This window comes from Capra hircus, chromosome 29 (assembly GCF_001704415.2).
Source record: "Capra hircus breed San Clemente chromosome 29, ASM170441v1, whole genome shotgun sequence".
NCBI classification, from domain to species: domain Eukaryota; kingdom Metazoa; phylum Chordata; class Mammalia; order Artiodactyla; family Bovidae; genus Capra; species Capra hircus.
Window position 1 is genome coordinate 40,550,987 of NC_030836.1, and position 67,882 is coordinate 40,618,868.

General features: G+C 56.2%; 4 protein-coding genes across 13 annotated transcripts; 2 read left to right on the forward strand and 2 right to left on the reverse strand.

Moving 5' to 3' along the window:
* Positions 554-33,202, forward strand: MYRF (myelin regulatory factor). 7 transcript variants are annotated; one of them, XM_018043433.1, is made up of 27 exons: positions 554-701; positions 13,542-13,629; positions 13,817-14,080; positions 16,138-16,199; positions 17,123-17,402; positions 18,213-18,463; positions 18,546-18,669; positions 20,585-20,780; positions 22,337-22,413; positions 22,595-22,705; positions 23,344-23,434; positions 23,793-23,993; positions 24,243-24,354; positions 24,833-24,942; positions 25,779-25,939; positions 26,012-26,084; positions 26,361-26,449; positions 26,747-26,815; positions 27,238-27,318; positions 27,457-27,545; positions 27,655-27,846; positions 28,085-28,336; positions 29,648-29,735; positions 29,968-30,042; positions 30,400-30,505; positions 31,989-32,063; positions 32,245-33,202. In XM_018043433.1, the coding sequence occupies exons 1-27, from the start codon at positions 656-658 to the stop codon at positions 32,323-32,325; spliced, it is 3,444 nt and encodes a 1,147-aa protein (XP_017898922.1). In that variant the 5' UTR covers positions 554-655; the 3' UTR covers positions 32,326-33,202. The 7 variants fall into 7 exon arrangements, with proteins under 7 accessions (XP_017898922.1, XP_017898923.1, XP_017898924.1 ...); XM_018043434.1 differs by having other exon boundaries at positions 27,460-27,545; XM_018043435.1 differs by lacking the exon at positions 29,968-30,042.
* Positions 35,595-39,334, reverse strand: TMEM258 (transmembrane protein 258). The gene is made up of 4 exons (XM_005699763.2): positions 39,251-39,334; positions 37,361-37,470; positions 36,210-36,346; positions 35,595-35,722 (listed from the first exon to the last, which is right to left on the reverse strand). The coding sequence occupies exons 1-3, from the start codon at positions 39,251-39,253 to the stop codon at positions 36,220-36,222; spliced, it is 240 nt and encodes a 79-aa protein (XP_005699820.1). The 5' UTR covers positions 39,254-39,334; the 3' UTR covers positions 35,595-35,722; positions 36,210-36,219.
* On the forward strand, positions 39,572-44,162 carry FEN1 (flap structure-specific endonuclease 1). Its single transcript, XM_005699764.3, has 2 exons — positions 39,572-39,707; positions 42,268-44,162. Exon 2 carries the CDS (start codon positions 42,287-42,289, stop codon positions 43,427-43,429), a length of 1,143 nt encoding a protein of 380 aa, XP_005699821.2. The 5' UTR covers positions 39,572-39,707; positions 42,268-42,286; the 3' UTR covers positions 43,430-44,162.
* FADS1 (fatty acid desaturase 1) lies at positions 46,501-60,157 on the reverse strand. 4 transcript variants are annotated; one of them, XM_018043053.1, is made up of 12 exons: positions 59,817-60,157; positions 57,805-57,915; positions 57,070-57,267; positions 56,330-56,431; positions 56,113-56,241; positions 52,769-52,829; positions 50,806-50,882; positions 49,807-49,904; positions 49,536-49,632; positions 49,245-49,324; positions 49,002-49,127; positions 46,501-48,771 (listed from the first exon to the last, which is right to left on the reverse strand). In XM_018043053.1, exons 1-12 carry the CDS (start codon positions 60,006-60,008, stop codon positions 48,720-48,722), a joined length of 1,323 nt encoding a protein of 440 aa, XP_017898542.1. In that variant the 5' UTR covers positions 60,009-60,157; the 3' UTR covers positions 46,501-48,719. The 4 variants fall into 4 exon arrangements, with proteins under 4 accessions (XP_017898542.1, XP_017898544.1, XP_017898541.1 ...); XM_018043055.1 differs by lacking the exon at positions 59,817-60,157 and adding an exon at positions 59,657-59,779; XM_018043052.1 differs by lacking the exon at positions 59,817-60,157 and adding an exon at positions 59,408-59,650.

Genomic DNA, 67,882 nt, shown 5'->3' on the forward strand with positions numbered 1-67,882 from the left:
AGGTTGTACAGGACAGACTTCCTCAGACGGTACCAAACTTCACTGAGCCTCAGTGTTCGCATCTGTAAAATCACATAGTAGTCTCTCTTTGGTAGGGTACCTGAGAGGACGAACTCGGAGATAATCCCCGTAGAGCACTCAGGGTGGGCCTGGCCCCTAGCGAATATTTGAGAAATGCAACTTATTATTGCTGAGATGGGCAGTGGGTCAGCAGATGAAACGGGGGCTATCCCTGAAGTTTGGTTCTGAACATCTGAGATTGAGAAGCCTGCTGTCTTCTCTTACCCCAGAGGCAGGCGAGGACTGCGGGGGTCCTGGCCTCCCGCAGCACAGGGGTCTGGGGGCGCAGCGACCCCCCAACTCGATTAGGAGCGCCCCCCGCGCCGAGCGCCGCCAGAAGGAGCCGCGCGCATCCTGCCCGGCGCGGGGCTGCGGCGGGCCGGCAGGGGGCGCGGCGCGCGGCCGGCGGGCGGGGCGCGTGCGGGGCGGGCAGGGGCCGGGCCAGGGCCGCGCTGGGGGCGAACGCGGCGGCGGGCCGGGCGGGACGGCAGCGGGAGCCGAGCCGGGACGGTCGCGCTGGCCGCGCCGGCGATGCCGCGCCCCCGGGCCGGGCTGTAGCGGGGCCGGGGCGGAGTGCGCGCCGGGCAGGCCGGACATGGAGGTGGTGGACGAGACGGAGGCGCTGCAGCGCTTCTTCGAAGGTGAGGGACCACGCGGGGCCGGCGGGGACGGCGACCCTCTCGCGCTGGGAGCCCCCAACCCGGTCTGCCTGGGGACTGGGACCTCTGACTGTGCTTTCGCCACGCCGGGACCCCGCCAGAACGCCTGCTCCGGGCGGGGGCCCTCCTCCGTCTCCTGCAGGTTAATACCCACCTCTGCTGAATTTGGGTTCCCCCTCCCTGATCTGCCTCCCCGCCCCAACACACAACTTCCTTGGAGCTGCGTCCCGTCCCTACTCAGCCCTCCTTCACGCCTTCCAGGACCCGCAGTCCCCTCTAAATTCTGACACTTCCCCGACCCCGGGGACCGTCTCTGTGCTTCGCTGGAACCCCCTCTAGGCTGGGGTCCCCAGCACGCCTTCTGGAGGTCTTCCATGCCTCTTAGGCTGGCACCCCATGGTGCCTCCCAGAGACTGGGACCCCCACCCCTCCCCAAGGACCCAGACGCCCTGCTGTGCCTTTCAGATTGGCACCCTGCTCCCGCTGCCCCCTGACTCCTAGGAGCTGGGACCTGCCCCACGGTGCTTCCGGGAGCCTAGGACCCCCATCAAGACGGGGAGACCCCCTTCAGGACGGTCACCCACCTTCTCCAAGGCCGCCTCCTCCCCCACGGCTGAACTTCCCCTGGAAGCAGCTACCCCTCCCTTACTAGGGGCTGGGGTACCCCTCCCCGACATTCCTCTGTGGGCAGGATTCCACCCCCTCCACCTCCAATGTTCTCCTTGGGCTGGAACTTTCTTGAAGTTGGCATCACCACCGCCCCCTCCCGCTGCCCCTGCCTTGTTAGCCACCTCCGCCCTCTGAGACCTCTCGCTGCCTCCTGCCAACCCCCCGAGGGTCCTCTGGCCTGTGTCTCACACCTGTCCTTGGAGCTCTGCCCCCTCAGACGGTGCCCCTGTCCCAAGAGTGACCTCTTCTCCTCACCTTGACCCTACAGGACCCTTGCCAGGGCTGGGATCTACACACACCCTAGTGTTTTCTTCTGCCCTCTCCCTGCTCCTGAGCAGTGGTTTTGGGGGCACGGCACCTTCATCTCGCCAACTCCTCTCCCCTTTTCCTGAGTAGCCTCCGCCCCTCCTCCAAGCTGTCCCCCTCCCGGGTGCTGAGTTCAGGAGGGAAGGGACAACGTGGGGGAGGGGGACAGGCGCAGGCTGACACCCCCCGGCTTCTCAGACCCTTGCTGGAACATCTAGCCAGACCTTCTGGGTGCTTTCGTGTCCCTCTCCACCCACCTCGGTAGCCCACCCTCTGCCCCTACCTGCTCCCCAGTCCCTGAGCCCATACCCTGCACCTCAGGGTTTTCAGAATGCAAAACTCGATGATCCAGAACCTTCCATCAGTGTGAACCTAACCCTGGCGAGTTGCGGGTGGCCCACAGGGCACACAGCGCAAGGAATTAGGGCCCAGGTTTCAAGCCCAGCGCCCAGATCCCTTTGGGGTCCTGTGAGGAAGCAAGGAAGGCCTTTCTTTGACTCAGTTTCTCCCTGTGACTTCCGGGGTATGAGGGTCAGAGCCTTTGTCCACTCTGCTTGCTGCCCCCCAGCCAGAAGTCACAGACAGGGAGAAAGTTTGCTAAACAACCCAGGTAAGGGCATCCCCAAACCTCAACCTCCCCACTGCAGTTTTTGGGACGCCCCCAGCAGCCCCAGATCCAAGAAGTCAGGTTGGGACTAGGTTGAGTGGTTGATCCTGAGTGGATGGGCCATTTGAGGGTCCTGACATTTCCCCATCGGTCCCAGGGGCTCTGGTCCTCCCCAGCTCCTGTTAATCCTTTAGGAGCCTTGAGGGGCTTTATGGAGACCCTGGGGAGGTAGGAAGGGAGCACTCGTCCTTGCTTGGGGGGGGGGCTACTCTTTTGGGGGTGCCCTGAGCGTGCCAGACGTCCCGATGACTCATAAGCCAGACCCCCTTGCTTCCTGCAGATATCCCCGCACCTCCTCCACCAGGACCCTGGGCCTGGGCAGAGGGGTGGGCCTGGCTGGCCCAGGCTCCCTGTCTCCGGAGCCAAACTTTCCCTCCTGGCTGTGGGTGGGGGGTGGGGGTGGGGGCTGACGCCACAGCTCAGCCATGCGGCTGGCCTGGCTGGCCTGGCGGGGAGGCTGTGCTGCTCCCTCCAGAGAGATAAGAGGAGACTCAAGAATGTCTGTGGAGGGAGCCAGGGGCTGGAAAAGTGCTCCCAGAGCCTGCGATGGGGGGAAGGTGGGGCCGGCGCTGAGGGCTGGGGTCTCCTGGGCAGCTTGGGGGGGCGGAAGGCCTGGCCAGGAATCTGGTGGACAGTGACACATGGGGGACTCAGCGTGGGTGTTAGGGAACCCCTGGGGGTGGGGGGTGCTGGCGAGTGTGCTCATGAGTGGAAGTGTGCAAGCGTGGGCAGCGGTGCTGTTGTGTGTGTGGTGGATGTGTTGTTCCAGGGGGAGGGAAGAGACGCGGTGCGTATGTCCCTTGGGGCTGGGGGATGCCTGAGCTCTCATCCCGGGTCCTGCTTGGCTGTGGTCACCCCCCAGGACAGTGGGTACATAGGTGCAGGGTCTGTGCTTTCAGCTCTGGGCTTGGAGATGGGAGAGGGCTTGACTGAAGGGGGCAGGGCGTGCCCAGGCCCCTCGTGTGGCAAGGCCCCCTCTCCAGGCACATCAGGCGTGTGTCCTGGGTCCTGCCCGCACAGAGTAGGGGGCCAGGCTGTACCCGGCCCCAGGGTGGGGGGCTGGAGGCTAAGGCGCTTTGAGCTTCAGGTGGGAGGCTGGGACAGGGCGGCCCCCTCGAGGCTGGTACAGCCGGGCCCCCGTGACCGCCTTGCTAATCCCCTAGAGGGAGGCTACGGCCGCCCAGACCCGCGGGCACAGGGCCTGCAGAGAGTGGACCCTCCGGGCACGATGCACTGGCTCCCAGCAGGTAACCGGGACACAGTGGCAGGTGTCCTCCTAATCATGTTGACTGGCTGGGGCCTGGGGCTCCCAGAGCTGGTCAGGGCCAGGGCCAGGTGGCATCGGAGGATCCCTATAGGGTCTTAGAGGTTGTGGGGTGGGCTCGGTCGCTGAGAGCTGTGTGGCCCTCTCTGGACCCCTTTTCCTCACCTGCAAGACAGGAGTGGGCAGCAGAGAAGGTCTTGATGCTGCCCTGGGCTCTGATGAGCCTTCTCCTCCATCCCTGGAGAAGAGGGATGTTTTAGAAGGCAGAGGATGCTGGCCCCTGGCTTCAGGGACACATGGGGTGTGAGTGAACAGTGGCCAGCCCTCAGAAAGCCGGTGGGGATGGAGGAAGCGACTGAGCGGAGCTGGGCTGCCAGCATGTGCTGGAGAGGCCACCCAGAGGTTGGGGTGCCTCCCCCGGCCTCTAGAGCCCTGCTAGGATTGGAGGTGAGAGCCGGGTTTTCACTCCTTCCAGACCTGATGGGTAGCTTGGGCTGGTGACTTCCCTTCTCTGGCTTCATGTCCCCTACCTGTCTAGGGTAGGCAGGTAGGCTGGACCAGAGCAGGGGCTTCCAGTATGATTCTTTTTAGCCACCAAACAAAGGCAAGCTCCTGACCTCGAAACAGGACATATACACTGGACACGGGGGGAGGGAGTGCTGGGCTCCTCACCAACCCCAGAACACCAGATCCTGGTTTTGACCCTTCCTCAGCTCTGGGATGGGGAAGGGGAAGGATGGCATGGCCCGCTTTCCCCAGAGTCCAAGACTGTGGCTCTGAGAGAAGCGGGTCAGCCCGGGTGAATACCCAGGCCTCAGCACGGCCCATCACCAGGGCCTTGGGGAGGGAGGGTGGCCTTCCTATGGGGACCAGCCGGTCTGCCTGCAGAAGAGGCCCCCGGGGAGCCCACCTGACCACTCGGGAAGAGGATGCCCACCTTGGACGGGAGTCTGGGGCTGAGATGCGGTGTGTGACCAGGCACTGTGCCCGAGTCCGCCTGTCTGCAGTATGCTCCAGGGAGTCGGGTGGGGGAGACCACCAGACCCCTGACTCAAGGGGATGAGAAGGGGTGCCTCCTGGGTCCGCACAGAGCCCCTCTGGAGGACTGCTGTCCCAGCCCCACCTCCCTAGGTCCTGACTCCAGCTGGAGGGGAAGTGGTAGGTAGCAGGGGCAGTGGTGGGGCGGGCGACTGACTCATCTCCCTGTTCCCAGCACCCAGTGTAGGGCCGAACAGGCTGGGAGGGGGCAGGAGATGGAAGCAACAATGACTGTGTGAACAGAGGCAGGGTCGGGGGCCTGGTTCAGCGCAGAGGAGCGGAGCAGGCTGCTTCCAGCCTGCCGACCCCAGGGCCTCTCCTAAGTCTGGGGGCCTTAGCAGAGGGGCTCTGGGGGTCTTAGGCAGAGCCAAGCAGGGTGTTGGGGGGAAAGGTAGGCTGCTCTGGGTAGAACGGCCCCCTCCTGGGGACCTGGCCCCCGCTCTCTGACTCCTCGCAGGACTGGGGGCCCTGGCAGCAGAGGCCGCTGGGTAACTGCCCAGCGGGGGCTGCTGATTGGCTGCTGCCCTTGGACTTTGCCCGCTCGATAAGGATGGGGAGAAGAAATCATTAACTGCATTATTAACCGGGGCCAGCCCTGCCCTACCCAGGCTGCCTGCCCTTTTTCTCCCACCTTCTTCCTTTTCACTGAGCCCTCCTCTGGGCATCGGGTTCCCCCACAGCCTGGGTGTGTGTATGGAGAGGCATCCTCTCCCATCTTGGCCTCCAGCCCCTGTTGCCAGGATGCTGAGCAGCCCCTTGAGCCCATGTGGGTCTCTGCGTTCATTGAGGTGGGCTGTGGGTCTGTCCTTAGCCTTCTCCTAGTCTTGTCCCTAAACCTCTTTGTGCCTCCACCTTCCCATCTGTAGAATGGCAACACAGCTGTAGGCATCGTACCTGCCTCTCAGGGTTTCCGTGGGGATTAGATAAAGGGGGTCTAGGACGGTGCCTGGTGGGGTGCCTGCGGCCTGGACTGAGATTGCTCTCCCCTGGGAGGCTCACACCAGGTACTATGCTCCCCACTTTATTGGTCCGAGGGTAGGTCAGTACTCCCAGCGTCGGACTGGGGCCTGTGGCTGGCGCTGTGTGTCTTGGGAAAGCCCCTCACCCTCTCTGGGCTGCTCGTCCCAGAGCTGAAGGGAAGCTGTCGCCTTGTTGAGCACCCTGTACTCAGAGGCCGCTACATGGCCCTGCCTGGTCCTGATGCCCCTCCTGGTTCCCGGTGCCTCCAGTGGGGCCTGCCCCACCCTCCAGCTCAGAGATGAGGAACTCTGGCTGGTGGCTGGGGGAAGGGACTTGACCATCCTTTGTCTTTGCCAGCTGCACCCAGGCCAGAGGTTTAGGCATGTGTTGTCTCTCGGGAGTCCTGGGGCCCTGTGAAGTGCGGCTGGGGTCCCCTCACTTCTGAGAGGGGGCTGCTGAGGCAGGAGGAGGAGGCGATGGGGCAGGCTCCCTCAGGGCAACTGTGGTGGCAGAGCTGGGTGGGATCCCGTCTCCTGACCTGCAGCCCGTCACAGCTGGATGCCAGCTTGGAGTGGGGCGGGAGGGGGCCTCTCGTCTGTGTGCTGGGGGGCCTGACCATTCACGTGCGGCTGTGCTGGGTGACTGCTGTCCAGCCCCTGGACCTCTCTGGACCTCAGACTCCTCACTCAGATGGTCAGGGTTGTGTGATAGAAGCAGTGAGACCCCAAGACTGTTGAGGCTGGAGGAAGGAAGGAAGGGAAAACCCTGGGTCGACGGGCAATTGGCTCCTAAGCAGCCCCTGGCCTGGACCACGGACAGTTGGCTTCAGGGCTTCCTGGCCTCTCCCTGCCTCCTTGCTCATAGGTGGGAAAGGTTTTCCTCCATCTGACCTAGATCCCTCCAGCCCCACTAATGCATAACCACAGCCTCTATCTCTCTGAGGAGCTTGGGGACCCACCCCCGCTCACTCTCCTCTTCATCACCTCAGTCCCCCGTGCTCCCTTCTCCCCACCATGGTTCTTCTCCTGGGGTCTGTGGTCTTCGAGGGAGCGGGGAATCCTCATCCCCTGCTTTGCTAACTTGGAGGGGGCTGCCTTAGGTGACGGAGTTGGACTGGCTCACACCGAGTTCGCTCAGCTGGACTGGCTTCACCTGGAGCTGATGGGGAGGTGTGCTGGCCTGGGCCTACCGTGGGTCAGTGAGCATTGCGGGCACGCGTGCGTGCTCACTCAGTCGTGTCCGACTGTTTGCGATCCTATCGACTGTAGCCCGCTGGGCTCCTCTGTCCGTGGGATTTTCCCGGCACAAAGACTGGAGTGGGTTGCCATTTCCTCCTCCAGAGAATCTTCCCGACCCAGGGATTAAGCCCACATCTCCGGAGTCTCCTTCACTGCAGGCAGATTCTTTACCTACTGAGCCACTGGGGAGGCACTGTGGACAGGAGTATACAAATGTGAGGTGTGTTGAGATGTGGACATGCCTCAGGGCCTTTGCACTGGCTCCCCACTGCCTGGAATGCTCTTTCCAGTGGTGCGTGCGGCTCACCTCCTCCCTGTCTTGGCTCTGTGAAGCCTTCTCTGCTATCCTGCTTCAAATCGCAGCTCCTCACTCTCCTAGCAACCCAGCCTATCGCCCTGCTTTAGTGTCTCCGTAACATTTGTCCCCGTCTCAAATGCAGTGGGTTTTACCCATCTATCTTGTCACCTGACTCTGCATCCAGAATGTCGGCTCCATGTAGGCAGGAGGTTTTTTTTGTCTTTTTTTTTTAAGGAAAGCACAATTTAAATGTACACCCAACAAACCTGATACTGAAGAGGGGACAGGGACAGGCCGGGAGCGGGTGTGAAGAGACCGGGAGAGGGGCAGCCAGAAAGTGAAGGGGAGCCAAGAGGAAGTGGGGGGTTCCTTGTGCAAACTGCCACCCTCCCCAGGCCCTCCTGGGGAAGAGGGTGTGCACATGTGCCCCCAGCTTGCCCTTCGCTATTTTGCTCTGGTCCCAAAGGCAAGGTCATCCCCTGACTAGGCCCCCTACCTGGCCACGGATGGGACAGGGCAGGAGGTTTTGTCTGTTTCCTGCTTCATCTCTGGAGCCTACCATCATGACTGATACGTAGTAGAAGCTCAGTAAATAATCGTGTGAAGGTATGAGTGAACACACTTGGAACATGCTGGTGTGTGCACATGCGTGTGTCCGTGTTCGGCGTGTGTGCCTCTGCATAGGTGTATGTTTGGATGTACACGACTGTGTGTGTGCCAATGGATACATGCCTGGGAGTGTGCCCTTGTGTGCACACGTGCATGGGGGGCATGCTGGTGTGTGAACACAAATGGGCCTGGGTGACCCTGGTAAGCCCACCCCGAGCTGCAAGGTGCCTATTTTACCTCTACGGTGAGGGGTCTTCCCCAGCCTGCCTGGCCTGGTCGCTGTGGGAGAAGTTGGGGGTCCCAGAGCAAAGTGGAAATCCCTAGGGACCAATGCGGGTTCCCTAAGGGGCCACAGCTGCTGGGCCCAGCTCTGTTGAACCTGGCCTGGGAGCATCTTGGGGCTGAGCGTTCAGCCTTGTGTGGATCTGAGGACAGGATGGCAGCTGTGTGGGGACCCAAGGAGGACACAGCTATACCCCAGAGGGGGCTAAAGATTTCAGGTCCCCTGGAGTAGAAGGGTCTCTGCAAACAGGATGCAGGACTCGACTGCATTTTTGGCAAGAAGTTGAGAGGGAACAAAGACAACCGTGGATCAGATTTAAGGATCTGCTGGCGATGACTCCAGAGCCACATCCTTGTCATTCAGCCCCAGGCTAACTGGGGATTTGATGCTGAGATGCAGAGGGTCAAGCATTTGACCTGAAGGCAGTTTGGGTGAGAAGGCTCTGGTCAGAATCTGAAGCTGAATTAGTTATCATATATTAATCATAGGTCATATTAATAAAGATAGTCCAGACCAAGGGAGGTGAGAGCCCATATGCCCTGTCCCAGTGGGAACTAGTTTGGCACATGTTGATCAGCTCAGTCAATACTGGGAGATGAAACCACAGCACTGGTGGCCCTCTGTGACTGGGGTGGTTGCGGAAGGACTGCCAGGGCAGGCAGTCACTGAAGTCCTACCCACTGGAGCGGGGATGGCTACAGCCAAGTCCTGGAGGCTGGGCTGTGCCACAGGTATACCAGAATAACAACATGGCACCAGTTGTGCCTGGGCAGGGAAGGAGACGGGAGTCCCAAGGTTGATGGAGATAGGATAGTTACCACTAACTGAGCAATGGCCTCCTGGGGTGAGGAGCTCTCCCACCATCTCACTGAAGACTCACGACCACCCCATGATGCAGGAATCTCCTGCACTTGAGAGAGAAGGAAGCTAAGGCCAGAGAGGTCAGGCCACTTACTGAGGGTCACACAGCAATGAAGGAGGGGCCCACATTACCAACCAGGTCTCTGTGACCCCAGGGGTCCATTTAGGGCATTGTGGGAGCGCCAAGGTGGGCAGTCTCCTGACCATTGCTACCCTGGGCCAGTCCCCGTCTGGAGGCAGGATCCCTGGGGTGGACAGTCAACAGTGGGAGGACAGACCTGTGCCCTGATTGCCCCGGGTTCCGATCAGCTCATCCCGGACGGCATCCTTGGGCCCTGGACTGCCCTGCCCACAGCCACGTGGCCGACGGGATTTCCGCCATGTTTGGGGCATGAATTGACAAGTGCCCCATTGACGGGTGGGGGGGAGGGTGTGGACAGGGCACAAGCCTCCCACTGTGCCGTGTCCCCACCCTCCCCCGTTCCTCGGGACAATGCCCGAGACTCAGCCAGCAGCCACAGCTGGTGGTGAGGGGGCGTGAGCATGATGGGGGAGGAAGGGAAGGGTCCAGGGTGGAGGACCACCTGGGCCCCCACACGCCCTGAGCCCGCACCTGGCTTGTGTCCCCTGGGTTCCCCTTCTGCCCAGCTGGGTGGCCTTAGAGGGAGGAGGAGAGAGAAGGGCAGGGGGCTTCCTTCCCACAGCCATGATCCCTGTCTCCCTGGGAAGGAGCAGTGTCTGGCTCCTGTTAAAAGCAGGTAATAAAGGGCCTAATTAATGAGGAGCAGCTGGGGTGCATAGCTCAGCAGGGCAGGGGCGGTGCCTGGAGGGGCCCCGTCTAGCCCTGGACCCTGACCGCAGCACAGCTGGGCGGAGGTCCCCAGACCCAGGCAGGCCTGGTCCCAGTGCTCCGCTTGCCACTCTGCTCATTCATCCCGCGAACATTTATTGTGTGCCTATGGTATGCTTAGGTGCTAATGCCACACAGGGCAGATGGGGAGGACTCAGCCCAGCTGCCATACCTTCAAGGGAGTGGAAAGACATTTATCCTTTCTGAGCTGCAGTTTCCTCATCTGTGAAACAGGGAACAAGAAAACCACCTACCCCGTAGGATTGTTATAAGAATTATATATGTGTTATATACGGTCCAGTGCTCAAGACCCCATGCTTCCAAGGCAGGGGGCATGGGATAGATCCCTAGTCGAGGAACTAAGATCCCACATGCTGTGCAGCCGCCAAAAAAAACTGTATATTAAGTGTGTGACGTGGGGCTGGGCGGAATGACCGCTCGGTAATTGGCGGCTGTGGGTGGGCAGAGGATCAATTCTGCCCTTAGGGCGTGTGAGCAAAGAGCCTGATGAGAAAGTAGAGAGAAGGCTGCCACTCAAGGGATTGGGAGAGTCAGACATGGTCTCTGGGAGGAACGTAGACTTAAGGCCAAACCTAACGAGTGATGAGGAATGGGAACAGCTTGAGGGACAGAGGATGAGATGTTTGGATGGCATCACCGACTCAGTGGACATGACTTTGAGTAAACTCCGGGAGTTGGTGATGGACAGGGAGGGTCGCAGAAAGTCGGACACAACTGAGCGACTGAACTGAACTGAACTGAGGGAACAGCACGTGCCAAGGCCCCGAAGAGCAAGTGGGGCTTTTTGTCCCAAGAGGGAGTGAGGCTGGGGCTAGACCCTGGAGAGTTGTGGGGAGGGGCACTGGGGCAGGGGCAGGAGCAGCCGTTGGGCAGGCAGGGGGCCCAGCTGCCAGGCCTTGCACGAGGGTTCTGGGTGTCCCGAGCAATGGGAAGTTGGAGGGTCTGGGGAGAGGCACGGCAAGGACCTGACCTGGTGGTGCCACCTTCAGGCTGTAGCACCTTGGGCAGCCTCCACACCTCCCAGGAGGTCTTGAGGATCAGCAGGTGACACTCTTAGCTTCCTGCCTGACAGGTGTCTGCTGCTGGCTCAGCAATTTCCAGGGTTCTTTTGGGAGTGGTGGGGAAGGGGGCACCCCCAAGAGTGTGCCCTGGGTGCCCTGCCTTTCTCCTGAGTTCCTGGGGGCCTCTGCTCCAGCCTCAGGAGTCCCAGGGCTGGAAAGTTTGGTTAGAGATCTCCAGTGTGGTTCACGGACAGACTGGGGGCATCTGCTTAGTGGCTGGACCCTTTAGGATGGGTGGTGTGGGGAGAGGGCCAGACAGGCCTCGACGACTCCCAGAGAAAGCGAATATTTGGGGTCAGGGTCCCTCAGGAGGCCCCTCAACCCCCAAACCTCATACTTCACTCCCACCCGTCGGCCCACCCCCACCCTGCCCCAGTGGCTCACCCCTCCCGCCTGCATCCTCCCGTCCGCCCGGCCCCTGGCACCGGAGGGCCTCTCCTCCCCCCAACCACATCTGGTTCTCGTTAGGGTCTCCCAAGATGCCTCTGTCTGAGCCCCCACCACCACCAATCCCTGGGGTGGGGGGAGGTGGGCAGGAGGATTAGGGGTGATTAGGAGTGCTCCTAGCCAGGGGAGGAGGGGTGGCCTGTTATAAATAGCAACACCATGACTCCATCACCCCATCATTCACTGTGGATTCCAAGTTCAGTCTCAAAAACCTGCAGCTTCAGCGGCCAAGGTGGGCGTGACACTCCAGTACCTCCTCCCTCTCCATTCCCTGTGCCATCCTGCCTCCCTCGGGACCATCCCCCATCCAGGGGGGTCGCCCAGGATGGCCAGGAAGCCAACCAAACCTTCCCTCTTGGAGTCAGGCCCGTGCCCCTGGCCTCTCCTCGCCCTGTTGCCTTGGGCAAGAGACTTGGCTTCTCTGGACAAAGAGAATGAGGCTAATAACAAACACCAGGTCTTCAGGGGTGATTGGGAGGTAAACCCATTAAGCACTTAGAAGGGCGCTGGGGCCTGGTGGGCACTCAGCTGGGGCACTCCTGGTGGGAGCCCCTGTCAATATCATCATCATCACGTCATTGTCACCGTTACAGGTTGGGAGGATGAAGTGTCTCACTGCACGGGAAGGGCCTGTAGGTTGCCTTGCATAGAATAAACTCCTATGATTATTAATGTGTTAGGCTCTAAAAGTGCCTGGGGCACAGCAGGCGCTCAATAAATGGGACCTTCAGTTAACTGGGAAGGATGGAGTGGGGGCCGGAGTGTGACTGGAGTCCTAGGATCTCGGCCTGCAGCCTGGTCACTCCCAGCTTGAGAAGCTCCCCTTGCCCCGGGCAGCCACTGGCGATGCTTGGTGGATGTCCCTTGTTCCCGGCCGGGTGAGCCCAGGCAGGAGGGCCTGTCCCAGGCAGCGCGTGACTCCTAGGAGGGCTTAGCCACTCATTAATCACCTAAGCGGGGCTCAGCATTCTTGAAATGCCGGCCGGGGCCAGGGAGAGGCCTGAGTCGGGGGTTCCTGGGGACCCCAGGGCTCTGGGTGCTGGGGAGTGAGGACAGCCACTGTTTGCTGAGCACCCACTATGTGCCAGGCCCCTTATACACCTTAATTTTTTTCATCCTCAGACAACCCTGTAAAGTGTTAGCTGTTTGTGTCCCCATTTTACTGAGGAGCTTGAGGCTCAGAGAGGGTGAGTGACCTGTCCAAGGTCACACAGCACGCAGTAGGTGATCTAGGATTTATTACTGGACCTGAGGTCTGTTCTCAGGGTTCACCAGGAGAGGGAGCATGAGATGAGACCCCTGACTCACAGCCTAGGGGCCTGTGGGAGGGATGCCTCCTGCCTCAGTTGGGGCCAGCCAGCCCAGGCTAAGAGGGTGGGCGGGCCAGCCTCCATTATCGGGGTTGACGCATCTCCCACGTCAGCCCCCTTATCACCCCGCCCTCCAACTCTCCCTGCAAGGTGACCCTGGGAGGGGGGAGCAGGGGAGGGCAACTCCTCCCCTGCTGATGCCCAAGAGCACGGGGGCACCTTTTCTGAGAGTCCCCCCACTTGGTGGGGCCAGGCCAGGCCAGGGGGAGGGCCCAGGGCCCCCGCTGTTCCCTGCTGAACCTCTCTGAGGCTTTTTCCTCCTCTGGGCTCAGCACCCTCGCCCTCATTATGAGGGTGGTAGGCACACGCACTGAGCGGGGGCTGGGTGCTCCTGACTCCGACCCCAACTCCCTCTCCACCTGCAGCTGGGCCCGGGGTGCAGGAGTCTCCCCGAACCCCATGCACCACCCCCGCCCCCCCACCTAGGATGTGTGGTCCAGCCCGGCCAGGCCCGATGGTCCTGGCTGCCCGTAGCTGGGCTGTCTGGAACCGCCACCTGGAGGACAGGGCAGGACAGAGTCAGCGAGTCTGGGCCCGAGGCCGTGAGGGTGGTGGCACCTCATTTGCTGCTCACAGCACCCCGTAAGATGGGGACACATTCACCCCATCTTATAGGCAAGACGAAGGGACTTGCTCGTGTCACGCATCTGGGAGAGGGGATGGAGGGGCAGGAGCCGGTGGGTCCGTCCAGATGCAGACTGTGGGGCCCTCCCCTCTTGGAGGAGTCCAGGGGGCCTTGTGGGCTGGGGGCAGCAGCATCCCTGCCTGCTGGAGGGGCGGCAGGTGGTGACTGTGAAGGGCTCTCCCTCCATGTGGACACAGGTTGGGGGGCGGTGGGTGCTGGGTCTCTGCCGTAGCTCATGGCCACTCCTCCCCGCAGGCCACGACATCAACGGCGCCCTGGAGCCTTCCAACATAGACACGAGCATCCTGGAGGAGTACATCAGCAAGGAGGACGCCTCTGACCTGTGAGTGGCCCCGCCCCCAGCCCCACGGGCCTCACCTGGGAGGCGTGACAACATCCCGCCTCCAAAAGCTGCTCCTCCCCCTCCGCCAGCCTCCAAGCCCTCTGCGGGGTCCATGCTGCCCTGCGGGTGGGGCCCCGGGAGGGGCTGGGGGCCCCCGCTGGCGCTGAGCTTCCTCCCTTCTCCGCAGCTGCTTCCCTGACATCTCTGCTCCAGCCAGTGCGGCCTCCTACCCCCATGGGCAGCCAGCGATCCCCGGCTCCAGCGGGGTCCACCACCTGAGCCCCCCGGGGGGCGGACCCTCCCCGGGGCGCCATGGGGCCCTCCCACCCCCGAGCTACAGCGCCCCGCTCAACTGCAACAACAACAACGGCATGGGTGTTGCTCCCAAGCCCTTCCTGGGGGGTTCTGGGCCCCCCATCAAGGCAGAGCCCAAGGCTCCCTATGCCCCAGGGTGAGTGAGGGCAGGGAGTGTGGCGGGCGGGTTAAGACGCAGGGGCCCCGGGCCAGGCAAGGCATGGGCACAGTGACAGTGGGCCTGGGGTCGAGGCTGGGCAGTGGGGGACGGGCTGCCCTGCAGGGAGCAAGGTGGTGGTGGTGGGCGAGGGGCTCCAGGACTAGGCCGAGGAGGCTTTGTGCTACGGCAGTGGGCAGCTGAGGGCTCCGAGCAGGGGAGTGGGGACAAGCCAGCCTCCCCCTCCCAGATCCGCCCAGCCCACGTAGAGGCGGGGAGCATGGGTTTGCCAAGCCCTGCAGAGGTGCTCAGAGAAAGTTCTGGGTCCCCCTCAGGCTGAGGCAGGGGGCAGGGGACCCCGTCTCTGAGTGGAAGGATAGTGGGGTGCTGGGAGCACGACGCCCATCAGACAGCCAGGCTCTGTCTCCAGCTCCACTATTCCCAGCCTTGTGGGATTGCAGGCGGATTCTTTACCAGCTGAGCCACCAGGAAAGCCCATTCTTCCGGGTACTGACCCTCAACCTCGGTTAGGGCCTCAGCAGCCCCAGCTGTAAAGGGAGCCCCAAATGCTTCCGCCCCATCATGTGACTGTGGGAATCGGGGAAGGAAACCCAGAGGAAGTACTGGGGGACAGTGGCCATGTCCTGGCTTATAGAGGGGAAGCCAGGCAAGGGTGAGCCATAGCGGCAGAAGGCAGCTAGCCGCTTCAGGCCAAGACGCTGTCCTAAAGCAGCAGACCCTGAAAGGCAGGGAGGAAAGAGAACTAACACCACCTAACAAGTGCCTGCTGGGTGCCTGCTGCTGTACCCCAGGCCTCTATGTGAGCTCATCAACTGCCCCAGTAGCCAGCTCCTGGGGGACCCCAAAACCAGCCAGCCTGTGCATAGAGCCCGGTCTCCCTCACAGCAGGATTCGGATGGCCCACTGAAGCCATTTCCCAGGGAGAGCCACACAGACACTCCGTGGGCCCCGGGCGGCTCCCACCGCCCCACCCGTGCCAGGCCCTGTTCTAGGTGGAAAACAAGGCAGGCCTGTCTCTCCTGCAGGGGGTCCTGAGGAGGGAGTTAGTAATCAGTAATCAGCAACTCGAGCGCTGTGAGGAGTTAGGAGGAAGAAGGCAAGGCCCTCTGGACGTGGCATGTGAGTTTGCAGGGGCTAGAGAGAGAGAAGGGCCTCTACACAAGACCACTGTCGGGGCAGTGCAGGCTGCAGGCGGGGAGACAGACACGGAGCTGGGGAGGCCCTGGTCCGCCCACCGCGCCGCGAGGGCCACAGCAAGGGCCGGGTCCCCAACACTTTTGCCTGTCATCCTCACCCACGGGGCCTGGGGAAGCCGATGGGGGGTGGCTTGTCCAGAGGACCTTGGGGACCCTCAGTTAGCCCAGGGCCGTGTCGGCAGTGACTGGGCTGCCTCAGATGCTGCCTGGGCCTGATGGAGGGCAGTCTTCCCAGATGTGGGGGCCACGATGGCCAGAGAGCCAGCCCCCTGCCCGCCTTCCTCTCCGGGCGAGCGCAGGGTTCATGGAGGACGTGCTGACCTCTTAGAGTCGAGTTTGTTCTTGCTTGCCCAAACCACTGATAACACAAAACCTATGAGTGCAGGCCTGGCAAGCTGGCTCCCTGCCCAGCCCACACCTGCCCATGGCAGGGCAGCCCCTCCGGTGAGCCACTGACGTTTCCCAGGCCCAGCCCCCTAGGCCCCCTAGAGTTTCCAGGAAGTGGGGCTTCAGTGGGTGCAGGAAGAAAAGAGCTGGCCTGGCCCTTGGATCTGGGGAGGGAGTCCTTGAATCCCTGAACCAGGGACAGGCCCCTCTAGTGCCCTGTAGGTCTGAGGGGATGCGGGGTGGGAGCCCAAGGCCCCCCACCTGCAACTCAGCCCTGTGCCCTGCCGGGCACCCCAAGGGGGCTGGTAAAGAGAAATGCCTGTAATGGAGCGGAGAAGAGACCTCAAGGCCTCCAGCCCCTGGGTCTCTGGGACCCTGCCCCGCAGAAGAGCTGCTCGACTGGGAGGCAGGGGTCCCGTGGCCCAGCCAACAGCCCTTCCCTCTTCTCCACAGCACCCTGCCAGACTCTCCCCCAGACTCGGGCTCCGAGGCCTACTCCCCCCAGCAGGTGAATGGTGAGTCCGGGCGGGCACCGCCCTCCCCCTCTGGGGTTTGGGCAAGTGGTTGGGGCGGCCTTATCGGGAGGGAGGGAGCGAGCCGGGGGTGGGGTGGGGGGCCAGCGGCCGCCCAACAGGCCCAGATTATCGCTGGTCAAATACTCCCCGGCGCTGGCTATTGTTTCCCCGTGGGCGGGTGGGGAGCCCGCCCGGCCTCTGAGCAAGTGTCCCTGCCGGTGATGCCACCCGCCTGCCCGCCTGCGCCATCATGGACGCACCCTTCGGCGGTGAGTGGATGGCTGGGGGAGGCAGCCTGGGTGCAGCTGGCTGGGCCCACCGCGCCTCGGGGTGTGCTCAGGGCTGCCGCGGCCCCCAGGTGGCCAAGAGCAGAAGGATGGCAGGCAGCCTTCTCCCCACGGCCCAGAGAGGGGTCAAGAGTTCTGTTTATCTTACCAGAAACATCTCTGGAATGCCTCCTGGGGAACAAAGGGAGCTGGGGCTTCCCCCCTCATGCTGGGGGGCTGGCCCCTGGGAGCCTGGTAGAGGGGCTGCCGGAGGGAGGAGGGGCCCACCTCCCTGCTGTAGGACTGCACTGGGGGTCCCAGGAGACTCCTTCCTGAAGGCCAGAGGAGAAGCAGGCCTGCGAGGGGCTTGGGAGAGAGCCTTGGGACGTGGGTCCTCCCCAGGGAGCTGGGCCAGGCCCAGCCCGGGGAAGAAGAGGGCTTCGATGGGGTGAAAGGCTGCCTACCTCCTGGACAGGGTCTAGCCTCCCCGCCCAGGCTTGCAGTGGGATTGGGCTGCCCAGCCTCCTCCCACGTGGGATGGGTGGGAGGGCAGCCCCCAGGCTGGCTCAGGAGGGGGTGGGTATGAGGAGACCCTGCCCCAGGGAGAGCTGGTGCCTGGAAACCTAATGTCCACCCCCTGCCCCCTCTCTCCCACAGACCCCCATCTCCTGCGCACCATTACCCCTGAGACCCTGTGCCATGTGGGGGTGCCTTCCCGCCTGGAGCACCCGCCCCCACCTCCAGCCCACCTGCCGGGCCCCCCACCGCCCCCGCCGCCCCCACCGCACTACCCTGTCCTGCAGCGGGACCTGTACATGAAGGCCGAGCCTCCAATGCCCCCCTACGCCGCCATGGGGCAGGGGCTGGTGCCCACCGACCTCCACCATGGCCAGCAGTCCCAGATGCTCCACCAGCTGCTCCAGCAACACGGAGCTGAGTAAGAGCCGGGCAGCCTCCTCAGGGTGGGGAGATGGGCTGGTGGGGGCAGGGAGGGGATGCTTGCCCAGGTCACAGAGGTAGAAAGGGGCAGAGCCACAGCCTGAACCTGGGCCGGTGCTCTTACCCACACGGCAGTGACTTTCTAACCACACAGAGTCCGCAGTTTTCTGAGGAGGTTCTAGGTGTAGACCCAGAACTACTTCCGCTCTGACTCCAGCTGCAGAATTATCTTTTTATCAGTTTTGGACATTTGAGATTTCGGGAAAGATTTCATTCAAGGAAAGATTCCACTGGTAAAGCTTTTTGCAAACCAGAAGGGGAAGGGGTGCTGTGTAGACCCCCCCCAAATCGTCAGCCCCTTTTCCAGGAAACTCTCCCAGCCTTGGTGGTCCAAGCCCTCTGGCTTGTTTCTGGAGGCTGCTCTCCAAAGAGCCCTCACTATACCGGGTGATGCTGAGAATGACCCCACAGGGAAGGGACAGACTCACTCATTCCACCAACGATTCTGAGCACTTGGTGCACCAGGCCAGTTGCCGGGTGTGATGGGGACACACGGGCGAGTCAGGTGTGGCCCTGCCCTCCTGGATTCCACAGCCTGGGGAGCAGGGAGGAGGGACAGACACAGGATGATAGCACAGCACAATGGGAGAGCACAGAGGTGGTAAAGACGCGGCTTCCTGCAGGAGGTGTCCGCTGGGCTGGGCGTATCCTGCTAGAACAGGGCAGAGAGGGGAGCGGGGGTACTGCCCAGTGGGACAGGTCTGGGGGGGGCACTGGTCCCCCCATGACGCACACCTGTATCCCCCAGGCTCCCCCCACACCCCGCCAAGAAGAGGAAGCACTCGGAATCACCTCCCAACACCCTCAATGCCCAGATGCTGAACGGAATGATCAAACAGGAGCCTGGGACTGTGACGGCCCTGCCCCCGCACCCAGCGCGAGCCCCTTCCCCATCCTGGCCTCCCCAGGGCCCGCTCTCACCCGGGCCTGGCTCCCTGCCCCTCAGCATCGCCCGGGTCCAGACACCTCCTTGGCATCCACCAGGTGCCCCCTCACCAGGTACACGGCTGGCCTGCTCAGGCTTTTGAGTTGGGGAGGTGGGGCCCGGGGCTCGGGGCCCATGGCCATTCCCTCTCTCCAGGTCTCCTGCAGGACAGTGACAGCCTCAGTGGCTCCTACCTGGACCCCAACTACCAGTCCATCAAGTGGCAACCGCATCAGCAGAACAAATGGGCGACACTGTACGACGCTAACTACAAGGAGCTGTGAGTGCTTCGTGCCCCTTCCCTCGGTAAAGAATCCGCCTGCCAACGCAGGAGACCCGGGTTCCATCCTTGGGTCGGGAAGATCCCCTGGAGAAGGAAATGACAATCCACTCTGGTATCCTTGCCTAGAAAATCCCATGGACAGAGGAGCCTGGCGGGCTACCAACCATGGGGTCACAAAAGAGTCGGACACGACTTAGCGACTAAACCACCACCACCACCCATCCCTCCTGGTCATGCCATCTGGGCAACCCCAGCCCTGGCTTCAGGATCCTAGAGCAGGGCTGGAAGCACCCTCGGAACAAGACAGTCCCCTTTCACAGAAGAGCAGGCTCAGGGCAGAGCTAGGGCTGCCACTCAGGGCTCCTGAGTCCTGAGCCAGCCCGAGGCCTCCTTAAGAAGGTGGTGTCAGCCAGGGAGGGGCCAGTGGGGGCGAGTCTGGCAGCAGTGGGTGGAGAGGGGTGTTTTCTGGCTCCTCCTCCCCCTCCCCCCTCCTCTTGCATTCCAGGAAGGTAGCCGGAAGCTGAGTGTCAGGGAGGCCCTTCCAGCAAGCCCCCTCCCTGCAGGGGAGGGACCAGTGGGTGGGGGAGGACTGGTCAGAGGCTGCCCCAGCATTCCTAGTTCTGCTCCAGCACCCACCCATGCGGATTCAGCTTCCTGGGACCCGGCCAGGAGCACTCTGGGACCACTCCCCTCACTCCCACGGAAGGCCAGCGAGGGGTGAGAGCATGGCTCACCATCAGCTCACTTTGGACCTTGCTGGGACTGGGCAGGGTGTCTGGGACTTGCCTTCTCACAGCTAGTTCAGCATCCTGGAGTTGGGGGTCCCAGGCTTTGTGGGGTTGTTAGCGCAAAGCCCTCAGGGCTGGGGCAAGGAGCTGTCCAACTGATGTAGTGGCTAAAGGATCCCTTGAGACCCTATCTAGGTGTCAGGGAGAGGTCTTTGTCCAGCCCTATGGCCTGGTGAGGACCCCGCCATTCCTACAGCCATTCTTCTCAGGTCAGCCCTGCCACCCCAGATCCCAAGGCCAGGAAGTTGGCACCTGAGGTCCACCCCAGTGTGGTACGGGCACTTTCTGAGTGTTTCCTGGGTGGTCAGGCAGATGAGCGGAGCCCAGGGAGGGAGAAGCAGTGAGCCCTGCATCTTCCTGTTGATGTTAGCCAGGCCCAAAGGCCTCTCCAAGTTTGGAAACACTCTCCCTGCCCAGCTTCCTCCAGGCAGGCCTGGGCATCGGGGGCACTGCTTGTGCCTGGGGACCTGGGGGAAGGCGGGCCAACAGTCTCCCCGTGTCCTACCCCCTGGAGATCCCCCAAAGAGCCTAGACCAAGAACACCTTCCCAGCAACAGATTGGTAAACTGAGGCTGAGTCCAGGCTGCCCAGAGAGCCCCCTCCCCACCGGGTAGGAGTCAGGATGAAGATGTCTGGGGGCTTGAGCAAGCTGGTGGGCAGGGGCTGGGCCCGTGCAGAGCCGGCGCCTGGTTCCACCGTTTCCATGGCAACCAGCTGTCAGGCACAGTGAGGCTCCACAGACGCATCCCCTCTCACCCTGTCTCCCTGGAGGGAGGGGGCCTTCGGGCAGCGTTCTGGGAAGAAGCCAAGTGTGGTGAGGGGCTGTCAGGCCCCCTCATCAGGAGCTCACTCCCATCCTAGGGTCTTGCCCAGCCTCCCCCATCACCGGGGCGCAGTGGTCCCAGGCATGTAAGGGAGGAATATTGGCCGAGGCATTGTCACACCAGAGCTCAGATCCTCCTGGGGGCTCAGTTTCCATTTCTGAGAAGTGGTAGCAATCCTGAGAGACGTTTGAGGGTGGGGGCACCAGGTAGGAAGTTGGCTTGGGGACATGGGCCACAGACAGGACAGGCGAGGCAGGCCCGGCTGGGGGCCCTCGGTCGAGTGTCCTCGCCTGCCCCCAGGCCCATGCTCACTTACCGCGTGGACGCCGACAAGGGCTTCAACTTTTCGGTGGGCGACGACGCCTTTGTGTGCCAGAAGAAGAACCACTTCCAGGTGACGGCATACATCGGCATGCTGGGCGAGCCCAAGTACGTCAAGACGCCCGAAGGCCTCAAGCCCCTGGACTGCTTCTACCTGAAGCTGCACGGAGTGAAGGCAGGTCTGGGGCTCGGCAGTGAGGGTGGGCAGCAGGCCGGGGGAGCCGAACGAGCCTGGGGCCAGGTGAGTGTGTCCTGAGGAGACTCCTGGGGGCTGAGTCCAGCCCCCTTCCCACCTGAACCCCCGTGCCCGCCCCTTAAGGGTCATGCCCCCAGCCCTCTGCTCAGTTCTGCTTCCTGTTTCCTTCTCTACCCTGTGACCCCAAGTCTGTGTGCCCAGCCAGGACCCCGCTCCTGACCCTGCTGTCAGCTGCCTCAGTATAGCATCCCAAAATGAACTCCCTGCAAACTCGCCCTCCCCAGGCTCTCCTCTCTGGGAATGGGGCTCCGGGGCCCTGGTTCCCCAAGCCATGAATCTGGGACCTGCTTGCCCACCTCACACCATGCACTAGGCCCCGCTCTCTCTCCTGGAACTTTCCACAACCTGGTCCCTTCCTCTCCTCCCTGCACCTCTACCCAGACCAGGCCAGCCCCCTCCTTATCTGACCACCCACAGCCAGACTTCTGTTCCACCTGAGACACAGGTGGGCCCAACATTCCCCATTTAAGGCCTCCAGGACCCCATCTCCCCCATCCACCCGAGCAAGGCCCTGACTGCTAGGCTGAGGCAGCAGAGGCTTTCGGGACCCCATCCTCACCCCGGCCCTGGTTTGCTGTGCCCAGTCACAGCCCCTGCCTCCCCCCAGGCGGCTCCTTCTCTGGGACGCCCTCTGAACCCCACTGCCTGCCTCCTCCCCTGGCTGACCGCTCCTTGACCATCACCGTTCACTCTGCTGCCTCCTCTGGGACACCTGCCCTGAGGCCCGTTTTGACTTGAGGCCCCTCACTGTCCAGCACCTCCACGGTGGTGGTGGTTGATTTTGAGTCCACGAGCTCCCTGATGGCCTGGCTGCGTGTGTCTCCTTCCATGTCATGAGTGGGGCCTGGCATTGCCGTGGCTCAGCCTGTGCTCTGGAGGGTTTGAGAGGCCTGGGAGTGGGATGGGTTCTCGGGAGTGTGGTTTTGGGTGTGACTGGGTGTTTGTGGATAGGCTTCACGGTGGCTCAGCAGTGAAGAAGCTGCAGGGCAGGAGCCGCAGGAGACATGGGTTCGATCCCTGGGTCAGGAAGATCCCCTGGAGAAGGGATGGCTACCCACTTGCCTGGAGAATCCCATGGACAGAGTAGCCTGCTGGGCCACAGTTCTTGGGGTTGCAGAGTCAGACAGGGCTGAAGCGACTTAGCATGCACGCATGGGTGTTTGTGGAGGCTGATTTGGGATGTGTACTTGGAGATGAGTGGAGTGAGTGGGTGTGAATTGGTGGCCAGCGAAGTTGCCTGTGTGTGTGCGCTCACGTGTGTGCACGTAGGTGGGAGAGTGGTGTGGGTGTGGGCTCATGGGGGGGCGCAGCGGTGTAGGAGAAGGCACAGGAGTCTGTGGGCCAAGGGGAGGGTGGGCCTCAGTTTCCCCAGGAGCTCCCGCTGGGCTGGGCCTGGGCTGAGAGGCTGAGGAGGGCAGGACCAGGTGGGGAGACCCTAGGCCCTGAGGTGCCCTTGGCCTCTGCTCCTCCCCCAGCTGGAGGCCCTGAACCAGTCCATCAACATCGAGCAGTCGCAGTCGGACCGAAGCAAGCGGCCCTTCAACCCCGTCACGTGAGTGCCTGAGCCGCGGCCGGGGAGGTCCCCAGGAGGGCTCCCCTGGCAGGAGCCAAGGAGGGCCAAAGGCACCCACAACGTGCCCCTCCCACACATTCCTGACCCGGGGGCCCCTGGTGGCCTGGCTCTCCGCAGCCCCTCTTCCCTGGCCCCTGAGTACCCTGCCCCTCCTCTGCAGGGTCAATCTGCCCCCCGAACAGGTCACGAAAGTGACTGTGGGGAGGCTGCACTTCAGCGAGACCACCGCCAACAACATGCGCAAGAAGGGCAAGCCCAACCCCGACCAGAGGTGAGCGGGCTGCGCCCCTGCCCCGGAGCCCCTCCATTTCTGAAGACCAGGGGCTGGAGGGTGTCTCCCCGACTCCACCCCCTCCCCCGCCCGCCCATAGCATGCCAGAAACGCAGTCCCAGAGATTGACCCACTTCCCACATGAGGGACCTGGGTTTCAGAGCCCTTTACCACTTACGGATAGGAGAGCGGAAGCTGGCTTCCTAGCTGTTTCCGCCCCCTAGTGGAGACTCAGGTTCCTTCTCTGTAGTGCGTGCTTAGTCGCTTCAGTCATGTCTGACTCTGTGCGACCCCGTGGACTGTAGCCCCCACCTCCCACCCCAGGCTCCTCTGTCCATGGGGATTCTCCAGACAAGAATACTGGAGTGGGTTGCCATTCCTTCCTCCAGGGGGTCTTCCCAACCCAGAGATCGAACCCACATCTCTCTGTCTCGTGCATGGGCAGGCGGGTTCTTTACCACTAAAGCCGCGTGGGAAGCCCCTCCTCTGTAGGGTGGGGTGGTCATGCTTTCCTCCAGGGTGCCCGGAGCCTGGGGGAGATAACCAAGTGCACTGTACATCTGACCCAGGAAGGCTGGTGGAGGTGGGAGGGGAATGGGGCGGGACTCTGGGCACCTCTGAGACCCTCTTGTGTCCAGGTACTTCATGCTGGTGGTGGCCCTCCAGGCCCACGCACAAAATCAGAACTACACACTGGCCGCCCAGATCTCAGAGCGCATCATCGTCCGGGTGAGGGCCACCTCCCCCCAAGGGGTTGAGAGTCCTGTCCAGACCTGGGAGAAACAGCACCCAGGAGAAATACAGGGTCCTCAGGGGTCAGGAGCTGGAGTGCTGATCTTGTGTGGCCCTGGGCAAGGTTCCCATCCTCTCAGGGCCAGTGTCTCCTTCACAATGAAGTGTGGAGGTGGCCAGGACCCGGTTGGTGGCTTTCCTGAAAGTTGCAGCCATGGGAGGACAGTTTAAGGAGGGCATGGGGCTGTGAGGAGCTCTGGCTGGAGCTGGAGGGGTGGCTGTGGGGTTTCGCCCTTTCCCAGGGCGCTGCGCGTTCCCCAACCCCCAGGACTGATCCAGCCCCATCTCCTGCCAGGCCTCCAATCCAGGCCAGTTTGAGAGCGACAGCGAGGTGCTGTGGCAGCGGGCGCAGGTGCCGGACACGGTCTTCCACCATGGCCGTGTGGGCATCAACACAGACCGGCCCGATGAGGCGCTGGTGGTGCACGGCAACGTCAAGGTCATGGGCTCGCTCATGCACCCCTCCGACCTGCGGGCCAAGGAGCACGTGCAGGAGGTGGGGGCAGGGTCGGGGGCGGGGACTCCATGAGCCGGGAGGAGCCTATGGCAGGGGCGGGCTGGGCGGGGCTATCTTGTGGGCGGGGCTCATGGGGGGCGGGGCTTCAGGAAAAGGCCTTGGAGGAGGCTGGCCGTGGGTCTCTGGATCCCGCCACACTGGTGGTAGCAGGGTCTACCCCCTCCACACTCCTGCCACCGGACGGGCCCAGGAGGGGAGGGGTTCAGTTGGGCCCTGGCTCCCGCGCAGGTGGACACCACGGAGCAGCTGAAGAGGATTTCGCGCATGCGGCTGGTGCACTATAGGTACAAGCCGGAGTTTGCCGCCACTGCCGGCATCGAAGCCGCGGCGCCAGAAACGGGTAAAGACCTAGCGGCTGGGAGCTGGCATCTGGTAACCCCGCCCCTGTCCCTGTCCTCTGGAAACTCTGCTTCCAAGAACCCCTTCCCTCGACTCACGGAACCCCGCCCCTGGGATTCCTGGCCCTCTGGGAGACCTGCCCTTTCACCTGGAGCCCCCTGCACTTTGACATTGGAAGTCTGGCACTTGTGGTCCCGGGATCCCTGCTCCTCTGTTCCCTGGATGAATCTTTCCTTTATTCTCCTGGATCTCTGTCCCCTTTCCCTTGTGGTCCTTACTTCTGAGAATCTGCCCCTACCCGCACCTACCCCTCGAAACCCCACACCTTGATCCCTGGAACTGCCATCCCGCTCCAAGGCTCCCTGGATCTCAGATCTCTAGCTCTCAGAATTTTACCCTTACCAGTCCCAGCCCCTGCCTACATTATGGTGCCGTGGGCAGTTTTCCCTCCAACACACACTTGGCTTGTCCCTCCCCAGGTGTCATCGCTCAGGAGGTGAAGGAGATCCTGCCCGAGGCCGTGAAGGACACAGGAGATGTGGTCTTTGCCAATGGGAAAACCATAGAGAACTTCCTGGTGGTGAACAAGGTCTCTGGGTGGGGGAACTGGAAGGAGCCCAAAAGGCAGAAGGGTGGACCAGCTGGAGGGCATTCAGCAGCCCCTCGCACAGAGACAGGGCACTGAAGTGCAGAGAGTTGGAGCATCCTCTCACCCCAGTCTTCTCTCATGCTGCTTCTAGAGCCCCCTTCCCACCCCACAGGGAGAGGGGGAGGTGGGAGATGAGGATTTGGCCCATCTGTGGCTGTGTGATCAAGGGCAAGAGGAACCTCCTGAGAGTCAGCCTCCTCTCCTGCAAAAGGAGGGAAACGCTCGTTACAGCTGAGAACGTCTCTTGGTGTTTTGTTGTTCGGTTGCTCAGTCACATCTGACTCTTTGTGACCCGTGGACTGCAGCACATCAGGCTTCCCTGTCCTTCACCGTCTCCCAGAGTTTGCTCAAATTCATGTCCATTGAGTCGGTGATGCTATCCAGCCATCTCATCCTCTGTCATAGGGTTATGGCAAAGTTTAAACACGTACGTGGTTTGTTGAGGATGATGTTTGTAACTTTCCTGGCATGAGGCTGTGTGCCAGTGAGCATGTCCTAGGTCTTGGCCTCTGCTGAAGTCTCAGACACTGTGTCCATCAGAGGGGGAGATGGAGGCGGGAGGCTCTGAGGACCACAGAGTTCTGTCCATGGGTGGGGAAAGGTGGAGAGATGGGATGGTGTTCAGAGGCAGGAACAGGGAGCTGGGGGAGCTGAGGCTGGACGAGAGGTGAGGCTGGCCTGGGGCTTCGAGGACTCCCTTCTGCTCCCCCATGGGCCCGTGCCTGGGCCTCCCAGGGGCTGACTGTACCCTCGACATTGGCCATCCCCCGCGGCAGGAGCGCATCTTCATGGAGAACGTGGGTGCCGTGAAGGAGCTGTGCAAGCTGACGGACAACCTGGAGACGCGCATCGATGAGCTGGAGCGCTGGAGCCACAAGCTGGCCAAGCTGCGGCGTCTCGACAGCCTCAAGTCCACCGGCAGCTCGGGCGCCTTCAGGTGGGGGCGCGGGCTGGGGGAGGGCCTGACCCCCTTCCCACGGGCACCTCTGACCTGGTCCTCTTGCTGTAGCCATGCAGGGAGCCAGTTCAGCCGGGCGGGCAGCGTCCCCCACAAGAAGAGGCCCCCCAAGGTGGCCAGCAAGGTGAGGGTGGGCAGGATGGGGGGCAGGCTGCACTGGGGCCTCCCCGTCCTCATGGAGCCTTTCCAGCTGGTGCCTCTCCCAGTTCACTGACTAGAAGCACTTCCTCGTCCCTCCCTTCCCAACCCTCTAGCTCCCCCAGCTCCCGGTTCCCCCTCCCTCTCCCTCTGCCCGCTGCGGGGATGGGGAGATGTCCCCCACCTCCAACAGAGCCCATGGTGGCCAAGACTGCGGGCTCCCTAAGTCTGGGCCTTTGTCCCCTTTCCTCTTGGTCCTCAGTCATCGTCTGTGGTCCCAGACCAGGCCTGCATCAGCCAGCGCTTCCTGCAGGGAACCATCGTGGCCCTGGTGGTCGTCATGGCCTTCAGGTGACTGGTCCTCCAGACTCTGGGGGTGGCCGGCTCGGGGCGTCGGGCTGCCTGCAGGCCCAGGCCTCGGGGAGCAGGAGGCCGTGGCCCGGGAGATGAAGTGGCTGAGCTCTCAGAGAAGGAGTGGGGGGCTGCCTCATCCTGTCTCCTCCTCCCCCTGGGACTGGGGAGACCCACATACACCCATCCCTTTGGGAGCCTGTCCCCTGGGACCAAAAGCCACAGGCCCCCATCCTGGGGAGAGGGCGCTGGTCCGTGGCTCCGGCTCTAACGACTGCCCTTTCCTGCGGCTCCCAGCGTGGTGTCCATGTCCACACTGTATGTGCTGAGCCTGCGCACTGAGGAGGATCTGGTGGAAAGTGATGGGTATGTCCTTGGAGGCCTGGCTACCAGCTGTCACCAGGCCAGGTGGGGCTTGGGTGGGCGGCCAGGGTCAGAGGATCCCTGGAAAATGTCTCCTGTAAAGGGGGTTCCACCTCAAGATCTGACCCTGCTGGAGGTTTGTGGGGGGAGCGGTGGTGGGTCAGAAGGCCCCCTGGTTTGGGAGGGAGCAGCTGCTTCGCTGTCCTGCTGAAGCTGGTATTGCTCCCTGGCCTGCTCAGTGCTTCTCCAGGTAGCTGGGCCTCTGCAGGGCCCAGGTCAGAGCAGCGGGTGGGGGAAGGAGGGCCAGGGTGGGGCCTTGGGCTCTTCTGCCCACTGTCACCCTCAGCCCTTGGGCCATCTCTGACCGTGTCTTCTCTCTCTCTCCTCCCCGTGCCTGCCCCCGTTTCCTCTCTGCTACCCCTTAGCTCTTTTGCCGTGTCTACTTCCTGTCTTCTGGCCCTGCTCCGGCCCCAGCACCCTGGGGGGAGCGAGGCCGTGTGCCCATGGTACGTGTCTGGACCAAGCCCTCTCCCCGCTGCCTCCTTTCTGCCTTCCCTGTCCACCTCCTCGCGTCCCTCCCAATTCTCTGCGTCTCCCAGCCCAGGCTCGCCCAGCCCCTCTGAGCTCAGCCCACCCTTCCCCAGCAGGTCCAGCCAGAGCTTTGGGACCACTCAGCTCCGACAGTCCCCTGTGACCACTGGGGTGCTGGGCCCACAGCCCTCTCTGCTGCTGGGTGCGTGCCGGGGGTGGGTTTGCAGGGGGTAGGACGGGGAGCAGTGGGTGTGTCCTGGGCGGGGAGCTGTGCTGACCCCTCCGGCTCATACAGCCTCTGGTTTCCTCAGGTACCACTGGCCCGACCCACTCAGCCCCAGCTCCAGGGCTCCGCACCTTGGACCTCTGCTCTACCCACCCTTGCCCGGTCATTTGCTGCTCCTCGCCCAGCCCCACCCCCTCCACTGACCCTGGTCTGGGCCCCAGCTTTAATCCTGGTCATGGTCTCAGCCCTAGTCCCAGCCCCTCCACCAACCGCTCAGGTATGGCTCACCTGGGGCCCAGGGTTTGGCTTGAGGGGTTCTTGCATGAGGCCTAAGAAAGGCCCCAAAGACCCATTAGTGGGAGGGTTTGATCTCCTGGAACCCAAATAAGGTTCTGGAAAAAGATTGAGACCAAGAGACAGAAGGGAGTGACCTGGAGCCCCGTGGGGCGCTTGAGACAGCTGGATAGGAGGCTGCCCACGCCGTCCTCTCAGCCTGGGCCTGTCTCTCTCCACAGGCCCCAGCCAGATGGCCCTGCTGCCCGTCACCAACATCAGAGCCAAGTCCTGGGGCCTGTCAGCCAATGGCATTGGCTACTTCAAGCATCCAAAGAGCTCGAACCCCATGGCCAGCCCTGTGGTCCCCTTCCCTGGGGGCCAGGGCAAAGCCAAGAATGGCCCCAGCCTCGGTCTCCATGGCCGGGGCCGCCGAGCGGTTCCCGAGCCTGGCCTGAGCCCTGCTCAGCCCACGCAGGCCCGGAGCCAGTCAGGTACCTGCCCGACCCTCTGCCCAGTTCAGCCCATCACTAGACTCCCTGGGTGCAGAGTTGTCAGTCCACATTCACTGAGTATGACTGAGCCCCAGGAATCAGGCCACGCTGATTCTGTAGCCTTGTATCGATGGCCTTGGTTAATCCTCAGAACACTCCCGTGAGAACAGAATCGTCCCCATTGTTCACGCGAGGAGATGGAAACTTGGGTGAAGTGACTTCCTAGGATCATAGTCTGTTAGTGGCAGAGATGGAATTTGATCCTGTGTCTGCCTGGCTCCTTCTGTGTCACCCTACCAGGGCAAGGAGGGTGCTGTGGTCCCCCCCCCGCCAGTTTTCCAAACCTCAAACTTTTGGTTTTAGCAAAGCTAGAGAACCCTTTGCTGTATTCATTTTCAAACTGGGTGTCTCTGAACTTCCCCCACCCTCCACCCCAGGCTGCCTAGGAGGTGGAAGGGGAGGCTGAGAACCTTGCTGGTTTCAACCAGGCACCTCTGGCTCTAGGTACTGGGCCTCCTCATCAACTTTCATTTGATGGGTTTTGTGGCTTAAAGAAAAAAAAAAAAAAAGCTTTGAAACTGCTTTGCTGAGATTGAAGTTCAAAGTGATGGGGAAACCCCACGAGGTAGATGCTCACCAGGCACTATTTCCTGGGTCCCTGCTCTATGGCTGGCTCTGTACAGGGCACCCGGGGGTGATGGAGACAGATGAGCCCTGCCCCCGAGGGCTTACAGACACGAACAGCAGTGTGGCAAGGCTCCCCTCACCTGTCCTGAGGGGACACAGAGGTGGCTTGGCGACTAGGGAGAGCACGGAATCTGAACTGAGGTGGGGATTCATCAGGGGAGGTATCCCTGAAGGAGGTGACATGGAAGTTGAGTCTCTGAAGGACAGCGGGGCCCTGACTTGTGTGTGGGAACACTCCTACCACGGTTGATCTTAAGCTACCAACTTGACATCCCTGAGCCCCAAGTTGGGGAGAAATGTGTGCAGTCAGGAGCAGAGTGCTAAAGAGTGGGCTCCTGGATGCTCCTGGCTGGGGGTGTGGAAGACCCATCCCTGCCCCTGAGTGTTCTGGGTCCGTCAGGGAGGCAGACCTCGGGCTCATGGGAACTGGGGAGTCCTGGGGCTGCTGGGGAAGGTGGTGGTGTGACCTCAGTCCAAGTGGGAGCTGGAAAGAATAACCTGAAATTTATTCACGCTAAAGTGTGAATGACTGATCCAAGTCAGACAAGGGAAGATGTGACTCCTCCTCATTTGTATCCTGACTTGTCACCCTCCTTCCTGCCCCAACGGCCTCTCTCCTTGCAGACCCAGTGCCATTCCTGACCTCCATCCAGGTGCTGGAGAATTCGATGCCCATTACTTCCCAGTACTGTGCTTCAGAGGATGCCTGCAGGTGGGTTTGGCTGCCTCCCTACACCCCTACTAGGACAGGTTCCTTCAGGTGACATGAGGCCAGAGGGACAAGATCTTGCTCCCCTCAGGGAGGAAGTTCCCTTACAAGGCAGGGCAGCCCCTTCCAGGCCCTCGAAGGGCTCCCCTCTAGTCTAGGGGCTGAGGAATTGATGGGTGTTAGGGGTGGGATGGCAGGGTGCCCTTAAGCTGAGGAGCCAGCTTGGCCCTTTCAGGCCTGGAAACGTCACCTACCACATCCCTGTTAGCAGCAGCACCCCCTTGCACCTCCGCCTGACCCTGCAGATGAAGTGAGTGCTGGCATGGGGGATGGGGGCGTGGTGGTCCTGGTGACCTGGGGGCGGTGGGGGGCAGCTGAGGGGGCTGCTGGCTCTCCTGCCCGCTCCGTGCTTCACTGGCTGTGTGACCCAGCAGTTCCGGGCCTCAGTTCCTCATCTGTGAAATGGGCTGTGAAGAGCGTGTGGGATGGGGGATGGGAAGGGGTTTGTAGCCATCGAGGGCCTTGATGGCCACGCCTCGTCGACTGGCCGAGAGGATTCAGTGGCTGGTTTCTGTGGGGAGAGGGAGGCCGAGTGGAGGGCTGGCTGGGAGGGGGCTGGGGTGGAGAGCTCGGAATCCCAATTCCCCGCTGACTGGGCCTTCCCCAGCTCCTCGTCCCCCGTGTCCGTGGTGCTGTGCAGCCTGATGTCAAAGGAGGAGCCGTGTGAAGAGGGGGGAATTCTACAGAGCCTTCATGCCCACCAGGACACTCAGGTAGGAGGCGACTCCAGCCAGCCTGGAGCTTCTTCTCCCCGGCACAACTGAGCCCCCAAGTAGGCGAGGAGCGGGAGCCAGGGTTAGAGCAAAGGCGTCTCCACAAGGGACCCTTTGGGACCTGGGCCTTTGTGCCCCACGGAGGGGGTGTGCATGCACCCCTCCATGGCGAGTGTCTCCCGGCCCTGCCCTGCCCAAGGCCTAGCCTGGGGTGAGCACAATGGAGGAGACAGAGGGCGTCCTGGGAGCCCGGCAGGGAGAGCTGACCTTGTCGGGTCGCAGGGTCAGGACGCCTGCCTGCAGGTCATGCTTGATTAAGACGAGACCTGAAGGACGATGTGGGATCAGCAGGGGAAAGGAAAGGGGACAGTGTCCCAGGAGTCGGGGAACAGCATGTACAGCGGCCGGGCCACCAGGGCGGGCATGGTGTGCCGGCAGAGTTGGAAGCACGGTGAGGGTCGTGCCTCAGAGGAGCCGGGAAGGAGGCTGGACCTCAGGCTTGGGGCGGGTGGGGGGGGGGGCGGTGACTCGGTCCCATCTGTGACTTTGGAAGGTCTTGGGCTGCATGGAGGGGGCTGCCTCGTGGTCTGGGAACCAGGCAGTTGGGACCCAGTCACCATCCGGCTCCTCTCTGGCCACATGACGCTCAGCACAAGTTAAGGCAGTTTCTCCTCGCCGACTCGTGTGTTTATTCAATCAATATTTCTCGGGGCCTCCCCTGTCCCCGGCCCTGGGCTGGGCCCAGCTGAGGAGAGCCGGACATGGAGTAAAAAAAGACCTCGCCTTCCAAGAACGCAGTCCCTCACCAACGAGAAAAGAGGTGCAGAAGTAGCTGGCGTAGAGGATGGAGTGCTGAGAGCCCTAAAGAGGCTCGGGCCCCAGGGCCCGGCAGACAGGGGAGAGCAGAGGGGTGAGCCCCAGCTCGGCCACATGTCGCCGTGGGAGTTTAGGCAGATATCAGCAGTGTCCTCATCCGTAAGCAGCACCTCAGCGGCGTGTAGCCAGGATGAGCTTAGGGAGGCGCTCCCATGGGCCCGGAGCACCGTGGTGAGAGGAAAGGCAGTGAGACGGGAGGCCGGGGGCCCTCAGTGCCGGGCAGAGCATGCAGACGGTGGCCCCTGCCGCTCCCCAAAGCAGAACTTGTGCCGTCCAGCCTCTCCCGACTTCTGCTTCTCCCCTCTTGTGGTTCAGCGGGTAAAGAATCCGCCTGCAATGTGGGAGACCTGGGTTTGATCCCTGGGTTGGGAAGGTCCCCTGGAGAAGGGAAAGGCTTCCCACTCCAGTATTCTGGCCTGGAGAATTCCTTGGACTGTATAGTCCACGGGGTCACGGAGTTGGACACGGCCGAGCGACTTGCACTTTCCTTTGAAATACCTGCTAGAGAGCCCGGGGCTGCGATGGCCCTGGCGAGGGATGCGGGTTGGGACCGGCTGGGGGTGGGGGCCGTGCCGCTGTCCTGACCCCTCTCCCCCTCCCTCCCCAGGGCACCTCCCACCAGTGGCCAGTAACCATCCTGTCCTTCCGCAGATTCACCTACCACTTCCGGGTGGCATTGCTGGTGAGCAGGGCACCCCGCCTCCCTGAGACATTTAGTGTGGGGCTTGGGGGAGAAGTGGGCGAGGGGCGTTGAAAAGCGCACAGTGGGACCTGGGGCAGAGTCAGGCGATGACGTCAGCAGGGGACTGCCTCCTGCCCGACCCTGGAGCCACTTCTCAGGTTCCCCCTGCCCTTCCACCCAGGGTCAGGCCAACTGCAGCGCGGAGGCCCCGGTCCAGCCGGCCACGGACTACTACTTCCACTTCTACCGCCTGTGTGACTGAGCTGCCCTCTGGAGGCAGTGCCACACCAGGGCCCGGGAGTTCCCGGGCGCCCCTGCCACACTGGATGAAATGGTGTTACACTGGAGCCCGCCGCTGGCACTTCTTTGGAGACTGAGCTGGCCTGGCCCTCCCCATGCCTGGTGAAACTGGAAGTCCTCACACTGGAGCTGCTGTTCCCGCTGGCAGCACCCCCACACCACGGACAGAGCTAGAGAGAGACCTGCCGGGCCCAATTCACGTCCATCCAGACATGGCCGATGCAGGCCTGGTGATGTCAGGTGCCCCAGAGGCGGGGGAAGCTGTGACTCTGTCCAGAGCCCACCCTCCCCGCCTCCCCTTCTGCCACTGGGAGCCGTCCCTCTTTGGGGAGAGGACCTGTCCGCCTTTGGTACTGGCGGGGACTTGGCACGAGCCCTCAGAGACCTGGCCGAGTCAAGAGTCGATGGAGGGAGGACAGCCCTCTCTCAAAGTTGCTCCCTGGGGAGGGTTAGGGAGCAGACGTTTTAGGGTTTGACTGTTACTGGACTCGGACTTCTAAGCTTTAAGCGTGGTCCAGGAGGTCTCTTCTCCCTGGAAGAGCTTGGCTCCAAGAGCTCCCAGGGCAGCTGAAGCCAGCCCTGGCTGGGCTGGCGATTGACCATGTGCCTTCTATACACTCAGTGCCTGGCTGAACCAGGGGCGGGGCCGGTGGGCCAGGTAAGCCTTGGATCCTAGAACCTGGAGTATCCCAAAGGGAAGTTCCCTGTGCAGTCACACAGCCTGGGCTCCAGGGAGCTTCCACTGGTCTGAGCAGAGGAGCAGGAATCCCTGCAAGGCAGCAGGCTGGTCTTGGCTGGTGGATGAGTGGATGCAAATAGCTTTTGCTGTTATTAATGAAGTAATTACTAAAATGCACTTAACCCAGGGCAGGAGTAAAATGGAGATGGAGAGTCCCGAGTGGGCCAGAGCTCTGGCGGACTCTTGAAAGGCAGGGCCCTGGCTCTGATCCGCCCCTGGGAGCCTTGAGACACCCTCCCCACTCCGACCAACAGAACGGGCCTCTCCCCCCTCTCCTGTCTGCTGGTGGCCTCACCTTCCCAGGTCAAGGGCCCCATGCTGGGCTCGGCCTGCCAGGCTGGGGGCCCTGTGCTCAGCAGTAGGCCCCAGTTCTGCCCATCCTCTCTGGAGCAGAGCAGTGGGTTTGGGTTACTGAAGTCTTATCTCAAATGCCAACATTAACCTTTCTTAGTGGGTATCTAGAGCCTTCTGAGGCCATAGCCAGGCTTATGGAAGGACTGGAAATCACCGTGCAGTGTCTGCCGAGGGTTCAGAAATGTGGACGGAACTGCCGTCCTCGCCTGGTGATGTTCTGCCGCCTCTTTGGGAGCCAGGCCTTGCCCCTCCTGCCTCTCGTTCTCAGCTTTGAGTGGGAGCCTTTCAGGGGAGACCTGAATCCTAAAGAAGCCTAGGAACCATGGGCCCCATTCTGCTACAGACATGTGCACTTGTCCACACTGGCGAGATGGGGGGTAGCCAGGATACTGCACCTCCCAGCCCCTCCACAGTGAGATTCCACACCCTTCTTCTGACATAGGAATTAGACGGTTCCCCACACCACTGCTTCCCTGGTAGCTCAGCTGGTAAAGAATCCGCCTGCAATGCAGGAGACACCCCCCCCCCCCGCCCCCCACCGTTCGATTCCTGGGTCAGGAAGGTCTGCTGGGAAAGGGATAGCTACCCACTCCAGTATTCTTGGGCTTCCCTGGTGGCTCAGCTAGTAAAGAATCCACCTGCTATGTGGGAGACCTGGGTTCAATCCCTGGGTTTAGAAGATGCCCTGGAGAAGGGAATGGCTACCCACCCCAGGATTCTGGCCTGGAGAAGTCCTTGGACTATATAGTCCATGGGATCAGTCGGGTACGACTGAGCAACTTTCAGTTCACCACACCACACAGGTGGCTGAGCCTTACTTAGCACTACTGTTCTTCCCCCCACTGCGGGAACCCTCCCTAAATGCCGTGAACCTGCCGAGCCTTGCCCCTTGTGGCAGGATTCTGGGGCTTCCTCAGTGGGGCTGCAGGTTTCTTGGACCACAGCCCCTTAACTGGAGTTAAAGTGCTTAAACTGGAAAGTGACCCTCCACTGCCCCCTGGAGCCACTTGGACACAGCATTGCCCCAATCTGGTTAGCAGCTGGCTGTTTCCATGCCTGGGGAGGGGTCCTCTGTGTGGAGGCTGGGGCCAAGTGGGGCTCCAAGCTGCTCAAGGTGGGGGGGTGGGTGGGGGGGGGGTCACCCTTGGACCAAAGTTGCCTTAAGCCCAGGGAGGCAAAAGGGTTTCAGGAAAGGCCAGTGGGCCACCTGCTGGAGGCTGACAGCTGCCCAGCAGGTGCTGCTGAGCGGGTGTCTTGGCTCTATCCCCTTCCCGTGGTCCAGCAACCCACCCCTCCCTTCCTCTCTCCCATTTGGCATTTACCCCTGTAGCCATTGGGCTAATCTCCCCAAGCTTCAAGCTGTATATAGGGCCTCTCAATGCACAAGTGCCCCCGTCCACGTTACAGCCTCCAAGAAAGCCTGCATGTGCATAGCGCACCCCCTCCCTCCCACATAACTGCCCCCCGCCACCCTTCCCCTGAGCTGACTCGTATTTATCATATCAACTCTGACTCGAGTGGGCAGAGGGAAGCGGCCCCAGGCCTGCTTGCTTCCTGTCCCCTGTTCTTTTCTGAAATAAATATACGTATATAAATAAATGTATAAATACTGCTTTGTATCTGAGCTTGCTTCCTGTCTTCTTGAAATTGTTCTGGGGCAGGGTGGGGGTGGGGGGAGGATGGGGTCATCTGTGGGGCTAGGACCATTGGAGCCCCTGAGCCTGATAGATGCTCTGTACCCCATTATCCCTTGTAGCTTCAGGCCTGGGAACAGGACGCGGTAGCCCCTCCCACTAGCCACACCCCACGGACCTACTGCTGCCCGGCTTGGGTTAGAAGGAGCCACCTTAGGGACAAGCTGAGTCTTTCAAGGGTCCCTGGCTACACTTAGAGGAGGGGACTGGCCCTGGGACAGACTTCACTGGTGTGGGTTCCTAAGGAAGTTTACTCTAGAAGCCGCAGAAGAGGGCAGGCTCAGTCCCTTCCCGTCCACAGGAAGCCCTCAATTCTAAGGATAAGACAGTCCCCACATTTCCCTCCTAGGCAGAGTGCAGGGCTTCCCAGCCACAGGAACCATCTGGGAGGCAGCAGAGACACAGGAAGGGGAGGGACTGGAGAACCATGGGTCCCAGCACCAGACAGGATGTCACATCTGCCTTTATTGTAGCAACAGGTGGGAAACTTCCAGCCACAGTAAAAAAAAAAAAAAAAAAAAAAAAATTTAATTTACAAAAGTAGGGATTCCGTGAAGCTGCCCGGTTGGAACCTGAAAGAGAAGGGTATCAGAATGAGAGCAGGGACCCATCTTTCCATCAGCTTCCTTCCACTAAGTGACTAGACATCAGTCAAAATTTATCTCAATGACTGAGAACGCTGAAACCAACTAAAATGGAACTCCTGGCAGCAAGTCCCGGATCCTGGCCCCCTGCCTGGCCACTTGCCACTGGCTCCCCGGCCCCTGCGTGTGCTGTGTAAGAACACAGAGGTGGAACCACATGAAGCTGCGCCCACAGCCCAAGGCAGCACATTCCAGTGCCAGGCCCGGGTCAGACCACGCGGAGACCTCAGATCTGACCTCAGGTCCCCCTCGGCTCAGAGTCCCACCAGGGGGCAGGGAAAGAAGTCCATGTGACTGGCGTCCTTGTCCTTTCTGCCTAGTTTGTCTCCATTAGCTAAGGGGTCACGCAGGCCCGAGGACCCTGATGTGGGTGAGGGGCGGTATCTCCAGCGTCCCACCCTGTCACCGCTCTTACCCTTGGGAGCTCATATGTAGATGCCGACCCAGAGCAGCAGGAAGAGGACTCCAAAGCCCATGAAGAGTGAGGCCACCAGGGAGATGAGGAGCTCTTTGTAGATATCCCGGGTGTACTTGGTGGATGTGACCTCATAACTGGCAGGGTGATTAAGGAGAAGCAAAGGGGTGGACTATGCAGGGCAGGGAACCCGGCCAGGGCATCTCTGGGAGAAAGGCATGGGCTGAGAGCCTTCCAGGAGGCTGGTCTGGCTCCGTGCAGCTGGGCAGAGGGGTCCAGGAGATGACCTAGACCCTGGTGCTCCTACTGTTGGGGCCAGTGTGAGGAAAGAAGGAGAGACTGCATCTTGAAGCCTGTCATCCTTCTTAAAGACAGGATGTGAACCCTGCCCAAGAAGTGAGGAAACCACTGCTAGTGTAAACCAGGTCTGGAGACCTCCCTCCCCACAGACGGCACACGGAGATGACAGTTAGGTCAGGCTACCCCTGTGAGATTAACCATGAAGACATCCCCCCTTGATGTATAATCATTGTCTGCCTCCCCTCCCACCAACCTTAATTGTTTGTTCTCCTAGCACCTACTTGTAAAACTCAATCATGTACAACAAAGGGATTGCTAACACGTAACCAGTCAAGTAGTGGGGGGTATAAAGCCGGGGCTCTCAGAAACATCAGGGTCCTTGTTGGGAACTGATTCCCCTTGAACCTTCTGGAGTAATAAACTGTACTGCACTGTCTTGAGTGTCCTCCAAGGTGTGCTTTGCAACTCCAGATTCCACAACACCCTTCAACCACCCAAGGTCACATAGCTAATGAGCAACAAAGCTGGGACTAGCCCTCTGATCTCCTGACACCTGAGTATATCACTCCTATAACACTTTTCAACTTCAGGTCCCTGTGCCCAGCCTCCACTCCAGCCAGGACCTCCGCTCACTATGAAACCTGAAGAGCAAACTAAGCTCACCTGAACTTGGAAAATTCTAAGGCCACAGCCTGACTTTGGATGTCAATGGCCCTTAGCCCTTCACTGCCTGACTGTCCTGCTTCCCCACGCCAGAACAAAAGTGGCTGGGTGCATGTACCCAGTGTAGTTCCCCACTCCAGTTCCCACATCACTAACTCTGGCCCACTGGCTGCTCAATCAAAGGATACACGAAGAACCAGGCGGTGAAGAACATGCCAATGGCCAGCAGCACAACGGTCAGGTGGGGAAAGACAGCCGGGTTCACGGGGCTGGTGTATCTGCTCATGGCCTCAAGTTCCTAGGGAAAGGTATGAGATCAGAGCCACCAAAGAATCCCAAGACTTCAACCTGCGAGGACTACGAGGTTATCGGAGCCTCATGCTGCTGTGACTGCAAGAAGCTTATTTCAGCCTGGGAGACAGGGACATCCTTCCTGGTTCCTTTGACAGGACTACTGTCAAATGATACCTTTTGGGAATGACAACGATTATGATGACATCTTAAACTAAGGTGGCACTTTGTCTTTTCAGTAGGAGATGAGAAGGGCAGCTAAGAGTCAGAGGCTGAGACACACAAGGGGACTGATTAGCTACAGATCAATAGTCCTTAACATTTTTTTTTTTTTGGCTGCACCATGCAGTTTGTGGGATTTTAGTTTCCTGACCAGGGAATCGAACCTGCGTTCCCTGCATTGAAAGCGCAGAGTCTTAACCAATCGACTGCCAGGGAAGTCTGGTCCTTAACATTGTCTGAGGCCACTAATCATCATGGGGGGAAAAAAAAAAAAAACCATGATGAAAGGTCTGGACTCTGCCTGGGACAAATCACATACGAGAAAAAATTTGTGGGAGGGGTGAGTCCCTTCACTGTTCACCTGAAACTATCATAACATTTTTCTTTAATTGGTTATACCCCAATACAAAATAAAGTGCTTTTTTTTTTTAAAAAAAAAGAAAAAGTTTGCTTATGATTTTAGGAGCTTTATGGACCCATGTCTATAGACACCAAGCTCAGAATCCCCACTGACAGGCAGACTCTGAACTGGTACCCAGGCCTCAACTTCTAATTCTCTATTCTTCCCACTACACAATTAAGGAATCTTGGGATCTGCAAACAAAAGAAGCAAGCCAAAATTCTGACTCTATTAAATACCATGAATCTCAGTAAGTGATTATAATCTGTCTCTCACAAGGTTGATGTATGATTTAAGACAAACGTCATAGCATCTAACTCACTGCCTGGCATAGAGTAGTTGCTCAATAGGTGTTTGTTTCCTTCCCAAAGTTATAGGGAAGATCATGAGCTAATGCTTGTGAAAGAGGGCTGAAAAAGTAAAGTTCCGTACAAATGTTAATTTCCATTGTCACCCAGCAGCCAATGTTTAAATCCAGAACATAACAACTCTAGACAAGTAAACTGAGCCCATTGTTCTAAGAGACGCTGGAATTCAAATCAGTAAACATTTATGCCCCCCCCCCATTAACGATAAAGACAATCGCTGCCATTGACGGAGCCTCCAATTGCAGGCCCCGTGTTTGGCACTGGGAATACAAAGATGAATAGACATCATCCCAGGGCTAGAGGCACGTCAGATGGTGGTCACTAGGAGGCGTGGCAGATAACAAAGAAGTCCATGACACGTGGCAAGAGGGCTGCACACAGGTTGTGGGGGCTCCCAGGGCAGAAGGGGCAAATGCCCGAGACAGTTGGAAGTGCTTCACCAAGAAGGTGACTTTTGCCCAGGGCTGGGTAGTATGAGTACGAGTTTCGCAGCAGGGAGAAACTTGTCAGACAGAGGTAACAGTTTGACCACAGGTAACAGAGCTAAATGCTGGAAGGTATTAAAAAAATGCACCCACACTCCTCATCCTTACAAATCGCGAGATCAGAAGCCCAGTGCGATCAAAACCTTACCTAAGGAGTCAGCCCCTTCCCCGCCCCTCAGTCCAAATCGAAGGATCCAGGGTCCTCCCGCCCTCTAGACCTCGGGCACCTGACGCCTCTGTGAGAGAAAAAGGCACAGGACGGACCCCGGGGGTCCCCAGAGCCCTGTCCCGAACTTCCCTCAACCCTCTCACCATTTTGCCGGGTACAGGATAATCCGCCACTCTGCTACCGGAAGAACACGTAGGCAGGAGCAGGCGCGCTGTTCAACCGGAAGGGGAAATGCAGTCACGTGGATGGCATTGTGGGGCTTGTAGTCCGGTGGTTTCGGGTATGGCGGGATCTGAGGTCTTCGGGAGCCCGAGGTGGAGTAGGGGCAAGCAGTGGAGAAGGGTAGGGTCAGGTCGCAGAGCAGGTCCGTCCGCCCTGGCGGGACTAATTGCCGTGAGAGAAGCTGGCCGAGGGGGCTGGGGCCTGTACTACACTTCCCAGGAGGCTTTGCGCCGCGGCAGGTCACGTGACGGGAGCGCGGGCTTTGGAAGGCGGTGAAGCGAGAGGGTACCAGAGACTGGTTCTGAGGCGGCTTCGGGACAGAGGCGGGAGTCGGGCTTAGTTCTGTTCTGGGCCACCCCGGAGCATCCCAGAGGCCAGGTGAGACCTTTGGGAAGCGTCTCAGAGCGTCGGGCCCGTTTTGCGCCGGCTGTTGGGGAAGGCGGGCGGCTGCCGCGCGCGGGGCGGAGCGAGCGCGGGATTCAGACGGGCCCGCCACTTTCCAGCTGTGAGTCCGGGCCCAGTCCTTAATCTCTGAGCCTCTTTCTTCATTTGTAGAAAGAGGTAACTCCCACCTCATGAGGTCGTTGTGCATTGTGACTGAGCTCCTGGAGGAGATACTTTTTTGACCTGCACTTGTTCATATCCCTTTGCTCCCTGTCTTTGACGGACGCAGTGGGAGGATGTCCAGCTAATGAGGCATTGTGCCCTCTTTCTAGCACAGCCGGTAGCTTGAGGCACGAACCAAAGGTTCGAGTGGGTTCTACTGGGGGAACGTTTATGAATACCTAATGTTTGTCAGAGGTTTTCGTTTGATATCTCAGTTAACCCTGGCAGTAATTCTGCAAGGCAGGCATGGTTATTATCTTACTTGGTAGATGAGAAAATCAATCCTAAATGGCATAGTAATGTCACACACTAAGTGACCTAGTGATCACTGTTACCCAGGTGGTAAATAATGGTGCCTAGATTCAAGGCCACTGCCATTCACAGAGGAACTAAGAGGAGATAGACCTTGAAGAAAAGGGCTGCAGAATGGTGGGAGGAGGGTACAGCTGAGCAGAGTGAGACAGGGCAGTCTTATCCCAGCCTTTGTCTTAGGTTCCCAGACTGTAAAGGTAAGTTAGCGTGTTGGACACACCACCAGTGGATACATGATGACTTTAAGAGGCACCCCCCCAAAATCCTTTTTTAAAAAATATTTTTTGGCGGCTGTGGCACATGTGGGATTTTAGTTCCTCAACCAGAAATCAAACCTGTGCCCTCTGCATTGGGAGCACAAAATCTTAACGATTGGACTTCCAGGGAAGTTCCCCCAAATCCTTTTGAATATTCATGCATTTAACATGTAGTAAAATATAACTGATAAAGCACAGGTATTATTACTTAAGATGAATTCTGTTTTCCAATTTAGTTTTTAGAAAATGGTGTCCATATGAAGGAAATTTTAAGTGAATGAAAGTATAGGTTTTCATGGGAAGTTGCACAGAAATGTGAGGGTGTTTTAAGCCTGACTGAAGTTTGGAAAATATTGTCCTAGGAGATATTTTGTTAAGGAGTCTGAACCACAGAAACTGTGGTACTGGGCTAAGTGACTGTAGCATCTGTGGATCAGGACTCGGGGTGGAAAAGGAGCTGCGGAGTTCACATTTCAGACTTAGTGGTGGAGAGAAAATACAAAGGGAAAGACTTAAAACAGCATGACGGAAGTAGAAACTCTTTGAAGTGCTGAGCAGATGCTGAAGAGAGATTAGAGAAGTGTTGTGAAAACCACATTACTTTCACACAGATGTTATTCCTGCCAGTTCTTCAAAGCTGCTATGTTGCCTGGAGAAACAGAACAAACAGGATCTAGAATATGGATATATGGGAAGACTGACTTTAATGAATTGGTTCAGGTGATTGTAGTTGTTGGAAAGTTGAAAATTGTAGGTCAGGTCTGCAGGCTGGAGACTCAGGTAGGAGTTGATGACTGGTCTTGGGGCAGGATTTCTTTGTGAAACTCATTTTTGTGCTTATGGCCTTTCAGCTGATTTGCTGAGGCCCTCCCACATTGTGGGCTTCACTGCTGGCTCAGATGATAAAGAATCTGCCTGCAATGCGGGAGCCCCAGGCTTGATCCCTTGGTCAGGAAGATCCCCTCTTGCCTGGAGAATTCCGTAGACACAGGAGTCTGGTGTTGCAAAGAATCGGACACGACAGCGTGACTAACGTTTTCACTTTGTCTCAATGTGGAATGAAGTCTCCTTTTCTTAAAGTCAGCTGATAGAGATGTTAACCACATCCACAAAATACCTTCACAGCAACACCTGCATTAATGTTTTATTAAATAATTGGATATTGTGGCCTTGACAAATTGACACAGAACTAACCCTCAGAGCTGCTGAGAGGAGGTGAGCTGGAGGAGTGAGTTGGGAATAAAGATCCATTGGAGGAACGAATGTGTTGTTCATGAATTGGCAAGAAGACAGATACTCCTAAGTTTGTTTACCACTTTAGACATTTGGTTGCCTTTTTAATCTGTCTTGTCTCACCTTTGTGTAACCGGGATTTGCATGTCGTTCAGGAGGCAGTTCTGCCATCATGGTCCTTGGACTCCTCAAGCTGGCCCTGGCCGCCTCCTCTGGCCTTGCTATAGCCCTTTTTGCATGCTAGCCCTGTTGCTACCTTAGCCACAAAACTTTTAAGTCCCTCAAGGACTTGAACATCTTATCTTATCCTTTCAGCGTGTGGTTTAGTTCTTGATGCTCAGGAATCCTTAGTATTAACTGAGTAGACTAGTGTTAATTGAATAGACTTTCTTGCTGTCATTTCTTGATGCTTTGGTGTTTGTTGTGCTAAATTTGTTTAGCTGAAGGCATGACGTTGATGACATAGTGCCCCTGGTAACCCTCCTGCATCCTTTAAGTACCTCCTTGTCTTACCCACCTTTCTTTTTTAGCTGTCCCTCCTGTATTGCTATGGGAATTCAAGGACTGGCCAAACTGATCGCTGACGTGGCCCCCAGTGCCATCCGGGAGAATGACATTAAGAGCTACTTTGGCCGCAAGGTGGCCATCGATGCCTCCATGAGCATTTATCAGTTTCTGATAGCTGTTCGCCAAGGGGGGGATGTGCTGCAGAACGAGGAGGGGGAGACCACCAGCCACCTGATGGGCATGTTCTACCGCACCATCCGCATGATGGAGAACGGCATCAAGCCTGTGTACGTCTTTGATGGCAAGCCGCCGCAGCTCAAGTCCGGGGAGCTGGCCAAGCGCAGCGAGCGGCGGGCCGAGGCGGAGAAGCAGCTGCAGCAGGCTCAGGCCGCCGGGGCTGAGGCAGAGGTGGAAAAGTTTACGAAGCGGCTGGTGAAGGTCACCAAACAACACAATGATGAGTGCAAGCACCTCCTGAGCCTCATGGGCATCCCATACCTTGATGCGCCCAGTGAGGCAGAGGCTAGCTGTGCGGCCCTGGTGAAGGCCGGCAAAGTCTATGCTGCGGCCACAGAGGACATGGATTGCCTGACGTTCGGCAGCCCGGTGCTCATGCGGCACCTGACTGCCAGCGAGGCCAAGAAGCTGCCCATCCAGGAGTTCCACCTGAGCCGGATCCTGCAGGAGCTGGGCCTCAACCAGGAGCAGTTTGTGGATCTGTGCATCCTGCTGGGCAGTGACTACTGTGAGAGCATCCGGGGCATCGGGCCCAAGCGGGCCGTGGACCTCATCCAGAAGCACAAGAGCATCGAGGAGATTGTGCGGCGGCTGGATCCCAACAAGTACCCCGTGCCAGAAAACTGGCTCCACAAGGAGGCCCAGCAGCTCTTCCTGGAGCCTGAGGTGTTGGACCCGGAGTCTGTGGAGCTCAAGTGGAGCGAGCCCAATGAAGAAGAGCTCGTCAGGTTCATGTGTGGGGAGAAGCAGTTCTCCGAGGAGCGAATCCGCAGTGGGGTCAGGCGGCTGAGCAAGAGCCGCCAGGGCAGCACCCAGGGCCGCCTGGATGATTTCTTTAAGGTGACCGGCTCCCTCTCTTCTGCCAAGCGCAAGGAGCCAGAGCCCAAGGGAGCCGCCAAGAAGAAGGCAAAGACTGGGGCAGCAGGGAAGTTCAAAAGAGGAAAATAAACGGGTTTCCCTTCACGATACCTCTGTGACCCCAGGATGTTTGCCTCTACCTGCTAGAGCTGGCGCTGGAGAAACCTTCATGGGGGTGGGGAGGGGCTTTCATTGCTTCCCTGGCACCACCCTGCTCAGTACTGCTTTTCCATTTGTTACTTGATCTCATGGCAGGAACACCACAGAGGTACGTCATTGTCTTCTTTTTTAGCTCAGGAAAGTATGTCAGGCTCAAGCTGCCTCTCAGGCGATTTAATGGACACTGAATCCATTGTTACATGAAAGCAAGAAGTTTTGAAGAAGAGAGGGAGATAAATGGTAGAGATGAAAGACTGGGGGTGATTTCCTGCCTGGCCAGCCTGGTGGCTAGTGGGAGGTGACCGTGGAACCAGACTGCTCCTCTCTCTGGCTCAGCCTTGACCCGCCCTAAAGAGCAGCCATCAGGGAGATCCATTGTCTTAAACAGATGGGAAGAGCTGCTGAGAAGCAAGATAGGCAGAGAGCTGGAGTCCCGGGAGTTGGCAGCAAGGGTTTGATTACTGGCTTTGTATCCTGGGGTGGGTAGAAACTTGAACTTGCTATGAAATTTTATACAGTGGTAATTCATAGGCATAAGGTGGTGGAGTGGCTCTCAAGGCCTTCCTGAAGCCTTTGAGTTGAAACTTTGGGATAAGATGCTGTTTTCATGTGCTGTTTTTTTAAGGTATGAGAAGAAAAGATTCAATAAAATTATAAAAAGTAACCAGAATGTCCTGTTCTTTGAGAACATTTGAAGACATCTCAAGTGCCCCAGGCGTCAAGCAATATAAAATGTTCTTTTCACTCCAAGGTAACATGTTAGAATTGCACATTATTAACAGCTGATTTGAGAGTGGCCAGAAGATGGCACCACGCTCCACAGGATGGCCAAGGCAGCGTTGGAGGTCCTTTAGCCATGAAGCTTGGTTTACCTTGCTGGGAAAGGAGCTTTAATAAATTGAATGAATTTCTAGTTTTGCACCTACTGTATGAGATAAGGAGCTCCTTTGAGAAATCCTCACAATTTAGGTCAACTACATCATAGCATCCAGGCATTTACTTTACCACTTTATCACTTTCTTATTGCCTCTGTGACTTAAATTTCAGGTTACTCTTCATAGAGTTGGAATGTTGTGGTTCTTTTTTTTTTTTTTTACCAACGTAACTTTTATCAATAAAACATACCCTCAGTAAAACAACATTGTAATTCAGTTTTACTTGAATAAAATTTTTTAAAAACAGTAATTCATACAACATTGTAATTAAACTATACTTAAGTAAAAAATGAATCAAAAAATATATATCTGGATAGGTGTGATGTGATATCTATTGTGATTTTGATTTGCACTTCTCCCATGATTAGTGAGGTTAAGAACATTTTCATTTATCACTTCATCATTTTTACTTAATTTTGGGGGAGATGTGTTCAGTTATTTGGTCCATTATTAAACTGAATTATTAGCCCTCTTTTGAAACTTGATTTATAGTTATTTCTTAGTCCTTTTTCGGTCATATGGTTTTAAAATTTTCTTCCCATTCTGTATAACTGTTGAAGAGACTTCTTTCCCATTGTGGAGTCTTAGAACCTTGGTGAAGATGATTGTGCCAGTATGTCTTATCTGAGGGCTCTGTTCTGGCCCATAGGTCTGTCTGCCTGTCTCTATGCCAGTACCATACTGTTTTGATTGTTGTGCCTGTGTAATGTATTTGAAATCAATACATGAAGCCTCCATCTTACTGTCAAGATCGTTTTGGCCCTTTGGGGTCCTTTGTGTTTTTATATGCATTTTTCAAAAAATTTTATTGGTATATAGTTGCTTTAGAGTATTGTGTTAGTCTCTTGCTGTACAGCAAAGTGAATCAGTGATGTGTTGGTGTATATCCTTTTAAAGACCAGTGATGTTCAGATATTTTAAGAGTAAACTATCTTTCAAGTGAAATCTTACATGAAATGTAAGACTGTAAGAGCTCCTCTGGTTGAAGCAGGAATGAGATACATCCTCCCCAGGAACATCCCATAACCAGGGGCCTCTAAACCACTAGTGTAGACCGAAAGTTCTGTCCTTAGGGCAGGGATCTTGGTCTGTTTCTAGCAGTTAACCAACCAATTTTCCGGATTGGACCAAGCCACAAAACTTGAGTTCCGTTTTTCTTTTTGACTCTGTTGCACAGCATGCAGGATGTTAGTTCCCTGACCTGGGATTGAACCCTGCAGTGGAAGTGTGGAGCCAGCCTGCACTGATAGTGATGGGGGCCCAGAAGTGGGAAGACTTAGGAGTTACTGCCTTGACACAGTAGCCCTAGTTGAGGGCCTGTCTTCTGTGGTGGCAGGTAGTGCTTCGTCTTCGGAATTACCTGGTCTTTTCTAGTTTATTAACCACTGCAGGGAGAATTAGTCCTGCACATTTTATTTAGCACATTCTAATACTCTTGCCTGGAGAGGAGAGCTGTTCTAGTAGGGCACTGGTTAAAAGGGCATTGCTTTAAAAAAAAAAAAAAAAAGGGCATTGCTTTGCAGTCAACTCTGAGGACCTCGAGTTGGCAAAAAAGCAGTCTTATGGAGACCACCTACACTGAGATTAGATATGAGTTTAAAAGGGTGAGGGCACTGCCTCACGATAGGAGATGATGCACTGAGTGCTGAACCCACTTAGTGTATGCAGGCCGTCTACAATGAGCGCTGAAACCGCTTAGTGTTCGCAGGCCGTCTACACTGAGCACTGAACCCACTTAGTGTATGCAGGCCGTCTACACTGAGCGCTGAAACTGCTTAAGTGTATGCAGGCCGTCTACACTGAGTGCTGAAACTGCTTAGTGTACACAGGCAGTCTAGCATTTAAACACTTGAGTGTCATGGGAAGGGGCTGGCCTTTCTTCTTGCCACAGTTCGTCTGAACCTTGGTGTTTTTCAGAGGGGCCTGACGATCCTCCCTGTACCCCAAGGGGGCGCGTGTTCTAGAAGGTTAGAGCCGTAGAGGTAGGTAGTAATCTGAGGCAGAGGTACAGGCAGCCCTATCAAGAGGTACAGGAAAGCATCATGGGTTATAAATGAAGAGCCTTTGTTTGGTCAAAATTAACTTTTATTTCTCAGTTTGACTTCATCGGCACGTGGTAACAAAATTGGTACACACCAAAAGGATGCTGACACAGGGCCTACTTAAAAGGCCTGTGGCAGAGTGGTAGGAAGACGAAAGTAACAAGACAGCCTAGAAGTTGGAGTTTTTAAAAAGTGAGTCCAAATGTTAGTGCTGCCACGTCTATGACTAGAGAGACAACTTACCCTCTAGTCGTGCTCGCTCCTGTCATGGTGTGGGCCCTGTCATTGTGAGATCTCTCATGTTCTCTTGCAGTTCTGAGCTTTTTGTTACTCGTCTGTCCCTTTGTGGCCATGTGAGACCACAGGCCAGACTAAGGAGAGAAGGCCGCAGTGGTTGAGGTGCTCTGAGGACCTGGACTTGGCTCAGTAAGACCCACTAGCTTTGCTCAGATTGGGCAGCCTGGGCCCAAAGCCAGCTGGCCTGAAAGGCTGGGTTTAGCACCTGTTCCAGAGTGAAGGAGCCAGTGAAAGCACTCTCCAACTCTGCTCTCAGCTGTTCTGCCCCAGTGGAAAAGACCTAAAATCTGTAACCTGCTTTCCTGTGTGTGTCTGTATGTAAAAGTCTGTTTTAAGTAACTGCAAACCCTGTTAGGTGCCCCTAACCCCACCCCAACATGCCCTAGGCCCTTCATCGCCCTGATTATCACTCTCATCTCTTTGCCATTCTCTTCTTAAACTAAACGTGAATGCTCCCAGGCCTCTGCTTTTTTCTTCTAGTTTAAGGTTCTCTCTTTCCAGTGTCCAGAATACTCAATATGCTTAGAGAAGATGCTGTTGACCAGGTGAATTGATCTCACCTGAACTGAAAGGCTATGGGGGTGGGGGTGCTGGTAACCCGGGGGGGGGCACAGTCCTGGCGTTCCCTCTCTAGAGATGGGTTAAACTGTTTTCAATTTAAAAAAAGGGATTAAAAAATTGTATTTCAGTGTTAGACTGATACACTTTTAAGAGATTCTCCTAAATTCCTACCTGGTCTGCAGCAGAGAAAGACACCTGAACATAGTTGCCAGAGTAAGGATTCTAAAGGACAGGAATGATGGTCAGACTTCTGTTTTTTATCTTCCTATTTCTGATAAGAACTATGAAGTCACTATATTTACCCAATGCCCCTGCTCAAAAGTGATGCTGTAACATAATTTGTTATAGAAAATCTCTTACAGCCATTATGTTCTTTGTGACTGAACTCTTGTGCTTTCATCATGGCTAGTGATTCCAGTCTCTCCCGTGGCCGGGTCACTTGCGCTCACTTGACTGCTATTTTTACTAAATTTGGAATTGGAAGTAGGGGAGTACAGGGAAGCCACTGGGAGCCCCAGTTTGTTTCTCTGGAGAAGACTGAGTGCTGCACATGCCCAACTTGCTTATGGAGCAAGAAGTGGACTCCGCACCCTAGGAGTGTTCTGTCCCTTGGGTGATAGTTACGAGGCCAATCAAAAGCTGAAAGGATTTTTAATGGCCAGCGACTCCACTGGCAGCCTCATGCTCCCTTGGTACCCCAGACGAACACAAGACCAAATCCAGTAGTGTTAGCAGCCTTCAGGGCTGGATGCCTCCAACAGCACAGCCCTGGCCTCTGCTCCCCTCTGCCACCCTGCTTCTCAAAGTGGGAAAGCTGCTTCTTGAGGAGGCTGAAGCAGACAAGGGTCACACCTAGCCCTAAAGTGAGCTGAGCTCCCAGGCCCCGCACTGTGCCAGGCTGAGACTTCTAAATCTTGCCCAGGCAGTTTAGCTGCTCTGTCTTCCTCCAGCCCGTGAACCTCTTGAGGTTTGCAAGCCAGGGTAGAGAAGGCACCAAGAAGTGGACCAGTGGGCTAAGTGCCTCCCCTTCCTGGGTGAAATTTCAGTGCTAAATCTCTTCCTGATTTCTGGGCTCAGTAGACCTTCCCTATTCTTACACCCTCCTGCCTCCCTCTTAGCTCTCCAGCCACCTGCATCTGCCAAACAAACAAACAAAAAACCTCACAGGCCTGTCCCAGAAGCTCCACCCCTACTTTCAGGGGGCTTGTGTTTCCCTCACCCCTTTGCGTCTTAGATCTATGCCTGGAAAATAAAGGGGAGGGGTTTGAGTGCAAACCTGTTGTCTCCTCAAACCCACCCCCTCTGAATATTAGGACTGTAGTGGCATTGCCCCCAAGCTTCCGTCTGCTTTGGTGCCATAACCCTTCTTGCAGAGGGAGGCGGCTGTTATTGGTGGAGATAGGCATCTAGCCAGAGCTGCCCGGACTCCTTCAGTGAGCTGTGGGGGCAAGATGAAGGCAGGTGGTGAGGGAAATGGGCCAGAGCGGAGCCCAAAGGCAGACCACCCACCAGAAGTGCAGCAGCGAGGCCCTTCCAGAGCTGATGCAAGGCCCCTTTGCTGGGTGACCCTCCATTCCAGAAGACCCGGGGAGCACTGCGGTGGCTCCCACCCTGCACTCTCATCACCGACCCCGCCACCTTGCCCTCTTTCCAAGCTCAGATACTCACTGGACAATGTCAGCGAAGGCTGAGAACAGGGGCTTGGACTGGTACTTTATGCCATGCTTGGCACACAGGGACTGCACCAGGGGAGCCACTTTGTGGTAATTGTGTCGAGGCATCGTGGGGAAAAGACTTCAGGGACAACAGGGGACAGTCAGTGGGTCCAGTTCCTCTGTCCCTGCACCACCCCCTCCTTCCCCCCGACGTGAGCCCTCCCCAAGCCCCTGCCTCCCCGGCCTCCCTACTCACTGGTGCTCAATCTGGAAGTTGAGGTGGCCACTGAACCAGTCATTGAAGGCTGACTTGTGGACGTTGCATGTTGCCTGGAGCTGGAGGGGAAGGTCAGAGGGGAGCATGGCTCTGGGCACCCGATGGAAGGGCCAGCCCAGCCCTCTTCAGGCAGAGCTGGCCTGCTTCAGTCACTCCCTTCCCCACGTGGTGGCCAGAGAGAAGTGTCCAGCTAACGAGGCAAGGTTTGGGTCTGTGCCCACCCACCCTTTTAATTGTGATGCCCACGTCTTTCAAGTGACTGTCCCTTACCTGGGTGGAGACCCAGTCCATGTTGCGGTCATGGTCAATGTGCATGGGGATGTGGTTCATCTGTGTAACCCACACAAACCAGTTGCTTTCCAGGAACCTGGTGGATAAGGCACCCAGACAAAATCAGTTCAAGCAGTGCCCAGAGCTGTCACTCCCCCTCAAATAACTGCTCCAGCCCAGCACCTTCCCCAGCCAACACTCCCAGGCTAGACTGGTTATTCCCAAACGTCTACTTCTCTGCACCAGCCCCTGCTCCCCCATCAAGTACTACCTGACCATGAAGAAAAGCCCCAGGAAGCCTTTCAGTCCCAACAGCGGCACGTAAGTGAGGAAGATGCGGACGTAGAAGGTGATCATCCAGGCCAAGTCCTGCAGCGAGAGGCAAGAGAGCCCTGTGATGCCACAGAGCGCCTCTCCTCTTGCAGTGCCCGTTTCTCTGCACGGCGCAGCCACCCTCCTGGGTCCTGAGATGAGTGGTCACGGCGGCCTCTCTCAGCTGCCCCCTCCAGTGCCATCTAGCACTGCTGCTCCTTTCCGAGCAGCGCCCCCAGCCCTCCTTGCTTATTTCCTTCCCAGGTGCCAGGTCTCCCTGTCTCCGGTTCCCCCTAACCCCTCTCTGGCCTTCCTCCGGCTGCCAAATGAATCTTCCAGGACCACAGCTCAGTCCGTGCCAGGACCCTGATCAAACTGTCAATCAGTTTCCTGCATCACTCTCCTCCCCTGACACCCAAGTCCAGCACCCCTCGTCTGGTGACCATATTCGCCCATTAATTCCCAGCTTCTCTGCTCAGAGTCCATTCCCACTTCCCAACCTCTACCTGTCCATGGCCAGCTAGAAAAGTGATGTCAAGAAGTCCTTTCTGATGCCTCCCATCCAGCCAGGTGCAGTCGGCTCCCTTTTGGAATCCCAGAACCTTCAGCCTATACCTTTTTTCTCTGGTCGTAATCACATTCTGCTTCATCAGACATTTCCTGAGAGTAGGGGCCGTCTCTCGTTCCTCTTCCCCCTAGCCAGCCTGGCCCCTGCTTTATGCTGAGCAGTGACCTTAGGAGATACTCGCTGAATGAAATAGGGCATCAGAAGTCAGGTTGCCTGCTGAGCCCAAATCATCTCATCTAGAGATATGGGAGGTCTCTACCTGGTTCTGCTACTTTGCTCTAAATTAAGCCTGGAGTAAACCCCAGTGGGATTTTCCCTGGGGAACCCCATTCCCAGCCCTCAGAGTACTGGCAACAAAGGATGTGGGATCTGGGGGCAATGGATACTTACCACCCACTTCTTCCTCTTGATAACAAAGTAGAAAATATACCACTGGAAGTAGACAGGCAGCAAGGCTGGGGGCCCAACTAGGGAGGAAATGGAGACATGGGAGGAAGTGTGAGCCGCAGAAGGGTTGCCAAGGGCCAGCTGGTACGGGACAGATGGCCTCCAGCACAGGGCTGCCCCTCTGCCATCTCCTGTCACCCCTCCAGCCACCCCCGTCAATCCATTAGGACCGACCAGGCACTGAAAGTGGGCATAAATGCCAGTCTGAAGAAAGAATCTCCCATGGATGCTGAGAGGGTGAGGGGTAGGGTGTGGAATCCTCTTCAGTGGAAGAGGACAGCTGGGGAAACAAGCTTCACTTGGTGTGGAAGCTGCCCTGCACCTGTGCCTTTAAGAAGGCGCTGCTCACCCTCCCCAAGTTGAGCTGCTGTCTTCAGCCCTGCCTCTGCCTCTGCCTTCTCCTGGCCTTATGCCCACCTTTGCAGCCATCAGGCCCCTGCTCCTGGCTGCTCCACCACACGGGTGAAGGGACAGGAGCTGGAAAGTGTGCGTGTTGAATGGGGGGACCCTGCTGATCCTCCACAGGCTGAAAGCTCACTTCCCTGCACTAGGGAAATGAGCTGGTGCTGCCCAACTTGAAGCAGCCTGGAGGTCAGCTGTGGGAAGGGACGCAAAAGCGTCTCTCAGAACTGGGAGTTGAGGAAGCGGCCCATCCACTGTGCTAGTCGGTTTCCCTGTGTCCCTTCTCTGCAGAGCCTGACGTTACCTGTAACCCAGCATCACGACGCTCACCCCTGGCTCTTCTATCCTGATGTGCCATGGATTCTAGCCTTTCTTCCAATGTTTCTGTCCCACCCTTCTATCCCATCCCCATTTCTCCACAGGGATGGAATTCCAGGCAGTTAAGATAAATTCCTTTGAACTAAAATGGGATCAATGGAATCATTCCTGCCTTGGGGGAATGGCTGACGTTTAAAATTCCTTAGGCATTATAGAAGGACTTCCCTCGGAGCTCAGTTGGTAAAGAATATGCCTGCAAAGCAGGAGACCCAGGTTCGACTCCTGGGTTGGGAAGATCCCCTGGAGAAGGAAATGGCAACCCACTTGTGTTCTTGCCTGGAGAATCCCATGGACAGAGGAGCCTGGCAGGCTACTGTCCCTGGGGTCGCAAGAGTCGGACACGACTTAGCGACTAAACCACCACCACAGGCGTTATGGAGCAGATCTTTAAAGCAGCACCAATCTTCAGAAAAAGCTTAACAGCTTCCCCGGTGGTCCAGGGATTAGGAATCCGCCTTGCAGTGTAGGGGTCTTGGGTTTGCCCCCTGGTCAGGGAACTAAGATCCCATGTGCCATGGAGTAACTAAGCCCACACTCCTCAACTGCTGAGGCTGGTGCTCTCCAGGGCTTGCATGCCACAACTAGAGTCTGCGATCCACAGCGAAGCTCCTTCATGCAGCAGCTAAGACCCAACACAGCCAAATAAATGAGCATTTTTAAAAAAAGAAGAGCTTAAAACAACCATAGAAATGTTGTCTCTTCCGCTCCCTCTTGCGGTCCAGTCCTCCCATTGCTAGTCTAGCTGCCTTTCATCCCCCAGGGAGTTGGACTGTGCCCCACCCACCTTGACCCTGCTGTATGCTTGACAAATCAAAGTGAAGTTTCACAGGTTTAATCAGGCTTGCTCCCCACCACTCAGTTCCCTTGTGGAAGCCAGGGTGGGCCTGGAGGAACTAGTTTGATCCCAACACCAGTGACCTTTGACCAAACATTAGCCTAACTGTTGACTTTGTCCCTTAGAAGCTAAGACTGTTCCCTTGCAGGTAGTAACCTGTTCCATGAGGAGAATTTCCTCCAGCCTTAACTTCAAACACTGTCATCCCAGGAGGCTTACTCCGTACTCACACCCCAGTTGGCAGCCCCTGCCAAGGCAGCAGCCCCCCTGGTGCTGGAGGAGGATACTCACTCAGGAAAAAGTATTTGTGCTGGTAGTTGTAGGGCATGTACTTTTTCTTCTGTTTCCCGAGCTGGGAAGGAAAAGCACGCACAAATCAGCACCCACAGGCCAGCCCCCCATCCCCCTCCCCTGGTGACTGGCTCTTCCCTGAGCAGGAGCAGAAGCCCACGGCAGGGGCCGTCAGGTGGCTGGCGCCATGGAAGGCTCCCATAGGCCCAGCCTGACCTCCAGCACCTGGCGCATGAAGCCCAATCTGCTGGGCTTGCTAAGCTCGCCATACCACGGACGCAGCTCGGTGGCTCACACCCGTACAAGGCATGAGCACAGCAGAGCCTGGGGGTCCTCAGGGCTCCTCATGTTCATCCAGAGACACCCTTGTCAGGTTTCCAGGGGCCCCCACCTCCCCTTCCTGTCTCCATCTGGTACTTTTTTGATACCAGGGTCTCCACAGACAACCATCTTCACCCCTATGCGGGCCAGCAGTCTCTCTATATCCAAGCCCCTGACCTTCTCCAAAATAATTTGGTTTCTTCAGATGTCAACATGAGCTTTATAAAATCCCTTGAAAGCTAAGCAATGTATGCCAAATATTTGTGGAAAGAATACCAAGAACAGCTTGGCAATCTGAAGGTCCTGGCAAGCCAGCAGGTGGTAAGGCGAGCTGCTGCCAGCTCAGCCAGGGTCCCCTAATGAGAGCATTCAAAACCATGACGGCGGAGCTCTGCACTCTCCTTCAGTAGCTCCCACGTGCCCCGCTGGTTCTAGTGACCAGACAACCACAGGGTACAGGAGGAACTCTACCCCAGAGCAGGATACCCCAGAGCTCATCCTTCCTTCATAAGTCCACTTGCTGTTTTGACAGAACATTTACTGAGACTGTGCCAGGCACTTTTGCTAAATGCAGCATTCTTCCCACGTTAACTGATTCATTCAACAAGTTAAGTGTCTATGTGCGTGGCACTGTTCTAGGTGTGAGGATACAGAGACAAGCAACATAAAATTCCTACCCTCGTGGAGCTTATAATCTTAGGAGAGGAAGCTGGTAATGACCTTATAGACAGAATTGAAGATAATTACAGATTAAAAACGGTAAAATATGACCGAAAGGGAGGGAGGCAGTGTCTTGGGTAGGATAGTCAGATACGGCCTCCTTGGGGCCCTGACATCAGAATAGAGACCTGAATGACGAGAAGGAGCCAGCAGTGCTGACACTGGGAGGAAAAGCATTTAAAGCAGAGGGGACAAAGGTTTGGGGTGTTCAAGGGACAGAGGAAGGCCAGTGCCGCTGGGAATATAAAAAGGAGAACAGTCAATAAAGCCAGAAAACTAGGGATGGCAAATCTCGCTGGCCCTGGGAAGGCTACAGGAAGGAGTTTGGGTTTTATTCCAAAAGTGATGGGAAGCCCTGGTTGGCCTTCAGCAGGTGGCAGGATCTGCTTTGCGCTTTAAAGGCTCACTCTGGCTCGTGGTGGGGAGAATGAACCACAGGGGGCAGGCAGAGTTGACAGGAGGCCAGCAAGGAGACTGGACCAGTATTCCAGATCTGAGATGCACCAGACCCAGGGATGGGAGGCGGAGGAGACGGAGACGTCTATGGACTGGGAATATGTTTTGAAAGCAGCATCCCATCCCAGGCAACATTAACTAAGAGGGAGAAGCTGGAAGAGAAGCATCTGCCATGTTTGGTGGAGTAGGTGGGTAGAACTCTGGCCTTGTTTTGGAACTGTTATGGAAGGGAGCTCTGTCTGCAGGCTGCCTCCTTGAATGGCAATCAAGACTGTAATGGCCATTACAATGCTGATAACTGCCCCACTGTTTCAGCTCTTGAAGGCCAGTAAAGTTATCTTTAGCATGAAGAGTTCCCTACGCTTCCCTTGTTCTCCAGGGGAGCTGCGAGGCACTGGGACAGATGCTCCTGGGTCAGCCCAGGGGTCAGTGCTCAGTCTAGACCCTCTGAAGCTGAACCAAGAGCCAAGCAGTCTATAACCCACGCATTTCCTAACAGACAGCCTATCCTCGGCCTTGTAACTAAACAAATCAAAACAAAAAACAAAAAAAAAACCCCAAAACACCAGAGAGTTATTTTGGTCCCAGAGCATTCTCTATTTTTAGTGTCTACAGAAAGGAATTTCCTAAAAACCTGAGTACCAAGAAACAACAGAGGGGAAAAAAAGAAGCAACAGAGGCAGTGGTGTGAGAAGGTTCCCTTCCACTTAAGACTCTCATCCTTTCTTAAAAAAAATCTTTATAGTGACAACAGAAGGGCTACCAGGAGCCTCATGCTCTGCCCAGTAAACAGCCCACATTGCTCTCTAAGGAGCCACCCAAGCCAGGGGAGGCCAGGGCTGGTACGTCATTTGCACAGTGTTGGGCATATAGCAACCAAGTAAGTCTCTTTTCAGGAAGTGGGAAAATTAGAACCTTGTGGTCAGAGGAAGTACAAGCCCCAAGCTAGGGGTTCCTGGGCTAGGACGGCCAGTGCTGCCAGAACTTTCCCACAGAGTTCTTCTCATGGCCAGAGAGGAAGGAGGGCCAGGCAGTCTTGAATTCAGGCCTGGAACTGAAATGTCTTTAACACCCGTTTAATTCTAGGTGTGCTGAAATGTCACAGCATGTCATGGAGTCGGGGAGGGGGACCTGGCAAAACTGACTACTGCCCAGAGCCTTGGGACAAAGGGTTTTAAATCAACTTTTCAAAGAACTCCACTGGCCACTCACAGCCTTCTGTTGCTTAGCACTCACTACAGGCTCCCAAGGTCTCCCAGCCACTCTCAGGAATTCATCCCATAGCGGCTGCAGTGTAACTGTTGCTCACAGCCTCAGATGGCAACTCAAACCCAGAGCTGACCACCCTGAACGTCAGACTAGAATCAGGTGGGTGGGAAGAGTTACTCGGTGGATGAATATTCGAGGCGATGGGCATCAGAGGCGTGATCCAGTCTAGCTGTTGTGGGGGAGACGATGACACCGAAGGATGCGACTGGGACGATTACAAGGTGCAGGGGGCTGATGGCCTGGGGTGGGGGTGTCTAAAAAGCACCTGCGAGGAGGACCATCCATCGCCTTCCTTCAAGGCTGAGCAGTGTTTGCACAGCAATCTGGTCATCCTTTGGGTACTTGGCAGCACGTGGTACCTTTCTGCAACAGCTATTTGCTGACTTGAACTCACTACAAAGGACTTAGGCTGTCCTGGGCAGCCTGTTTATTCCCTATGGCCTCCCACGACTTCCAAACAGTCGCCCGGCCAGCCCGGCCCACAATGTCTTACCACACAGACCAGCACGGTGAGCACTTCCCCGAAAGCCCACTGTGCTGGCTGGTTTCTGTGCTCCAAGACTGATACCTCTGCTCACCTCCACAGACAGGACCTTCCCCAAGGCAAAGAAGAAGGGGTGCATGTTGATGTCAGGGTCTTTGCGGAAGCAGTTGGGCTTGGCATGGTGCTGGAAGTGCATATGGTTCCACCAGCTGGCAGGGGCCCCCTACAGAAAAGTGGGGTGTGAGTATGAAACCTTGTGTCCCCTCTCCCCCGGGCTCGACTTTCAGAGAGTTCCTCCCCATCCCACTGACCTTCAGGTGACCAATCACAAAATGATGTACCAGGTGGTTCCACTTAGAGGTCCCGAAGACGGACAGGTGTCCAAAGTCATGCTGCAGCCAGCCAGCCTGGGCCTGAGTGAGAAGGGTTAGTGCTGAGAGCGGCCCTGCGTCCATCTGAACTGACTCGGCCTCTCCCCCTTCCCTCATCCAGCTGGCCTGTGCTAGTACGTCCAGAAAGGAGTCAGGAAGTCTGGGTCCTGCCTCTGCCACTGACTCACGTGAGACCTGGGGCCACTCACTATCCCTTCTCTGCTCTTCGGAGTCTCCAGCTCTGGGCCTCTGTGACTTCTGATGGACTAAACATCCAGAACTACAGACTGGGACAGAGTGACAGACTCAGGCAAGCAGGAGGCTTCATGAACAAGTGGGTTCTGATAGCCAGGTGTTGGGGCGGTGTTGTGGTGGGGGGCGGGGGAAGCCAAGCTTTACCGAGAAACCAGAACCTTGGTTCTTGGCACTCGTGGACCATAACAGAATCTGAACATGAAGTTTCTGAGGAGACATGCCGCAAGAAGGGAACCCTGGGAGGAGCAGCTAGAGGCAGCGGGAGAAACGGAAGGTGCGTGTGTGGCGAAGATGAGCAGAGAGAAGCCACAGACAACGGGACAGGCGTTCTCTTTCTGTACCAACTCTCCCGCTGTGTCCTCAGTGGCCTCCTAAGGGGTAAAAAGAACTTACCCTACAGATGCTGGGTGAGACAGGGCTCTCACCTGAACTATACTGAGCAGCACGGAACACAGGAGGAAGGGCACCCAAGACGTCCCAAAGAACCAGAGAGTGAGCCAGGCAGCGACGTCCAGCAGCAGGATGTGCAGCAGGTACAGCAGGAAGAAGACAGGGTTGGCTTTCATGAGCCCCATCCGCTCCACCGTGGCCCGCAGCTCCCGGAACTCATGAGTCAGCTCTTTCTGTAGGAGAGTGGAGATGGAAAGGCTGTTATTCTCCCCAGTGCAACCCAGCACTGGAGCCAAGATCCCTCTTAAGCTCAAGGCACTCCCACTGCGATAACCGAGGAAGCCCAGAGTCCTAGGTAAAGGTACCACAATGCCAAGGATAACAGGAGGTGCTGTGGGATCAGGTCTAAGACCATGTGGCCTCTGGAGTGAAACAATCATTCTACCCCTGCTCTGCCACTTACTGACAGTGTGATCCCTGGTCATGTTGCTTAACCTCTGAGCCTCAGTTTTCTCATCTGGAACTGTGGATTATATGATGTTATACTTGGCACAGAGTTAAGTGCTCAGTGGATTGGTCTCGGGTTGAGGATGGTGATGGTAGTGATGGTAGCCTTGTGAGAACCACAGCTTCCAAAGGCCCTGAAACCCAACAACTATGTGGGAGAAGCAAGGATCTCAAGATCTGCAAGAACTACTGACTGTGGTCACCTGTGAGCATATGGAGGCCTGCCTTCTACCCGCTGCCCCTCCATCACCACAGGGTCTCACATTCTTAGTGGGCTCAAAGCTGGGCTGCTCCGGAGACAGCTCTCCAATCAGGAGGGAGTTCATATACTTCCTCACAAGGCCCTTGTTGATGTGGAACGCCACAAAAGGATCCTGCAAGGATGGGGAGAAGACAGAACAGTGAGGAAGTCAGCCCTGCCCCCTGGGCTTGTGGAGGGCTCACACCAAAGGCCATCCTCCTGATCCTGCAAGGACACTGCACCCAAGTTCAAACGGAGGCCACTGCCCTCCAGGCAGCCTCCTTTTGAAACTGCCCAGACTAGTCCCTAGTGTCCACCACTCAAGATCACCCACAGCATCTGTGTTCTAGTAAGGGTACCACACCAAGGAACAGGAAGCACGAGGAAGGGGATCACAGAAAGCCGCGCCTGGGCTGGCCTTTCCTCTGGATGGCTCATGAAACGTGAGGAGGGAGACTCCCTGTGTCCACTAGGGGCTTGTGCATTTCTCTCCCTTTGCTCCACAGTCGTTCCGGTCGGCCTTCCATATTTCTCCTCCCATTCTGAACACCCCATGCCCTGGCACACCAACTTTGGTTCTCCAAGGTGGGGTCCTCAGTGACTGAATTGATGAGATTAACGTCCTGAAGGTCAGACAGCCCCCAGGCCCTAAGGCAAAGCCACTAGCGAGGAGGGAGCCGGGGCGGAGCCGGCGGCCAGTGGCACCACACGTCCGGACCAATCGCGCTCCCCGCTGCGGCCGGCCCCGGCCCCCAAATCACACTACAAGAAGCCCCAGCGGTCGGGCCTGCTCCGTCTACGCATGCGCCAGTCCACATCTTCGCCTTCGGCCACAGCTTGCGCGCCCCCGTGGTCTCTCCGGAGACGAGCCCAGCCTCCCAGGCTTGCCGCGTCCGAGGGAGGGGCTGGTCCTCACACGGTTAGGCTCCACCGCGACATCACAAGAACCCTAGTGGCCCGAGAGGCGCTCTGAGATAGCAGGGAGAAAGCTTGAGAACAGTAGCAGGGGTCGCGGCGCCAGGCGAAGGATATAGGGTGAGAGGACTCAGCGAAGCAAAAGCTCCAACCTCTGGGTCCCAAGGAGTACCCCCCGCCCCGCCCCCCTCCCCCCCCCCCAGCTCTGGAATTCTGAAGGGAGGTGCTAGCAGATTGTCTGGAGAGGGAAGCGGCAGAATCGGGGCTGGAGAGCGCGCTGGCCCGAGGGAGGGATGCCACCAGCACCGGGCTTAGAGCCCAGGAGTGCAAACAGCCGTCCGCTGTGGCAAATAGCTGGAGACCCTGCTGGACTGAGGCTGAGTGACCTCCCCACGGGATTCCGGGACTGCTCTCGGGTCCTAGCTAAGTGTATGCTGGTGCAGGCTCCCCACCTTCCGCACAATGGCCCCATTCCTCCCTGGGCACGAGCAGGTGCTAGGCGTCTCTGGCCAGTGCTGTCCCATCCCCTCTCTCGTCTTCACCCTGTGCAGGGGGTTCCCAAGACAGCGGACGCCAGGTGGCTTTCCCCCAACTCAGTTCTCCGTCCTGCCTCCACTCGCCAGCCTAGCCAGGCACGCTCGGTCCAGACGCCGCTGCGCTTCCCTGCCAGCCACCCAGACAGATCAAGAATCCCTCTCCCCGCCACTGACCCCTCCTCCCTCGGTCTCGACAGGTCCGCCGTCGGGGAGCCCCGCGCCCCGGAGCTTCTTCTCCCTCCTAGCGCTGCTCCCCGGCCTGCCCACGCTTCGAGACAGCAGATTCCGGGCCGCAAACAGAGCCCACAGAGCGGTGGCGCGGCCCTTTGTCTGTGCGTGCACATTGCCAGCCTCCGTCCCTACTCCCCAGACTCCCCTTTTTCGCCGCCTCTCCTGCCCTTGCATCCCGATTTGGCAGCACACCCAGTCACCCAGCAACAGGTACGCTCCTGCGCCTCCCGGCTTTTCCCAGAACTAGAGAGTGTTCAGCCACGACTGCCAAACTTCCTGTCTCGCACGCTGAGCCTCCAGCTCTAGCCGTCCGGTCCCGCCTCCTCCGGTGCCCCCGTCTGGCAGTGCTCACCGTGGCATCCTGCCCCGCGTAGTGGCTGATGACCCGGGAGCCCCCGGGATGCCGACGGACGAATTCACTGATGTTGTACACCTTTCGGTCAATCACGAGCCACCGCTCTTTTTCACGTCCAGAGCGCTGGGCCACTTCGTCCCAGGTGAAATAGCGCGGGGTCGGCCCCTGGGCCGGGGTCTCGGGGGCCATCGGGGCCGGGCACGCGCGCCGGCTGGGTGGCTGCGGTCAGGCGCGCGCACAGGACCCGCGGGGTAGCGCGCGCCGGCCTCGCAAGCTCCGGTAGCGGGCTCGCTGGTGCGCGTCCCGACCCCCGCGGCTCGCGCACCGGTTTTTCAGCCACTGAGGGGTGTTGGCGCCGAGCCCTGCTGCGCGCGCTCCTATTGGTCGAGCCGCGTGGCGCGGGGAGCAAGTCCCCGCCTCCCCGCCGGCCCCGCTCGGGCGTGCGCTTTGGGAGGGTCGTGGCAGGAGGGCGGCGGGCCGGAACGCGCGCCCCCTTGCGGGCACCTTGTTGGGGTCGCCGCCGAATCCCACTTTTCGACTCGCGCCTTTCTGCTCACAGGGGGTGCCGCGGACTGGATAACGGTTCCTGTGAAGATTCCTGGTGCGGGGCCCGGCTCGGGGAGGGGGCCACCGAGTGCGCGGGCGCCCTAGGCCTCTAGGGTAAGGTGGGCTCGGCCAGGGTGGAGGGCAGTGGGCAGAGGCTGAGCTTGGTGAGTGTGGATGAAGGGCGGGCCTAGTTGCCAAGGAGGCCTGCCGTGCCTACAGGGTTGAAGGTTGGGGGATTTGGCGAGGGGGTGTGGAAGGGCTTCGTCTTTAGATTGGGGGCATCCTCGCTTGTTCCAGACCGTGACCTGATGAATTCTCCCGCCTTCTCCGCATGTAGCCTCGCCGGTTGAGTGACTGGAATGAAAGAGTCAGAACCCTTGGCGGGTATCTTGCGAAAGCATAATTATGGGGTGTTGGCTCTGGAGGTGGGTGGGAATGGTTAATGCTTTACTGTGCTCAGTATAACATTAAAAATGCCCTACAAATGTTATAAACCTGTTTGCCTTTCTTGCTTGTTGTTCTCTTTTCTTTTTTTTTATTCTCCCAATTAACTGCCACCCTTAAATAAAAGGAAGTGGCCCAGCATCTCCGAGTCTCTGGGAGGCCCTGAGTGAAAAGCCTGGACCTTCCTGTTGAGGCATCCCTCCTCCATCCTGGAGGCACCTGGGGGCTGCAGGAGGCCTTTAGGTAGCTTAGGGGCTTGGAGCTCTGAGCTTTCCGACAAGGTGAAAAAGAACACAGAAGCTTCCGGGTTGAGAGGCGAGGGGCAGTCAAGAAGCTGTTAGAGTTATGAAGAAGTTCAGTTCATGTGTTAAATTTTATTTATTCAGAAAGCAATTTACAAAGCACGTACTATGTGCCAGGCACTGTTTTTAGTACGTTGTGAACATTCAGTTCAGTTCAGTTGCTCAGTCGTGTCCGACTCTTTGCGACCCCATGAAGTGCAGCACACCAGGCCTCCCTGTCCATCACCAACTCCCGGAGTTCACTCAAACTCATGTCCATCGAGTCGGTGATGCCATCCAGCCATCTCATCCTGGGTCATCCCCTTCTCCTCCTGCCCCCAATCCCTCCCAGCATCAGAGTCTTTTTCAATGAGTCAACTCTTCGCATGAGGTGGCCAAAGTACTGGGGTTTCAGCTTTAATATCATTCCTTCCAAAGAACACCCAGGACTGATCTCCTTTAGAATGGACTGGTTGGATCTCCTTGCAGTCCAAGGGACTCTCAAGAGTCTTCTCCAACACCACAGTTCAAAAGCATCAGTTCTTCGGCGCTCAACTTTCTTCACAGTCCAACTCTCACATCCATACATGACCACAGGAAAAACCATAGCCTTGACTAGACAGACCTTTGTTGGCAAAGTAATGTCTCTGCTTTTCAATATGCTGTCTAGATTGGTCATAACTTTCCTTCCAAGGAGTAAGCATTTTTTAATTTCATGGCTGCAATCACCATCTGCAGTGATTTTGGAGCCCCCCAAAATGAAGTCTGACACTGTTTCCACTGTTTCCCCACCTATTTCCCATGAAGTGATGGGACCAGATGCCATGATCTTAGTGTTCTGAATGTTGAGCTTTAAGCCAACTTTTCACTCTCCTCTTTCACTTTCATCAAGAGGCTTTTTATTTTTTAGTGCCTCTTCACTTTCTGCCATAAGGGTGGTGTCATCTGCATATCTGAGGTTATTGATATTTCTCCTGGCAATCTTGATTCCAGTTTGTGCTTCTTCCAGCCCAGCGATTATCATGATGTATTCTGCATATAAGTTAAATAAGCAGGGTGACAATATACAGCCTTGACATACTCCTTTTCCTATTTGGAACCAGTCTGTTGTTCCATGTCCAGTTCTAACTGTTGCTTCCTGACCTGCATACAGGTTTCTCAAGAGGCAGGTCAAGTGGTCTGGTATTCCCATCTCTTTCAGAATTTTCTACAGTTTATTGTGATCCACACAGTCAAAGGCTTTGGCATAGTCAATAAAGCAGAAATAGATGTTTTTCTGGAACTCTCTTGCTTTTTCCATGATCCAGCGGATGTTGGCAATTTGATCTCTGGTTCCTCTTCCTTTTCTAAAACCAGCTTGAACATCTGGAAGTTCACAATTCACGTATTGCTGAAGCCTGGCTTGGAGAATTTTGAGTATTACTTTACTAGTGTGTGAGATGAGTGCAATTGTGCGATAGTTTGAGCATTCTTTGGCATTGCCTTTCTTTGGGATTGGAATGAAAGTGACCTTTTCCAGTCCTGTGGCCACTGCTGAGTTTTCCAAATTTGGTGGCATATTGAGTGCAGCACTTTCACAGCATCATCTTTCAGGATTTGAAACAGCTCAACTGGAATTCCATCACCTCCACTAGCTTCGTTCGTAGTGATGCTTTCTAAGGCCCACTTGACTTCACATTCCAGAATGTCTGGCTCTAGGTGAGTGATCACACCATCATGATTATCTTGGTTGTGAAGATCTTTCTTGTATAGTTCTTCTGTGTATTCTTGCCACCTCTTGTTAATATCTTCTGCTTCTGTTAGGTCCATACCATTTCTGTCCTTTATCAAGCCCATCTTTGCATGAAATGTTCTCTTGGTATCTTGAATGTTACATTCATTTAATTCTCTTTAACAACACTTTGAGGTAGGAACCTCACCTACAGATGGAGAAATGGAGCCCCTGGAAGGTGAAGTATTTTGTTACACAAGTGGAAGGACTGAGCTGAGAACCCGCCTGAACTCTGAACGCTTGGGCTCTGCTGTCTCTCCTTTGATTATACTAGTGGGATTCTGCAGCCCAGAGAAAGGAGGCTATATTCCATGCACTTGAAATAGGGTCTTTGCCCATAGGAGTCAGGAGACTAGGAGAAATACAGCTAGATTTCTGGTAGGAAAGAACCTTCATTCATTCAACCCAAACCCCTTATTTCTTGAGAAAAAAATGGAGATTCAGCCAGTTTTCCATTTAAAAAAAGAATATGCCCAACAACTTAGCTGTGTAACACAGGAAGTGGAGGGCAAGGGGCTTGTGGAGGATAAACTCATGGGATTTCTTTAATACAGTTGTCTTCTTACCCTTACAGACCAGTATAGTAAACCTACTACTTAATAGATAAGACTGAGATCCAAAGAACAGGAGCCATATATTGAAGTAATGAGAATTTAAAAAAAAAGGGGGGGGGGACCTAATTAAACTGAAAAGATTTTGCACAACAATGGAAACCGTAAGTAAGATAACCCTCAGAATGGGAGAAAATATTTGCAAATGAAGTGACAAAGGATTAATCTCCAAAATATACAAACAGCTCAATGCAACTTAACATCAGAAAAAACAATCCAATCAAAAACTGGGTGGAAGACCTCAATAGACATTTCTCCAAAGAAGACATACAGATGACTAACAAACATGTAAAAAGATGATCAATATCATTAATTATCAGAGAAAGGCAAATCAAAACCACCATGAGATATCACCTTACATGGGTTAAATGGTCATCATCACAAAATCTACAAACAGTAAATGCTGGAGAGGGTGTGGAGAAAAAGGAGCCCTCTTGCACTATTGGTGGGAATGTAAATTGATACAGTCACTGTGGCAACGATATGGAGTTTCCTTAAGAAACCAAAAACAGAACTACCATGTGACCCAGCAATCCCACTGCTGAGCATATACCCAGAGAAAACCATAATTCAAAAAGACACACGCAGCCCAGTGTTCACTGCAGCGCTGTTGACAATAGCCAGGACATGGAAGCAACCTGAATGTCCATCAACAGAAGACTAGGTAAAGAAGATATGGTGCATGCATGCAATGGAACATTACTCAGCCATAAAAAAGAACAGAATTGGATCATTTGTAGAGATGTGGACGGACCTAGAGACTGTCATACAGATGAAGTAAGTCAGAGAAATACAAATATGGTATATTAATGCATATATGTGCAATCTTTTTTTTTTTGATGGTATAAGCAATCTTATATACAAAGCAGAAATAGAGAACAAAAGTATGGATACCAAGGGGGAAGGGGGGATGGGGTGAATTGGGAGATTGGGATTGACATATATTCACTCTTGATGCTACATATAAAATAGATAACTAATGGGAACCTAGTGTGTGGCACAGGGAACTCTGCTCATTGCTCTCTGGTGACCTAAATGGGAAGGAAATTCAAAAAAGAGGGGATACATGTATGCAGATAGCTGATTCACTTTGCTGTACAGATATTAACATAATACTGTAAGGCAACTATACTCCAATAAAAACATCTTTAAATAAAATGGGACATTTGGGGCTGGGAATTTACCCTAGGAGTCATTTATACTTTTCAGTTCCTCTCTGCAGGAGTTCCTAAACTGGATTCAATGAACGGGCTTAATATAAGTCCTTCCTGGTTCCAAAAAGAAGCGGCAGGTTCAGTGTTGCAGTCCTTGTTTCTCTGGTCACCTTCCTCCCAAGCCTTTAGACCTGTCTGTACAAAATGGGAGAAGGCAGGCCTGAACAGATAGGCCCCAGACCTTCAGATTTCCCGAGGAAACCAGTCTGCAGTGCCCCAGGCATCGATGTCAGCTTTTTGCTGGTCTTTTAACATAACTTTACAGTACATGCGTGCATACCAAGTTGCTTCAGTCATGTCCAACCAACTCTTTGCAACCCCATAGACTGTAGTCTGCTAGGCTCCTCTGTCCATGGGATTCTTCAGGCAAGAGTACAAGTGGGTTGCCATGCCCTCCTCCAGGGGATCTTCCCAACTCAGGGATCAAACCCATGTCTCTTAATGTCTTCTACATTGACAGGCAGGTAGGTTCTTTACATCTACTGCCATCTGGGAAGCCCATATTTAAAGTGAAAATTTTAAGCAAAAAGGAAAATTCCCTTTTTGTTCAGTGGTTAAGACTGCGCTTTCACTGCCTTGGGCCTGAGTTCAATCCCTGGTCAGGGAACTAAGATCCTGCAAACTGAGCAACATGCCCCCCCCAACCCCAAAATTGCAATGCTGAAAAAACTTTAAACATAGATATTGATTTATATTTATAAGCATTTCCTTAGGATAAGTTCCACATGTGTAATTAGTGCACTAAATGATAAAAACATTTTTAGATTCCTGTTAAGTGTTGCCACGTCGCTTCTCTGCAAAGTTTGTTTATTGAGCACATATTTTGGGTGACTTAGTTTCGCTGCAACTGCCAACACCAGAACAAGACAGGAATGCAGATCTACCTGGCCAAATGTCTCCCCACCAGCGCTTTGAGCTCTAAACATTCAGGAATGAAGCACGACCGCTTGGGATCTCACCAGTCCCCCACGTTCTATCCAAATAATTATACTCTCAACTTGCAAGCACATTCTCTTCTAAATGCCTTTCAGGCTTAGAAAAGGCTCCATCAAGTTCCAACAAGACATAGCAAGGAAGGGAGGCAGTGTGATAGAAAGAGCAAGGATTCGTCTGTGAGAGACCTGGGACCTAGTCCGCTACTCCACTTGCTGCTGTGTAATGTGTTAGAAGTCACGTCAGCCTCTCTGGTTACAGGTTCCGTATCTAAATTAAAGAGGCCAGATTCCTTCCAGTGCTCGTAATCCATATGTTTTTTGATGAAAGTGTTACTTAAGATTCCATATCTCTGGTCTGTATTCACTTAGAGACAAGACTTTTGATAATCATTCCTTTCCTGGATAGATTACGCAACAGTTGCCTGTCACTGAATGCAAATTTGACACTCCTATTAAGTTTCTGCCATTTTTATTATTGAAAATTACTGAATTTTAAAAATAATTATGACTTTTACCACAAATTAGCAAATTGTTATCTAGCGTACTTGGTTCCAGCAGTTTGGCCAGACTGATAATGTTAAGGTCTCCTATTTCGCAGGCAGATTCTTTACCGTCGGAGCCACCAGGGAAACCCAAGGTAATATGTGTATAGTTCTTTTCATATAGGGCTTTCCTTGTGTGGCTCAGCTGGTAAAGGATCTGCCTGCAAAGTGGGAGACCTGGGTTCGATCCCTGGGTCAGGAAGATCCCCTGGAGAAGGGAAAGGCTACCCATTCCAGTGTTCTGGCCTGGAGAATTCCATGGACTGTATAGTCCGTGGGGTCGCAAAGAGCTGGACACAACTGGGGGACTTTTCTTTTCCCTCACTTTTCTTTTCATACAACCTGTGTCCTCTCAGCCTCACTATTTAAACAAACAAAAAAAAGAAATTCTTTAGTGGTCCAGTGGTTAGGACTCTGTGCCTCCACTGCAAGGGACACACTTTCAATCCCTGGTCAGGAAACAGATTCTCCATGCTGTGCTGTGTGGCTCCACCTGCCTCCCACCCAAATTAAATAAGATCAGATATTATTGTCTCCATTTTGTCATGAGGAAACTGAGAAACTACCATCAGGCAGTAAGTGATGGAGCAGGAATACTGTGACCTGTGATAGCTTTTGATCTGTGACTTTCCACACATACTCCTCCACAAAGCCCAGATCCACTGCTGTATTTGTGACCTAATCCTAGTGAAGCAGAAAATCTTATTCCTGACAACAGTAATTGGACCAAGGGTCAGAATGTGACCTCAAGCTCATTAAAGCCAGTCCCAGATGATATAGGTGGGAAGCAGGGCCTGGGGAAACATTCTGCTGGGGTTCCTTCAGTTCAGTTCAGTCGCTCAGTTGTGTCCGACTCTTTGCGACCCCATGAATCCCAGCATGTCAGGCCTCCCTGTCCATCACCAACTCTCGGAGTTCACTCAAACTCACGTCCATCGAGTTGGTGATGCCATCCAACCATCTCATCCTCTGTCATCCCCTTCTCCTCCTGCCCCCAATCCCTCCCAGCATCAGAGTCTTTTCCAATGAGTCAATTCTTCTCATGAGGTGGCCAAAGTACTAGAGTTTCAGTTTTAGCATCATTCCTTCCAAAGAACACCCAGGGCCGATCGCCTTCAGAATGGACTGGTTGGATCTCCTTGCAGTCCAAGGGACTCTCAAGAGTCTTCTCCAACACCACAGTTCAAAAGCATCAATTCTTCGGTGCTCAGCTTTCTTCACAGTCCAACTCTCACATCCATACATAACTACTGGAAAAACCATAACCTTGACTAGACAGACCTTTGTTGGCAAAGTAATGTCTCTGCTTTTCAATATGCTGTCTAGGTTGGTCATAACTTTCTTTTCAAGGAGTAAGTGTCTTTGAATTTCATGGCTGCAGTCACCATCTGCAGTGATTTTGGAGCCCCCAAAAATGAAGTCTGACACTGTTTCCACTGTTTCCCCATCTATTTCCCATGAAGTGATGGGACCAGATGCCATGATCTTAGTGTTCTGAATGTTGAGCTTTGAGCCAACTTTTTCACTCTCCTCTTTCACTTTCATCAAGAGGTTTATTTTTTAGTGACTCTTCACTTTCTGCCATAAGGGTGATATCATCTGCATATCTGAGGTTATTAATATTTCTCCTGGCAATCTTGATTCCAGCTTATGCTTCTTCCAGCCCAGCGATTCTCATGATGTACCCTGCATATAAGTTAAAAAAGCAGGGTGACAATA

What these genes read in the sequence shown, in the direction of transcription:
- MYRF (XM_018043433.1), top strand. Translation starts at nt 656, where the DNA reads ATGGAGGTGGTGGACGAGACGGAGGCGCTGCAGCGCTTCTTCGAAG. An exon ending in AAGCCCAACCCCGACCAGAG is followed by an intron (nt 22,706 to 23,343) that starts GTGAGCGGGCTG and finishes TCTTGTGTCCAG; the next exon opens with GTACTTCATGCTGGTGGTGG. An exon ending in AGCCGCGGCGCCAGAAACGG is followed by an intron (nt 24,355 to 24,832) that starts GTAAAGACCTAG and finishes GTCCCTCCCCAG; the next exon opens with GTGTCATCGCTCAGGAGGTG.
- TMEM258 (XM_005699763.2), bottom strand. An exon ending in TTCACCGCCTGGTTCTTCGT is followed by an intron (nt 36,347 to 37,360) that starts GTATCCTTTGAT and finishes TCACCCTGCCAG; the next exon opens with TTATGAGGTCACATCCACCA.
- FEN1 (XM_005699764.3), top strand. Translation starts at nt 42,287, where the DNA reads ATGGGAATTCAAGGACTGGCCAAACTGATCGCTGACGTGGCCCCCAGT.
- FADS1 (XM_018043052.1), bottom strand. Translation starts at nt 59,638, where the DNA reads ATGCAAGGGCAGGAGAGGCGGCGAAAAAGGGGAGTCTGGGGAGTAGGG. An exon ending in TTGTGATTGGTCACCTGAAG is followed by an intron (nt 56,242 to 56,329) that starts GTCAGTGGGATG and finishes ACTTTTCTGTAG; the next exon opens with GGGGCCCCTGCCAGCTGGTG. An exon ending in AACTTCCAGATTGAGCACCA is followed by an intron (nt 49,128 to 49,244) that starts GTGAGTAGGGAG and finishes TTGTCCCTGAAG; the next exon opens with TCTTTTCCCCACGATGCCTC.